The sequence below is a fragment of the Dendropsophus ebraccatus genome, chromosome 15, assembly GCF_027789765.1.
Source record: "Dendropsophus ebraccatus isolate aDenEbr1 chromosome 15, aDenEbr1.pat, whole genome shotgun sequence".
NCBI classification, from domain to species: domain Eukaryota; kingdom Metazoa; phylum Chordata; class Amphibia; order Anura; family Hylidae; genus Dendropsophus; species Dendropsophus ebraccatus.
In genome coordinates, this window is record NC_091468.1 from 55031918 (window position 1) to 55104006 (window position 72089).

The window sequence follows — 72089 nt, forward strand, 5'->3', positions numbered from 1 at the left end:
TTACAGGGCAAGTGTAACAAAATGTTTCCCATGCCTGGCAATGGCTGTATCTGCGCTCCAATATACTACATAGAAAGTGCTTCCTCTTCCTCCTCTTCCTTTTAAAGGGCAACTCCAGTGACATTTTTTTTTTCTTTTAAATCAATTGGTGTCAGGAATTGCCAGGAGATTTGTCATCTACTTCTAATAGAAAATCTCTTATCAGTACTTATCAGCTGCTGTATGCCAGAGACATAGACCTAGATACAGCAGCTGACAAGTACTGGAAGACTGTTTTTTTTTCCCAATAGAAGTAAATTACAAATCCCTGGCAATTTCTGGCACCAGTTGATTTAAAGTGACTCTGTACCCACAATCTGCCCACCCCAAACCGCTTGTACCTTTGGATAGCTGCTTTTAATCCAAGATCTGTCCTAGGGTCCGTTCAGCAGATGATGCAGTTATTGTCCTAAAAAACAACTTTTAAACTTGCAGCCCTGTGCCAAACTGGCGTGACCTAGAGTAACTGTGCCCTAACTTTGCACCACCTCTCCGTCCCTCCTCCCCACCCTCTTCATCATTAGGAATGCCACTGGCAGGGTTTTTCCTATTCCTCTGCAGTGAAAACTGCACAGGTGCCTTAACGATCCAGGCCATGTGCAGTATTCACACAGCTGATGAATAGGAGAAATCCTGCCTGGAGCATTCCTAATGATGAAGAGGGCGGGGAGGAGGGGCGGAGGGGGTGTGCCAGCCTAATGCATAGTCACTCTAGGCCACAGTCCTTTGGCACAGGGCTGTGGCTGCACTCTGCCTTATTAGAGAAGGGAATATTACAGGATTCTTCCCACCCTAGATTCATTGTACTATACTGGACTTGCTGGACTGCTCAAGAGGGGAATATATTATTATTTGTATTTCCAGTATATGCATCATGGGAAATTAAAAGAAGCAGCAAATACCCAAAAATATAAGAAGTATATAAAGTGTATAAATTAAAAATCTTTCTGACACCAGTTGACTAGAGAACCCCTTTAATAGGTGGCACCAAACTACTCACCACAGAGAGGCATAAACATGTACACATTTAGCCTACATTGTGAGAAAATTTTATACATTTTGTGCAGTTGAGCTTCAAAAAAATGTGTGAAAAGGTTGAAACAGTAAACTCCCCTACACCCTCTGCCACACTAGTATGTGTATACTTGACACCTGGGCTTGGCATCCAATCACAGACTGCATTGGTGACAGTGGTGGTTAGTATGGACACATCAATAAACAGGTTTGGGAACCATTAAACCCTTGTGGAGTTTGTACAGTGGTACCTTGGTTTAAGAGCTCACAGTTTTTCAAAATTGTGAATTGGTTTAAGAGCATTGCTTTGGTTTAGGAGCTCCCTGTACTGGGTGGGAGCGGGAGTGGGGAGGGGCATGGTCTGCATAGCGGGGTCTACAGCACTGTACTCTGACCCAGGAAGTCTCCCTCACCTTCAAAATCAAAGCAGATCCATTTCAGGCTGGGGATTGCATCAGGGGACAGGACTGTGGAGGTAAAGCCTTTATAGCTGTAACCCCTCTCTCCCCGGACAGAGAGTGCTGCTATACTGTGCCCACATCTGTCCAGCTCATTCCTTCATGCTCCCGGCAGTCTCTGTCAGCCCTTGTGTTTCCCATCCTCTCCAATCCTGCTATAATGTGCCTGCACTTACACTCAGCAGTACACACTAATACTATAATGTGCCTGCACTTACACTCAGCTATACACACTGCTGCTGTAATGAGCCTGCACTTACACTCAGCTATACACACTGCTACTATAATCTGCCTGTACTCACACTCAGCCATTCAATCTGCTGTATATAAAGTTTCTGTCTCTGTCCTTCTGCACAGCTCTGTCATTCTCACTTCCTGATTGGTCAATGCTAAACACATCCTCTATCTACAAACTGCTGCTGTGTTATCAGGTTTATGCTCATACTATACATTATTCTCCACATGCTGATTGCTATATTGTACAGTAACTTAAAATATCACATATTCAGCTGTTCCTCATTGTTTGTTTCATCTATTCTACATCTTATTCAGAATAAAAAAAAAATCGTTATTTTTGGGGTGTGGAACCAATTGTCTGCATTTCAGTGATTTCTTATGGGAAAATTTGCTTTGTTTTAAGAGTGGATTTGAATTACAAGCGCAGTCCCGGAACAAATTATGCTCATAAATAAGGCACCACTGTATTTCTTTTTTTGTTTAAAACCATATGCAGCTTATACTGGATTTTTTTTTTTTTTTTTTAAAAAGCAGATTTCAAATAAGAATGGTTTAACTTCATGCTGTTAGTTCAAGCCATCTTACCAGTGATCGGTTGGCAGTTTGGGTTAGGAGTTATTTTTTGCTCCTTTTTTTTTGTTGTGATTTTATGTGGCAAATGTTATAATAAAATAAAATAAAAAATGTTATAATAAAATAAAATAAATATAATAAAATAAAACATAATATAATAAATAAATAAAATATAATAAATAAAATAAAAGTATGTAACATAAAACATTCTACATACTCTTGTGATTTTATTTTCTTGTGTATTTTTGGTATTAATTTTTTAATTCTTCAAAATGAACCATGCTGTACATAGTGTTGTTCTGGTATTTTTTTTTTAAAGGCTTTTCTATAGGACTTAAAGGGAATATATCATCAGGATTTTTTTTTTATTGATTACAGACATCTACTAAACTTGTTCTTTTTTCTAATATGTTTCTATTTTCCTATTGTAATTTTTAAAATGTCCTTTTAATACATTATTATGTCGGCAGCCATCTTGCCTAAGCTTCTTTTAAAAATACTTACAGATATGTTTTACAGCATTCCCCATAGAAATAGTGGATCCTATTAACCTCTACGAGGAAATTTTCTAGGCATGCTCTGAGACCTGTGCAGAGAGGGGATGGTGGTCTGGGGCCATGACCTATTGTGAATAGTATTATTCTTTCTTATCTGTACAGTAGTGTCACATCCTGCCTGTAATAAGCGTAAAAGATTGCTAGAAAGTGATTATTAGGCTATGTTCACACATTTTTTCATCTCTGTTTAAAATTATGTCTGTCATTTTGAGTCTAAAATAACGGACTTTATTTAGCAGACTGACCTCCCCTTAGTGCACTGACGGGTGTTTGTACATTATTCTAGTTTTGTTACTAATTGGACTTTGGATGCGGCTTAATTGAAAAGCCCATTGAATTTAATAGTAAAGACGGAGAAAGAACGGTGACAAAAGGAAAACTGTGTGAACTACAAATAAAAAACGTCCACTGTTTGCAAAAGACGTCCGAAAATAAAGATCATGTTCATTATTTTGACGCCCGTGGCAAAAACGTCCGTTATTCAATACGCTGTGTGCATTGGACGTCCCTCTTCCCATTGACTTCAGTGCATTGCATTACAGTCAGTTAAATCTTGGCAAAAACGGACGTTATTTTAAATATGAAAATCGGCCGCCTTTTAATATTTTTGACGTTGTGTGAACATAGCCTTAGACTTGCTATCATACTAAAAACCACAGGTTTTTCAGGAGCATTATATAGTCTACATAATAAAAAAGGAAAAAAAAATCTTTAAAAAAGTTTAACATAAAAACTTAAACACCATTGTTTTTCAGATTTTTTTAAACTCCCATTAAAAATGCATGTTTTGAATGTTACAAATATAAAAATGCCAGTCAAACGTCTTGTAAAAGAAGCCATGAAAATAAAAAGATTCAGACACGTCATTTACTACAAGCATAAAAACTCAACTACAAAATTATACATTTCCTAATTTCTATTTATTGATAATGCAGAAAGTTCGGAGAAAACTTTAATTCCTGACATAGAGGCATCATCACCTGCTTATCTTTTATGTGTATCGGGTACGTTATAAAAGAAAACATGTTGTCTTATGATACTATCGGCATGAAATTTAAAAAAAAAATAGAATTGGAATATTTGGTAGATAAACAGACGTCACTCATTCTTATCCGTACTCAGTCATCCGTACCGGCACGAATGAGAAGATGACATGAAATTTCAGAACTTCAGTAATTTCCACACAATAGACTTTTTCACTTCACCTGAATGCTCATCACCAACCCGTCCTGGATGTATCACCTTTGCCTCGAAGCTTTTTTTTTTTTTTTTTTTTTGTCCTCCTCTCCCTCACCTTAAGATCTCTCTGCTACAAATGTTTGCATGTCTATTCAAGATTCATTAGACGAGACTCTCAATGACAACACCTGTGGCCAATTTTCATGTCAACACAATAATTGTATCACATTTCCAGTTTGTTTTATAGGAGTCAGTCTGACGTTAACATGTCATGTACCAAACCACCGGCATCACAAATTTTACTAGAAAACAACTCCGAAAGCTGCAAATCACCGTGCGTAATTATTCCAAAATGATTTACCGCCGCTTTAAAAAAAAAACAAAAAAAAAACGAGGCTGAATTATCTCGTCGTTGTTTATTTTTTTTCCCCCTTTTTTCTTTCTTTTTTTTATTTTTAGTAATAAATAATAATAATAAAAAAATAATAAAAAAGTGAAAAAAAAATAAAATTCCATTATATTAGCAACCGGGTTATGGATGGTTCCAAGGAAGTTTATGAGGTCTAGTAAACTTGGAAAGATAACACATAAAAGATAAATATCATTAGTTGGACTTTAAATTCAGACCGGTAGAGATATTTACACCTTGAGGAGAAAGGGAGTTCTTTCTACATTTTATTACTTGGCTACGGATGTAATTTTTCTTTTATTTGTGCTGGGAGCTGACAGAACGAGGGAGAAAAAAAAACAGATATTTAGAGTCTTGGCATCTCGAAATGCAAATGATAAATGTTTATTTATCACATTCTCCAACCTGAATAATAATCTGAATTATTTTAGGTTAATTAGCATTATATTTACATTAGATCTACATACCAAGTCTTCTGCCACCACATCCTACCTAAAATTGACTTAGCTATTAGTGTTTCTTAAGCAGAAAAATGTACCCAGGGAAATGTAAGCGAGGATCCTCAGACAGCTGTTTTGACGTACTCGGAATTTTAAGATACCCGGTAAAAACAAGGTTTATCAATAACCTAATATATTCAGGGACATGTTTATTTTAAGAGGTGACAAATATATAACATTTTGACGCATCGTTAATGTCCACGATGCTAAGTGGAAGCTGTGTTGAGTTTGATCAAAAAGTCTCGGGGTTATTGCCTCCTTTGCACTTTTTTTTGTCTTTTTTATTTTTTATAGGTGTTGGATATGTTTTATTATCAACATTTTTGGGCTCTTTTTTCATTGACATTTTTCCCATATGAAACCACATTCAATTAGAAAAAGTGCAGTTTTTTTTAAACACCTTTCCTTTTCATTTGCATACTCCAAACTCAAAAACCACACAAAATACAAAGTTTGCATGATTTGGCGTAGAAAGCCTGCAGCTTCACTATCCAATTGGAGCATAACCTTAGAGTAAAGTCTCTGCCACTCAAGCATATACAGTGGTACCTTGGTTTAAGAGTAACTTGGATTAAGAGCGTTTTGGTTTAGGGGCTTACAGTTTTTCAAAATTGTGACGTGGTTTAAGAGCATTGCTTTGGTTTAAGAGCTCCTTGTACTGGATGGGAGGGCGAGTGGGGGAGGGGCATGGCCTGCATAGTGGGGTCTACAGCCCTGTACTCTGACCCAGGAAGTCTCCCTCACCTTCCAAATCATGGCAGATCCACTTCAGTCTGGGGCTTGCATCAGGGGACAGGACTGTGGAGGTAATCTCTCCATAGCTGTGACCCCTCTCTCCCCGGACAGAGAGTGCTGCATGTATGTGCCCACATATACCCTGCTCATTCCTTCATGCTCCCTGCAGTCTCTGTCAACCCTTGTGTTTCCCATCCTCTCCATTACTGTACAGTAACTTATAATATCACAGATTCTGCTGTTTCTGAATGTTTGTTTCATCTGTTTTACATGTTATTCAGAATTATAAATCATTATTTTTGGGGTGTGGAACCAATTGTCTGCATTTCTATGATTTCTTATGGGAAAATTTGCTTTGGTTTAAGAGTGGATTTGGATTACAAGCACGGCCCTGGAACTAATTATGCTCATAATCCAAGGCACCACTGTAGTTCTATCTGTATAATGTCCATAATTAAGGATCCATAATTTAAGGGGTTTTTCAACTTAAAAATACTTGTATGAGTTGGTGGGGCATCTGACCTCTGTTCCCCCCGGGGATATCTCTATCAGCAACCTGGCTCCTGTGCTCCTGCGGCCTCATTCATTCTCTATGGAGCCGCTGGAAAGAGTTGAGTGCTGTACTTGGGGGATTACCCGTGTGTTGCAGCAGGACCAGGAAATGAAGATCAGCGGAGACCCGGTGATCGCCCAAACAGCAGAGGATCAAAATATATATATAGTAATGCTTTTTTTTTTGTGTAGCCATCAACTGCAATCAGCAATATATATATTTTTTTTCACTGGACAACCCCTTTAAATGGGTTAAGTGTTCTGTTGCCACTACAACCATAGTCATGCCATGAAAAAATCGAAAACGGTACCTGGGCTTACGGGATTAACCGATGGTGTATAGATGTATAGGGGAACTTTCACCTTGTTTGTATGCATTTTTACCTAGAATTTTGCGATCATTTAGCTAAATGACAATGATCATTATCATCATAATGTTCCTTGTTGATGTTTGTGGGGAATTGACCACCAGTGCACAAACAGCAGAGAAAAAGGGTGTACGGGCACAATAATTTTTTTTTTAACCTGGTAACCCGTTGTTTTATTTTCCAAATTACGGCTGTATTTTGGCATTATTTTACTGTGTGTGATCATAGTCTTAGAGATGGACTATGAAAACTGGCAACTGACATTACAGTAAAATTAAGCAAGAGGTCGTTTGGCCTCTTCAAAGAACTTGCACATCAACCATATAGCACTACTACTCTGTGGATACGGCTGCTTTTTATCAAAATGCGGCTCAAGGAAGAAAAAGAGTGCTGCACCTCACACCTATGGCTGATACTAGTGCCCCTAGGCTAAATAAAAAACACATCAGAATTTTGTGTATGAATTGATCAAGCCATACTGCCCCATGTACCTCGTGCCGGTATCTGATACACATGGGTTCGTACACTAAGTCCACACCGTGCCAGTCAGTGGCCACCAACCCCGCAGGCACGCACAGCCAGGGAACGGGGGCCATGGGACGGCCCTGCGACCCCCATGCCACAGGACCAGACCCAAAAACACCACACCAGAACCCGGCCAGCACCGCCGGCGGAGAAGGTCGCCCCCAAACAGCACAAGTCTGGATGAGGTATTGCACTCACCATAGCTGCTGCAGACAGAATGAGAAAAAACAGGAGGGATTAAAACCATGTGCACTCAGGTGTCTCCTGCTAATTGCGGTCATGTGGGTCTCACCAGGAGGAGTGCAAAAACACGGAGAAAAGAGGGAAACAGAATGCGGCTCAAGGAAGAAAAAGAGTGCTGCACCTCACACCTATGGCTGATACTAGTGCCCCTAGGCTAAATAAAAAACACATCAGAATTTTGTGTATGAATTGATCAAGCCATACTGCCCCATGTACCTCGTGCCGGTATCTGATACACATGGGTCCCTACACTAAGTCCACACCGTGCCAGTCAGTGGCCACCAACCCCACAGGCACGCACAGCCAGGGAACGGGGGCCATGGGACGGCCCTGCGACCCCCATGCCACAGGACCAGACCCAAAAACACCACACCAGAACCCGGCCAGCACCGCCGGCGGAGAAGGTCGCCCCCAAACAGCACAAGTCTGGATGAGGTATTGCACTCACCATAGCTGCTGCAGACAGAATGAGAAAAAACAGGAGGGATTAAAACCATGTGCACTCAGGTGTCTCCTGCTAATTGCGGTCATGTAGGGAATGGAGAGGAATGGAGAGAGGTAAGAGCTTGTTCACACTTGTGTTGCTTGGCGTCCACTTTTTCCGCCGGTGGCGCCTGCGGGGTTTGGGGTGCCCTTTTGGGTCTGGTCCTGTGACAATGGGGTTGCAGGGCCATTCCTTGGCCCCCCTACTCTGCTTGCGCACGTTTTGTGGGGATTGTGGTCGCTGACCGGCACAGTGATGTTTTTTGGTTAGGGACTCATGTGTATCAGAAGACCTGCACGTGGTACATGAGGCAATATGGTTTGGCCAAATTATATACTAACTTCTGATGTTGGTTTTAAATGTAGCTGAATAAGCTTTCGTGTCAGCTATGGGTGCGATGTGCAGCCATTTCTGTCTTTTTGGCTTGTGCATATTTTATGTATTCTGTCCCTTTTTTCATTGTGGCTAGCACTCGTGCTGTGTAAGACCCATGTGATCCAAATTAGCAGGAAGCACCTGTGTACATAAGGGGAGGATCTCCTAGTATTCTCCCATTCTACCTGCAGAGGAATGGAGAGAGGTAAGAGCTTGTTCACACTTGTGTTGCTTGGCGTCCACTTTTTCCGCGGGTGTCGCCTGCGGGGTCCGGGGGGCCCTTTAGGGTCTGGTCCTGTGACAATGGGGTTGCAGGGCCATTTCTTGGCCCCCCTTCTCTGCTTGCGCACGTTTTGCGGGGATTGTGGTCGCTGACCGGCACAGTGATGTTTTTTGGTTAGGGACTCATGTGTATCAGAAGACCTGCACGTGGTACATGAGGCAATATGGTTTGGCCAAATTATATACTAACTTCTGATGTTGGTTTTAAATGTAGCTGAATAAGCTTTCGTGTCAGCCATGGGTGCGATGTGCAGCCATTTCTGTCTTTTTGGCTTGTGCTTTTTATCAAAGCTCTTTCACTAGTAGTTTCTTCACTTAATATGCCACTGAAGGCCTAGACTGTTAACGGACGGTCATCTTTACTCAGTTCCTAGTCTAAGGGTCATGCCTGGCCGAAACGCGTACTGAATGTAACTATTGCTGCATCTGCACTGAATGAAACATTGGTGAGTGCCGGAATTTTTTAAGATGTCAAGGTCCTCCATTCATCTAAGAAGCAATGGTTCTAGAGAGAGGTTTACGATTTTCTTTATGCACTATTCATTTAGAGAAATGAGTCTACTAAATACATAGTGGTATTTCTGTAATTGTTGTACAGGATAGATAGATAGATAGATAGATAGATAGATAGATAGATAGATAGATAGATAGGAGATAGATAGATAGATAGATAGATAGATAATAGATAGATAGGAGATAGATAGATAGATAGATAGATAGATAGATAGATAGAAGATAGATAGATAATAGATAGATAGATAGATAGATAGATAGATAGATAGATAGATTAATAGATAGATTAATAGATAGATAGATAGATAGATAGATATGAGATAGATGGATAAATAAATAAATAGATAAATAAATAGATAGATAATAAATAGAAGATAGATAGATAGATAGATAGGAGATAGATAGGAGATAGATAGATAGATAGATAATAGATAGATAGATAGAAGATAGATAGATAATAGATAGATAGATATGAGATAGATGGATAAATAAATAAATAGATAAATAAATAGATAGATAATAAATAGAAGATAGATAGATAGATAGATAGATAGATAGATAGATAGATAGATTAATAGATAGGAGATACATAATATATAGACAGATAGATACAATCAAGAATTTGCGGCACCTCCATGTAGCAAAAAAACTGGCACTCCAATCACCTCTCGTGTGAGTGCACTCCATTCTGCTGTTTAGTTAGATAGATAGATAGATAGATAGATAGATAGATAGATAGGAGATGGATAGATAGATAGATAGATAGATAGATAGATAGATAGATAGATAGAAGATGGATAGATAGATAGATAGATAGATAGATAGGAGATAGATAGATAGATAGGAGATAGATAGATAGATAGATAGATAGATAGGAGATAGATAGATAGATAGATAGGAGATAGATAGATAGATAGATAGATAGGAGAAAGATAGATAGATAGATAGATAGAAGATAGATAATAGATAGATAGATAGATAGATAGATAGATAGATAGATAGATAGATAAATAGATAGATAGATAGATAGATAGATAGGAGATAGATAGATAGATAGATAGATAGAAGATAGATAAATAGATAGATAGATAGGAGATAGATAGATAGATAGATAGATAGATAGGAGATAGATAGATAGATAGATAGGAGATAGATAGATAGATAGATAGATAGGAGAAAGATAGATAGATAGATAGATAGAAGATAGATAATAGATAGATAGATAAATAGATAGATAGATAGATAGATAGATAGATAGATAGATAGATAGATAGATAGGAGAAAGATAGATAGATAGATAGATAGAAGATAGATAATAGATAGATAGATAGATAGATAGATAGATAGATAAATAGATAGATAGATAGATAGATAGGAGATAGATAGATAGATAGATAGATAGGAGATGGATAGATAGATAGATAGATAGATAGATAGATAGGAGATAGATAGATGATAGATAGGAGATAGATAGATAGATAGATAGATAGATAGATAGGAGATAGATAGATAGGAGATAGATAGATAGATAGATAGATAGAAGATAGATAATAGATAGATAGATAGATAGATAGATAGATAGATAGGAGATAGATAGATAGATAGATAGATAGATAGGAGATAGATAGATAGATAATAGATAGATGATAGATAGATAGGAGATAGATAGATAGATACAGGGTCGGACTGGGCCACCGGGGAGCCGGGGGATCCCCCGGTGGGCCCCACCCCCTCCTCCCTCTTGCAGGGCCCTTCCCCTAAGCCAGAGAGGGGCCTCCCGTTTGGAAGCTGCCTTATATCGGGAGCTCAAGGGGCCCCCTGCTGGCTCCCACACTGCTGGGTGAGTTAACCACCGTATCAGGGCCCGTTCTTTCTGCAATCATGGGCCCTCCCCTCCCCCTGCTCACCTGGCTCCTTACATCAGCTCCGGGCCTCAGCGCTGCCCTCTTCCTGCCTGTCACAAGATGCCGAGAGCAGCAGCAGCAGGGCCTCCTCCATCCCCCCCTCCCCTCTGCAATCACGTGACTCTCCTGTTGCTGTGTGCAGTCGGTGCACAGGAGATGGGGAGAGGCTGCAGGCTGCCGGGCCTGGCAGGGAGAAGAGAAGATGGAGACAAGAAGACTGAAGCTTCCTGCCCTGCTGAACATGTGAGTGTGTGTGTATATACTTGTCTATCTGTCATCAGTGTGTGTCTGTACATGTGTCATGTGTTTATGCATGTGAGTGATATATATGTGTGTTTTCTATCATGTATATAGTGTATATTATGTAATGTAGTTCTATAGATAGTTTATATGTGTAATCTGCATGCTTTTGTATCTGTGTATCCATGTTGGTGAGTCTGTGTGTGTTAGTATGATTAGATGTATATATGTAAGGTGTGTTGTGTCTGCATGTTTGTGTATGTCTGCAGTATGTCTATTTGTGTATATATGTATACTGTATGTATGTCTGCAGTATGTCTATTTGTGTATATATGTATACAGTGTGTATGTCTGCAGTATGTCTATTTGTGTATATATGTATACTGTATGTATGTGATGAGAAGTTCACACTTTGGAGGCCCAGTTATGCAGGAGATCCGTGAGGCTTGGGCTCTGATCAGCTGAGGATTCTCACATCACAGATGATAGGAGTTGTAGTAGATATAACAGTAAGACTTTAATCAATGGATGACGGGTTTCATCAGATGAGATCATCAGATCTATTGAGGATTCCCTTAGAAACACATTATCCATTGATTTGTCTTACTCCTACGTCTACTACAACACCTATCATCTGTGATGTGAGAATCCTGACTCAGCTGATCAGCGCCCAAGCCTCACGGATCTCCTGCACAACTGGGACCTCCAGAGTGTGAACTTCTTCTCAACTATTGTACCGACTCAAAAATAAAGATATAAGCAGCAGACACAAGTGGGATAATGCCCCCCTCACCAAACTGCACCCCCTCTGGAGCAGCAGTATCAGTGATAGGTAGGATAATTCCCCCTCACCAAACTGCACCCCCTCCGGAGCAGTAGTATCAGTGATAGGTAGGATTATGCCCCCCTCACCAGACTGCACCCCCTCCGGAGCAGCAGTATCAGTGATAGGTAGGATAATTCCCCCTCACCAAACTGCACCCCCTCCGGAGCAGTAGTATCAGTGATAGGTAGGATTATGCCCCCCTCACCAGACTGCACCCCCTCCGGAGCAGCAGTATCAGTGATAGGTAGGATAATTCCCCCTCACCAAACTGCACCCCCTCTGGAGCAGCAGTATCAGTGATAGGTAGGATTATGCCCCCTCACCAGACTGCACCCCCTCTGGAGCAGCAGCAGCAGTATCAGTGATAGGTAGGATTATGCACCCCTCATCTGACTGCACCCCTCCGGAGCAGCAGTATCAGTGATAGGTAGGATTATGCACCCCTCATCTGACTGCACCCCTCCGGAGCAGCAGTATCAGTGATAGGTAGGATTATGCACCCCTCATCTGACTGCACCCCTCCGGAGCAGCAGTATCAGTGATAGGTAGGATTATGCCCCCCCTCACCAGACTGCACCCCCTCCGGAGCAGCAGTATCAGTGATAGGTAGGATTATGCCCCCCCTCACCAGACTGCACCCCCTCCGGAGCAGCAGTATCAGTGATAGGTAGGATTATGCCCCCCCTCACCAGACTGCACCCCCTCCGGAGCAGCAGTATCAGTGATGGGTAGGATTATGCACCCCTCATCTGACTGCACCCCTCCGGAGCAGCAGTATCAGTGATAGGTAGGATTATGCCCCCCCTCACCAGACTGCACCCCCTCCGGAGCAGTAGTATCAGTGATAGGTAGGATTATGCCTCCCCTCATCTGACTGCACCCCCTCCGGAGCAGCAGTATCAGTGATAGGTAGGATTATGCCTCCCCTCATCTGACTGCACCCCCTCCGGAGCAGCAGCAGCAGTATCAGTGACAGGTAGGATTATGCCCCCCTCATCTGACTGCACCCCCTCCGGAGCAGCATCAGTATCAGTGACAGGTAGGATTATGCCCCCCCTCATCTGACTGCACCCCCTCCGGAGCAGCAGTATCAGTGATAGGTAGGATAATGCCCCCCTCACCAGACTGCACCCCCTCCGGAGCAGCAGTATCAGTGATAGGTAGGATAATGCCCCCCTCACCAGACTGCACCCCCTCTGGAGCAGTAGTATCAGTGACAGGTAGGATAATACCCCCTCACCAGACTGCACCCCCTCCGGAGCAGTAGTAGTATCAGTGATAGGTAGGATAATACCCCCTCACCAGACTGCGCCCCCTCCAGAGCAGCAGTATCAGTGATAGGTAGGATAATACCCCCTCACCAGACTGCACCCCCTCCTGAGCAGCAGCAGTATCAGTGACAGGTAGGATTATGCCCCCCTCACCAGACTGCACCCCCTCCGGAGCAGCAGTATCAGTGATAGGTAGGATAATGCCCCCCTCACCAGACTGCACCCCCTCCGGAGCAGTAGTATCAGTGACAGGTAGGATTATGCCCCCTCATCTGACTGCACCCCCTCCGGAGCAGTAGTATCAGTGATAGGTAGGATTATGCCCCCTCACCAGACTGCACCCCCTCCGGAGCAGCAGTATCAGTGATAGGTAGGATAATACCCCCTCACCAGACTGCACCCCCTCCTGAGCAGCAGCAGTATCAGTGACAGGTAGGATTATGCCCCCCTCACCAGACTGCACCTTCTCTGGAGTAGCAGTAGTAGTATCAGTGATAGGTAGCATTATGCACCCCTCATCTGACTGCACCCCTCCGGAGCAGTAGTATCATTGACAGGTAGGATAATACCCCCTCACCAGACTGCACCCCTCCAGAGCAGCAGCAGAGGCAGCACTAAAGTAGTAAAAATTATTGTGACTTTATTCACACTCTCTAGCGCGATGTTTCGTTTTAGCTCTGAGTAAGGCAAAACATTGCACAAGACGGAGTGAATAAAGTCACAAGATTTTTGACTACTTTGGTGCTGTCTTCGCAGCTGAATTATTGTACCAAGTCTCCTGGTTCTGTTGAAAGGGCTGCAAGCGGCATCAAGGTGTATAAACCACCGCTAAAGTGACTGGCGGTATTGGGCTTGTAGCATGACCGCCCAAGGTGAGCAGCAAGTTTAGCCACTTACACACATTTGTTCTGCAGTAATACGCTATGTGCGCCGCATGGTGTTCTCTCTCTTCTACTAGTAGATGTATAAAATGGCAGATTACATTTTAAAGCCAGGTTTACACACTGACCACTGATGTGCCTTTCATGATGGTCCTTTAAAGTCTTATTCCAGCCCAACACCTTATGGTGAGGCTAGAATAAACCGTCATGGGTCTCCTCTGCTGGAGATTGTAATAGAGGAGCAGACTAGATGGTCATTTTTTCCTTCTTCTTCTGAGGCTGTGTTCACACATGACATTTTTTATGTGTTTTTACAGCAATATTGTTGGAATTTCATTAAAGTTTCTACATAAATGGTGCAGTTTTACCACAACTGCATAAATCAGTAACAACTGTATAAGTGACTGGCAGTGCACTAGCATTGCTGGTCACATACACAGCTCTATGCAAAGTCTCTGTACTAACGTGAAAGGTTTGGCGCTGATTATGTCTTTATATATTGGGTGGGCCCCAAGAATCAATTTCCCTGGTGGGCCCAATGTACCCCAGTCCGACACTGGATAGATAGATAGATAAATAGATAGATAGGAGATAGATAGATAGATAGGAGATAGATAGATAGATAGATAGGAGATAGATAGATAGATAATAGATAGATGATAGATAGATAGATAGATAGATAGATAGATAGATAGATAGATAGATAGATAGATAGGAGATAGATAGATAGATAGATAGATAGATAGGAGATGGAAGAAAGATAATGGATAAATAATATAGATAGACTATACTTGCTATAATTGTAATGATTCTTAGGCATTGTTCTCCTTATTTATTCTTTTTCGTATTAATTAGACAATTGAGCTACAAAGAAATTCTCTTTCCAAACACAATAATTGGGATTTGCGGTGACAGGAAGCTGTGAAGTTCCTGTCTTGTTAGGCCGCGTTACTGTACGAGATGCAGAGAGGCTGCAAGATCTGCTGTGAAGCTGTTGACATTTTCATGTTTGCAAAACCTGGCGGGGTGATTTGTTGGTCCTGCGGAAGCACCAGGGGGATTGGGTAAAAATACCTGCAAGATTGTTTGACATAAAAGCAGCCTGTGTGAATTGCACCAGACCTATCCTTGTCATGTGTAACATTAATAAGTAGGGAATAAGCCAGAGCTGCCACTCTACATTCATCCGGCCAAAGGTCCCCAATCACAGGCCGTTATTACATCAGAGCTAATTGACACCCGATTTCTCATTAACTAATAGGAGCTGTGTACTGTGTGTATAGGTGGACAGTGTGATGATGGGATATGAGAGGGAGATACATAAAGAGGAAGCTTAGCGGAACATCAATGTGTCTTGGAGACAAACAACTGATGTATATATTGTAAGAATTTAATAGTAAAGAGGGTGAAAAAGAAAAACTGTGTGTCTTAAACTAAAAAAATAATGTCCGTTGTTTACTAAAGACATCAGCAAATAATTGTCTTGATCATTACTTTGTCACCCGCACAGACAGCGTCCTTTATTTAATACATTGCGTGCATTGGGGCGGCCGTCATTCCATTGACTTCAATTCGGCAATAATGGACGTCATTTTAAAAAGAAAAAGCTGACACTTTTATTTTTTACTTAGTGTGAACATAGCCTGAAACTGACCAAAGATGTTCACACTAAGTAAGGCATCCACTTTTTCTTTTTAACCCCTTCAAGACAGGGCTCATTGGTGCCCGGGTTTCTTCTAAGAGCCATGGCGATTTTATTTTTCCACCTACAGGGCTGGTTGAGGTGTCATTTTTTGCACCGTGATCTCTAGTTTTTATTTATAACATGTTGGTGTAATAAAAAAGTTTTGATCGTTTTTTTTTGTAATTTTTTCTGATATATAATTTTTTAAAAATCAGCAATCCTGGTGTGTTTTTTTTTTCTCCTTTAAACAGTTTGCTGTCCAGGAACAATAATGTTATATTTTAAGAGATCGGACAATTCCGCTACGACACGTAATATGTTTATTATTTTTTTTTTATATTTTTACTTTTATAATGGGCAAGGAGGTATATTAGACTTTTATGGGGGGGGGGGGGGGTGTTAATACTTTTAAAAACTTGTTTTATTAAACTTTTTTTAAAAACACTTTTATTCACTTTTAAGCATAGATCAGTGTTATCGGCAATCTATGCATAGAGCCTGCCTGAGAGCAGACTGTATTCCCTCGCCCATCGGTACAAGCGATCAGGACCCCTGCATCCTGTCACTGACTACCTTAACCCCTTGCCTCCGCAGCCTGTTTTGGCCTTAATGACCAGGCTCATTTTTCAAAATCTGACCTGTCTCACTTTATGCGCTTATAGCTCAGCGATGCTTTAACGTATGCTAGCGATTCTGAGATTGTTTTTTTGTCACATATGGCACTTTATATTAGTGGCAAAATTTGGTCACTACTTTGTGTGTTTTTTGTGAAAAACATCAAAATATCATGAAAAATTTTAAAATTTTGCATTTTATGAACTTCTGAAATTCTCTGCTTCTAAAAAAGGAAGTCATAGCACATAAATTAGTTACTAAATCACATTACCAATATGTCCTCTTTATTCTGGCATAATTTGGGAAACATATTTTACTTTTTTAGGCTGTTATGGGGCTTAGAAATTTATTAGCAAATTATCACATTTTGTGAAAGTTTCCAAAACTGATTTTTTTTTAGGGACCAGTTCTTTTTTTAAGTTGATTTAGGAGGCTTGTATGCTGTAAAACCCCATAAGTGACCCCATTTTGGAAACTAGACACCTTAAAGAATTAATCTAGGGGTATAATGAGCATTTTAACCCTACAGGGGCTGGAGGAAAGTATTCACAATTAGGCCTTAAAGAAATCGAAAATTTTAATTTTCCAATAATATATATGTTTAGATTAAAGTTTCTCCTTTCCAAAAGGAACAAGAGAGAATCTGCACCCCACAATTTGTAACACAGGTTCTCTTGAGTACAACGGTACCCCATATGTGGGCGTAAACCACTGTATGGGCACACAGCGGGGCTCAGAAGGGAAGGAGCGCCAATTAGCATTTTCAGTGCAGATTTTGCTGAAGAAGTTTCTGAGCGCCAGGTGCGTTTGCAGCGCCCATGTAGTGCCCGTAGAAGAGAACCCCCCCAAAAGTCACCCCATTTTGGAAAGTACACCCCTCAAAGAATTCATCTTGGGGTGTGGTGACCATTTTGACTCCACAGGTATTAGAGGAAAGTATTTAAAATTAGACAGTAAAAATGAAAAACTCGAATTTTTCCAATAATATGTTCGTTTAGTTTAAAATTTCTCAATTTCACAAGGAACATGAGAGAATCCGCACCCCAAAATTTGTAACGCAGGTTCTCCTGAGTACAACGGTACCCCATATGGGGGCATAAACCACTGTATGGGCACACAGGAGGGCTCAGAAGGAAGGGAGCGCCAATTAGCATTTTCAGTTCAGATTTTGCTGAAGAAGTTTCTGAGCCCCAGGTGCGTTTGCAGAGCCCCTGTAGTGTCCGCAGAAGAGAACCCCCCCATAAGTCACCCCATTTTGGAAAGTGCACCCCTCAAAGAATTCATCTTGGGGTGTGGTGACCATTTTGACCCCACAGGTATTAGAGGAAAGTATTCAAAATAAGACAGTAAAATTGAAAAACTTGAATTTTTCCAATAATATGTTTGTTTAGTTTGAAATTTCTCAATTTCACGAGGAACAGGAGAGAAGCTGCATGCCCAAATCTGTAACGCAGGTTCCCCTGAGTAGAACGGTACCCCATATGTGGGCATAAACCACTGTATGGGCACCCAGCCGGGCTCAGAAGGGAAGGAGCGCCAATTAGCATTTTCAGTGCAGATTTTTCCGAAGAAGTTTCTGAGCGCCAGGTGCGTTTGCAGTGCCCCTGTAGTGTCAGCAGAATAGAACCCCCCCAAAAGTCACCCCATTTAGGAAAGTACACCGTTCAAAGAATTCATCTTGGGGTGCAGTGAGCGGTTTGACCCCACAGGTATTAGAGGAAAGTATTCAAAATAAGACAGTAAAAATGAAAAACTCGAATTTTTCCAATATATGTTCGTTTAGTTTAAAATTTCTCAATTTCACGAGGAATGGGAGAAAAAATGTACCCCAAAATCTGTAACGCAGGTTCTCCTGAGTACAACGGTACCCCATATGTGGGCATAAACCACTGTATGGGCACAGAGGAGGGCTCAGAAGAAAGGGAGCGCCAATTTGCTGGAGCAAAACCGCAGCTAGTAATGGTTATTAGAATAGCGCAGTTACTAAAATACAAAAAAAAAATGAGATTACAGGTAATGTGGGGTGGTTACGGATAATCTGTGGTGGTTACGGGCAACCTGCGGTGGTTACGGGCAACGAGGGGTGGTAACGGGCAACGTGGGGTGGTAACGGGCAACCTGGGGTGGTTACGGATAAACTGAAGTGCTTATAGGTAATCTGGGATGGGAACCTGTAACGTGCGGTGGTCGGGGGCAACGTGCGGTGGTCGGGGGCAACGTGCGGTGGTCGGGGGCAACGTGCGGTGGTCGGGGGCAACGTGCGGTGGTCGGGGGCAACGTGCGGTGGTCGGGGGCAACGTGCGGTGGTCGGGGGCAACGTGCGGTGGTCGGGGGCAACGTGCGGTGGTCGGGGGCAACGTGCGGTGGTCGGAGGCAACGTGCGGTGGTCGGAGGCAACGTGCGGTGGTCGGAGGCAACGTGCGGTGGTCAGAGGCAACGTGCGGTGGTCGGGGGCAACGTGCGGTGGTCGGGGGCAACGTGCGGTGGTCGGAGGCAACGTGCGGTGGTCAGAGGCAACGTGCGGTGGTCAGAGGCAACGTGTGGTGGTCAGAGGCAATCTGGGGGGAATTACATGTGATTAGGGGCAACCTGGGGGGGTTACAGACAATCTGCGGTGGTTACGGGCAACATGGGGTGGTTACAGACAATCTGGGGTGGTTACGGATAAACGAAAGTGCTTATAGGTAATCAGGGGTGGGTACATGTAATTTTGGGTGGTTACGGCAATCTGGAGGGGGTCACTGGCAACGTGTGTGAGTTAGAGGCAACGTGCAGTGGTTAGAGGCAACGTGCGGTGGTTACGTGCAATATGCGGGGTTACGGGCAATCGGGGCTGATTACGGACCATCTGGAGGGGCTCACTGGCAATTTGGGGTGGTTACAGGCAACGTGCGGTGGTTATGGGCAACGTGCGGTGGTTACGGGCAACATGCGGTGGTTACAGGCAACATGCGGTGGTTATAGGCAACATGCGGTGGTTATAGGCAACATGCGGTGGTTATAGGCAATGTCCGGTGGTTATAGGCAACGTGCAGTGGTTAGTGGCAACGTGCGGTGGTTAGTGGCAACGTGCAGTGGTTATGGGCAACGTGCGGTGGTTAGTGGCAACGTGCGGTGGTTATGGGCAGCGTGCGGTGGTTATGGGCAACGTGCAGTGGTTAGTGGCAACGTGCGGTGGTTAGTGGCAACGTGCGGTGGTTATGGGCAACATGCGGTGGTTATAGGCAACATGCGGTGGTTATAGGCAATGTCCGGTGGTTATAGGCAACGTGCGGTGGTTAGTGGCAACGTGCGGTGGTTAGTGGCAACGTGCGGTGGTTAGTGGCAACGTGCGGTGGTTAGTGGCAACGTGCGGTGGTTATGGGCAGCGTGCGGTGGTTATGGGCAACGTGCGGTGGTTATAGGCAACGTGCGGTGATTACGGGCAATCTGGGGTGGATACGGGCAATCTGGGGCGGATATGGGCAACCTGCGGTGGTTACGGGTAATTTGGGGGGGCTAGGGGTAATCTGGGAGTAAACTGCAATTATTACTATAATAAAAAGTGTGTTTTATTTTTTTGTATGTTTTTCACTTTTTGTACTTTATACATTAATTTTCACTGTATTACTATGATTACTGTGATATTTTCTATCACAGTAATCATAGTTCAGTGACAGAGACCAAATTGGTCTCTGTCACTTTAAATTTTCAGAGCTAACTGATTCTGGAGCGCATGCGCACTTCAGAATCAGCCTGGACGTCGAGGAGGACGGAGCTCCGTGGATCAGGTAATGTATGTGCGGAAGGGGGGGTGACTGGGGGACGGGGGTGACTGGGGGGGTGGGGGGCGACTTGGGGGGGGCACGGTGACACTTTTTATCCCCTGTCACCAATGATTTATGGTGACAGGGGATAAAAAGTGCTGATCAGCACTGGGAACAGGCGATCGGCGGTATATAGTATATACCGCCGATCGCCTGCTCCGGGACCACACGGGGGGGTCCCCGATCACTGCCCCATGCTCTCCGCTACCTCCGGTGGCGGAGAGCATGGGGCTTTGATCACTTATTCATTTCCATCCCTGCGAACAAACATCGTTTGTTAGCAGGGATGGGGGCGGCCATCTTGGATCTGATGGCCGCCCGGGGAGGGTGATTGGGGGGCTGATCTGGGGTCTGAGGGGACATTTTTCATCTCCCCCCACCGTGGATTCACGGTGGGGGGAGATGAAAACTATCGGCGGCGCCGGTAATGCCCGGTACCGGCGGATCGCCGCTAAAGAGGTAGTAGCGGCGATCCGCCGGTATCGGAGGACGAGGGGAGGGGGCCGGGGGACACAGACTGAGTGGCGGTGGGGGGAGGCAGCGTTCTGCAGCCTCCCCCCGCCGCCCGATCGGCGGGGGACACTGAATCTCCCCATAGACGCTGCGGTCGCATTGACCGCGGCGTTTATGGGGTTAACTGCCCGGGGGGGAGCGCGGCTCCCCTCCGGGCAGTGGCAGCAGGAGGATGCTGTGTGACACAGCCTCCTCCTGCTGCCCGATCTCACCCAGGGACAGAGGGGGGAGGCAGGGAAAGCATGACGTCCAGGGACGTCATGATGCATTCTGCCACTGCTTTTCATGACGTCCCTGGACGTCATATTGGGGGAAGGGGTTAAACACTGCGATTGCTATAGATCGTGGTGTTTAAGGGGTCAATGACAGGCAGCTGCGGGATAGCGCACATCAAACGCCTCTGAAGTCAGGAACGTACACATACATTCCTGCTACAAGGGTGTGTGCAGCAGGAACGTATATGTACGTATTGCTGACGTGAAGGGGTTAAAATGATGTCCGTTATTACTGTATTTTAATTGACGTCAATGAAATGCATTGAAGTCAATGGAATGACAGCCGCCCAATGCACACAGTGTATTAAATAATGGACGTTGTTTGCATGGACGTCAAAATAACAATCATGACAATTATTCGTGGACGTCTTTCGCAAATAATGAATGTTATTTTTTAGTTGTTCACACAGAGTTTTTCTTTTTTCACAGTTTTTACTATTAATTTCAATGGACTTTTTAATTAAAGACACACCCAAAGGGCAATCAGTCCACCTGACCTAGAATAATGTTCAAATGGCCACCATTGCACTGACAGACGCTGAAACATGCTAAACCACGGGTTTTCTTTGATACTCAAAACAACGGCCATTGTTTTAAACAATAGGCAGAAAAAAATTCATGTGAACATAGCCCAAAGCAGGAGAAGACTCAGGGGAAGTTGCTGTCACCGAGAAGGAGGCAACAAGGAGCACTGTTTTGGCTTGGAAAGAACCTTACCTAGTAGGCCAGTGCTAAGTAGGGACCACCATTTCTCCTAGAATGTGGATACGTCATAATTGCCTAAAGTTTTTAAATGGTCACTGTCATTGTCACTGCTCTCCCACCAGAGTCATATTTTGTGATTTCTAATTTACAAAAAAAAAAGATACCTTACCGAAGAAAAAGAGTCTTGCCCATTAGGTGTTACTTCTCCTTGCAAGCTACTGTACATTGCCCGTTCTTAGTGGAATTCTGTGTCTAGAAGCAAACACACCTATAGGAAATGGAAGTGGTGCTTAGCTTAGGTCTAGGGGGGGGGGGGGTCCGACCCCTGAACCCCCTGGCGATCTCCACATCGAGCCCCGCCAGCTCTGTTATGAATAGAGCCCCGGGTCGGCATGTGACCTGTGACTCTATTCGTTCCTATGCAGCGAGGGAAAGAGCCTAATACACCAGAAGAGCGGTGTACTTGTCTCTTTCCATTGGCTCCATAGAAATGAGTAGAGTCGTGGGTCACATGCCGACTCGGGGCTCTATTCATAACAGTGCTGGCAAGGTCCAATACGGATCCCCCACGATCTCCTACTTTTCCCCTATCCTGTGGATAGGGGAAAAGTAAATTTTTCCCAGAATACCCCTTTAAGCTTGTTTGCCTCTTCCAGCTGGTCAATACTGTGCCTGAAAGATAAATCAATGTTTCCTCTTATCCTTTACAACCTATAAAGTTCCAACAACAGTCCCTTGTGAAAATATAACAGTAAAAATACTAGTGTTTCTACTATGTACACTGTGCTGCCTCCTGAATGTAATCACACTCATCCTCCTTACTGGGATCCTTATGACTCTCTGCTACTTTTTATTCACTCTATACTTACATAGCAACCTGCAAACATAGTACATTAATAACCCCTTCCTAGTAGTGCCCTGTAAATCATCCCCCAGCAACATGCCAGCCTGTGCTGAAGGTGACCTTAATCTTTGTACTGAAACCCAAAAATAGTGGTGACCTTTTTGGGCCAGCAATAATGCTGTAAATTCTTAAAGGGCTATTCTGACTTTTTTTTTTCAAAGCATGTACTGGTGGAAAATTTTTACCTTCCTTGCCCCCTTTATAATTCAGTAGGAAGGCAGCATTTGATATCCATATAATAAAATCTGTGTATACATTAAGCCACATTGATTGGATTAGTGACTTACGATTTGCTGAAAGAAACACAAAGAATGATTAATCCAAAATGTATCAAAACACAAAACAAATGCGTTTGAAGCCGCTGCACATTTCCACACAAATAAACAGTTTATTACTTACGGAAATCAATACACAACTTTATTGCAGGATTTAAAAAGCTTCCATGATATAGCCCATTAAATATACTCTATTCATTACAGTGCTCTGAAAAGGATTCTTCATGGAAAATACTCCACTACATTAGGCTAAGAGATTTCAATTGATTGTCAGACTGTCGTAAAAGTGGAATTTAATGCAATGATCATTTATGGTTTTATATTTCCACCTTAACTATTGTTATTATCCATGGACATGTCTTCTGGTATGAGATGCCTATTTGGGTCATCTTGGTTAGGAAACTCACTTTAAAATACCCTGAGTAATAATGGGGCTTCTCATTTATACAGTAACTTTCATTAAAAAGCCAGATCAGCTACATAGAGTGTCTATTATTCTGTATTATTTGAGTAATGCTTTATTTCCCCACTGGGGGTGCTGTTAGGAATTGATCCTTTTAGATTTACTTGCAGATTATAATTGATTTTTATAGTTCTAGGTCGAACACCCTGTGATTAGCTTATTTTCTGGGAACCTAATTCCCCCCCCCCCGATAATAACTGTAAACGAGCGCCAGTCTGCTAGATCGGTGCTCGTTTACTGGACCTATTGCTAGGCCCGATAATCGTTTAACAAGGGCTGCATGGACATCGTTACCGATGTCCTTGCAGCCCTTGCTTAAACTGCATACATTACCTATCCTCGGTCCAGGGCTCCTCTTGCGCTCCGCTTCTCCCTGGGTCCCGCGCGCTGCAGCTTCAGAGTGGCCTGTCTTAGCTGACAGGCCGCTCAGCCAATCACTGGCCACAGCGGTCCCGTCCAGTGATTGGCTGATCATTGTCATCGGCTGATCGTTGTGTTTATTATTCGGAGCAATAATCGGCCGGATAGGGCCGATTTGGCTGATTATCGTTCGGTGTAATAGGGCCCTTAGGCTTAACAAATCCCCCAGGTATGTCTGCACTGATCCTCTGTCCTCAGGTATGCCATAACACAAGTGTTTAAATTTGATATTATACAGTGTGTTATTATTATTTTTTTAATGTAAATTTAAATTAAAAAAAAAAACAATAACATTGAAATAACATAAATCACACAAATTATAATAAAAAAATGTAAAAAGTGCATGATAGTTATAGAGTATATAGTTATGTTCTCTATATAGTTTTAGATTATTTAGTTATGCCTCTGTATAGTTATAGATCATATTGTTTTGCCCTCTTGATCAGGGGAACCAAACTCAAATACACAATGGGCCAAAACTGAAAAACTGGACAAAGCTGCGGGCCAACCTTGATATTTATTGAAGCCTGTGTGCGGAGTTTCTGCCACTGTCAGAGTAGCGTCTGTCGCCCAGTGCCCTAGTAGCCAGCCCTCCCAATAATGTCCCATATAGTAGCCATTCCCCCAATGGTTCAAAGAGAAACTAACAGCAGGTTGGAAGAATTTCCGAGCAGGAGACACTAAAGAAGAAGGGGTTTTTCTTACCTTGATTCTTCTCTTATTTTTCATCCATTGGTACTACAGCCCTCGGTACAATGCCCACCTGATCCTCTTCATGGATATTCAGGTGGCTCTCTGCAGTGACATCACTGGCTGCTCATCACTGCAGAGCACTGCATCAATCTTCATAAAAAACTCTAAGGCTAGGTCCACACAACGTCTTTATTTGGGCTTTTGACGGCCATCACTTTGAGGCCAAATAACGTTTGTTATTTTGAAATCGCGAACGTCATTGCAAAATAATGTTTGCAAAATGTAAAATGTTATTTGCCCTCAAAATGACGGACGTTCCGAAAAAGATGTTGTGTTAACCTAGCCTAAGAGCTGTTACATTTCACATGATCAAGTCTTCTCTATGTGCCATAGAATGAAGTACTCTAAATACACATAAAGTAAAAAGCAAAGCAAAAAAACATTCTACCCGTGTTAACCAAAACTGTACTCATAGCCATCCCAAAAATAGTCATGACACACTTTGTTTTCGTATGATTTTTAAAAAGTCTAAAAATAAAATTGTTAAAATTATTTTTAATATATTTTGTACCCCCCCCCCCCAAAAAAAAAACAAGTACTGTTAAAAGCTCTAAAAAAATCAACAACAAAAAACACAACTGTTTTTGGTAGCAGAACCATCAAAATTTTTTTGTAACTTTACAAAATTTTTAAAAAGTGTCCAGTCTGCTAGGAATAAAACCTTCTGAGGAGTTAATTCACATTACCCATCTTTGATTTGTAAAGTGAGTGTCCTGGGATGGTGCTGAATGGTTGATTCTATAAAGAAGCAAAAGCAAAAATATTGTCTTCCCCATAACCTGTAAATATAATAGGGATTGTATTTTGTACGCACGGCCGGGCATGTGATCCTTTGTGTAAATCAAGATAGCGAGAATGTACACAGAGTAATGGGCACCGGGACAACCTTCTGCTATTATATTGTTTACTAGAGAAAATTTACAAAGCTGTAAGTTTTTTTAAGAGATCTTTTCATTCCAAGAGTTTGTTAGGTCCAGGAACAGTCCGGCTTACTTACTTTTAAAAGAAAGATGAGTGGTAAGCTTCCTAAAAAGCAATAAATAAGGTCCCGGAACCACAAAACACGATGTATCCTCCCGACTTTCCCTTTATTAAAGTTAGTTAATCAGTAACATTTGCCGAGAAGAGAAGCGTTTTACGTTGCCCTTTTGTTTGCAGATTTGATGGCTTTGTGGTTGGTCTTTTCTTTTGCTGACCTCGTTCCTGTTTGGTATTTTTAATTTGACTTAGAACATTCGCATAGTCTGCCAAGGGATGTTCCTGAAATAAAGATTGGGAATACAGATAATATATTAGTCTCCTGGGATTCTCAAAAAAAAAATTTCCGATGACATTTAGGTTGTTGTTTACTCCCAAAACATATAGTAAAGGGGTATTCTCATGACGAACATTTATGGGTATCCACAGTATATGACATTAATGTCTGATAAGTATTTCGGGAATGGGGCCCCCCGAACCTGACTTATTAGGTGACTGAGGCATCGAGCATGAGAAGGAATGAAGAGATGTCTGTACATGTGCAAGGCTCTTTCCATCCTGTTCTTTGAGAGTTAGGGGTCATTCACACATTCTGTGCATGGTCTGCAATTACAGACAATGTGTTACAGAACGGACTTCTGAACTTGGAACTTGATGTCAGGCGCACCAAAGCTGTGTAAATCTTTGCACTACTGTACTGACACAGCCACACAGCTGTGTCAGTACAGTAGCGGGAAGATTTAAACTGTTTTAGAACTTGATGTTAGACGTTCCAAATTGCAGTCCGTAACACAACATCTGTGCACGGACCGTAATAGTGGAATGTGTGCTGCCTTCAGGAGACTGGACCTGGATTTCTGGTAAGTACAGCTTTGTTTTACAGCATGATAACAACAACAAAAAAATAATGAATGTTTATTGCAAACTTGCTTTATATCACATCTACTGATTTAGATTTTGAAAGTTTTAACGACAAGTTCACTTTAAGTTTTTTTTTCTCTAGAGTGACATATATAAATACACTTTCACATGTCGAGACTTGTCAGAAGTTTGGATCCGGGAGGTGAGCCATGTGATAAATGCTTCTACTCCTTTATTATAATAACGGATGGAAAGTCTCCCAGCCTGCCACAAAAAAACTTCTCTATTGTAAATAGCCTTCCATTACTACTGGTAATTAACTGCATTATTGCCATCATGGTGCACAACGATAAAGGCCCTATTACACCAAACGACTATCGGCAGCCACTCTGGCCTACAATTGTTTTGTGTAATCCATGGTGATTCCACAATGAGATTAAGGTGAGTACCTAGTCTTTTTTTTTTTTTTTTTTTTTTTTGTGTCTTTCTAGAGAAGAACTTACTCCTATCCAGTTTTATTTACAAGCTCGGTTATGACGTGAATAATATTTAAGTCATTGTAAAACCCTCATAGTAAGTGTATGTAATGCAAGCACCTGACAATGAAGTCGCCACTAACTCATAAACATGACATTGTTATAGCAAACGGCTATAGAAGGTTGTACATTAGTCAGCCACAGCAGGAGAGCTGAACTTTTGGTTAAGGTCTCTTATATTGTTGAAAATGCATTTGTTTTACATTAAAGGGACTCTGTCACCTCCAAAACACCTGCTAAACTTAAGTTATCAGTAGATTATACATAATAGAGTATACAACACTGATTCTATATCTGCAATTTTTTTTATCTTTCTTTGTTCCTGCATCCCTTTGCTATAAGCCACAAAGGAGTCTAAGTAGTCCTCTCCATTCTATTCTTAGGCTAAGTAGTCCTTCTATGCACAGGGAAATACAAAGGAGTAGAAAGCTACAAATTACAATTTTGGGATCAGCATCCTTTATCCTACTTACAGATGACCATCACTCTAGTCTCTGGAGTGACAGTCCGCTCAGTCAATTACTGGCAACGCTGCTGTCCCATCTCAGTCAGTGATTGGCCGATTGGCTGGGATCAGCAGGGGGCAATGGAGACCTGTTTTCTATGTGGCCGCTATTTCGTTACAAACTTTGCCAAAAGTTTTGTTTGGCACCGAATTGAACTTTTTGCAAAGTTTCGGGAAGTATTTTTCACTCATCTCTAACGAACACCAATCTTGTAGATTGGTACTCATTTAGTAAGCCTATTACAAGGCCTGACCATCATGCCGGCAGGGCCAAATGAAGAATCGACGAAACAATTGTTTGTGCGGCCCCTTTGCTGCCATCATTTGCGGGCTGCCCATGCTCTATTCCACAGGGAGATGTTCTACTGACAAGTGACTATTTTTTGACATGCTACAATGATACAGTCATCAAATGAGTTTTTGCTTGTTCGTTGGCTGATCGCGGCATTATCCTGTTCAGTCGATATTTGCCCCTTGTATCACGGCCCTAAAAATTAGGGCAACACAAAGCAGAAATAAAATTTTTACGGACAAGGAGGCGTGGTACATGAGGCAATATGGTTTGATCAAATTATATACCAACATCCTGGAGTTGGTTTTTAAATATGGCTGAGAGGCATTAGTGTCAGCCATAGGTGTGATGTGCAGCAGCTCCTTTCTTTCCATATCCGTATTTTACTTTTCTCCCTTTTCTGAGTGGCTAGCACTCCTCCAGGTAAGACCCATGTGACCCCAATTAGCAGGAAGCACCTGTGCACACATGGTAAGGACCTCCTAGTTCTCCCATTCTACCTTCAGTGCAGTGGTAAGTGGTTGTTCACACTTGTGTTGCTTGGTGGCTGCTTTCTCTGCCAGCGGCACCTGCTGGTTTTGGGGGGCCCTTGGGGTTTGGTCCTGTGACAGTGGGGTTGCAGGGCCATCCCATGGCCTCCCTTACCTGCTTATGCTTGCTTTGCGGGGTCGGCGGTTGCTGACCAACACAGTGTTGATATAGTGTAGGGACTCATGTGGGCCGGGGACCTGCACGTGGTACATGAGGCAATATGGTTGTTTTTTAAATGTAGCCGAGAGGCATTAGTGTCAGCCATAGGTGTGAGGGGCAGCAGCTCCTTTCTCTCCATGTTCGTAATTTAATGTTTATATGTTGCAAAAGTTCATATGGCCTCCTAGCCCCCCCCCATATTATTATAATATTGGTATGATTAGAAGTTTATAAAAAAAATCTTGACAAATGTTTTGTTTCAACATAAAAGTTGAAAACCTTTTTATTTATACAATAAAAAAATAGTTTAAACAAATATTGAATTTATTAAACCAAATCATCTAATAGAAACCTGGCCCCATCCCTCCCCCCATACACCCACAGTACACTTTTCCTCCCGTAAGAGCAGAACAGAGACATTAATTATGGGACATATCTGGCCAAACTTTTTTTTTTTTTACCCTGTATTAAAACTTAATCACTTTCATACGGGTCGAACGACGATAAATGGATATTTCCTCCCGGTCACGTCATTGGAATTTATGCGTCCCCTCTACAACAGAAACAAAAAGAAAATCCTTATTAGTACCTTGTGGTTTATAAGAACAAATCTCCTTGTGCGCTTTTTTTTTCTGTTTAACTTGTATGACATGTTGCTTTGACTCGACCAGTTCCTCTCGTTCATCCTCTTTATGTCTTTAGGAAAATAGCTTCAGGGAGGAGCACAGAGTTCAAGTCGTAGTTCGCTTAAGTTAAGCATACGTGATAAACCTCATATTATATTTCACAAAGGATAGTGGTTTCGGAGTAATTTGTGACTGTGCAGCCCCGCCGCCACCGCTATATGAAGCATTTGATTAACCATTGTTTCGCATTGATGAAGGGTTTTCTATTCCCTCTGATTCAAACCCTCTTCATAATCCCATATCCTCCAACCTCTCTTCATTATGTGATCATAATTATATCTATCTGGAGAGAGCGTAACCTCGCACCTACATCCAGCGAGTGCCAAGGTTTGAAACTATAATAGGCTGAATTCTCACCTCCTAATCCATTATTTCAATCATTAGACCACAGTTTATTCCTCCAGAGAACATTAACATTTGAAAATGTGTCAACTGGAGTATGAAATTCATCATAATCACAGACCACCTGCCAACTCATTAGAATGGAGCATTCTGATTTCTCCGTATTAATCCAGAGGTTGACATGAGTTTATATGTTCAAATTGTTTTCAGGCAGTGGCGTGGGAAGGCCGGAGAAATGGGATGTGAAACTGAAAATAAACTGCAATCAAGAATATACAAAGAGATGCCAAAGACGTAACCGGATCCCGGCTTCAAAGGGCCTGATCATTCCTGCAACAAGTAGTGACACATTTCCAACTGAGAGGGGATTTCTAAAGTTAACCTAAACCTAAAGAAAACGATTAAGGTAGCCGGCAGCACATATACAATAGCTGTAGATCACTAAGGGCTCCTTCTGAGTATATATATATATATATATATATATATATATATATATATATATACAGGGTGGTCCAATAGTAGGTGGACAGTATGTGTAATAGGTGGAGATTTATCAAACATGGTGTAAAGTGAAACTGGCTCAGTTGCCCCTAGCAACCAATCAGATTCCACTTTTTATTCCTCACAGACTCTTTGGAAAATGAAAGGTGGAATCACTTTACACCATGTTTGATAAATCTCCCCCATCATAATCCCATTAGGCTATGTTCACACATAGCTCTGCTTAAAATTACGTCCGTTATTTTTAATCTAAAATAATGGACATCATTAAGCTGTCTGGCCTCCCCTGTGCACTGATGGGTGTTGTACATTATTCTAGTTTGGGGTTACCAATTGCCCTTTGGGTGCGGCTTAATTGAAAAGTCCATTGAATTTAATTGTAAAAACGGAGAAAGAACGTGACAAAAGAAAAACTGTGTGTAAACAACTAATAAAAAACGTCCACTGTTTGCAAAAGATGTCCGAAAACGATCATGTTCATTATTTTGACATCCGCGGTAAAAACGTCCGTTATTCAATTCATTGTGCACTTTGGACGTCCGTCTTTCCATTGACTTCAATGCATTGCCATTGCAGTCAGTTAAATCGCGGCAAAAATGGATGTTTTTTAAAATATCAAAATCGGACGCCTTTTCTCTATCTTTGACGTTGTGTGAACATAGCCTAACACATACTGTCCACCTACTTTGGACAACTATATATATATATATATAAATATATATATATATATTTTTTTCTATCTATGAGAGGTGGCTCCAAATGCTAATTATTATGTTTATCGATTTCAAAAAATGCATATAAGGAAATAACAGGAAAATTATAAGTTCTAAGGAAGTTTTGGCTAAATGTACATTTATGTAAATTATTAAATGTTTTGTTTTCTGGTATATAATAGTATAAGCTATCTTCATGGAATGCAGGTCCTGATATATAGTATTTCTATTACTATCCATGGCAGGAGAGGTTTTCTATGGGGATTTGCTACTGCTCTGGACAGTTCCTGACATTGACAGAGGTGGCAGCAGATAGCATTTGTAACGATGAGTGTTGAGGCCGCTGGTTCACCAGTGCAGGACAGGCTTGCTGCGGCAGGTGACCTGCTAACCCTGGCTTGGCTTACAAGTGGCGGTGTTGAGGTGCAACTGGAGACAAGTAGGCAGATAGGCTGGAACTCAGCAGGAGGCTCTGCTGGAACTGAGACAGCAGTCAGATGGCAGGAACCAGGAATGGCTGGAACCCATGGACAGGATAGATAAGTAGGATACACAGGAGCGGGGCCACACACTAAAGGGAAGCATGTAAAAGCTCCAACACATGTGGTAGGGAAGGGCTGCAATTTATAGGATAGCTGCAGAGCATCAGCCAATTAAGGGCACACTGGCCCTTTAAATAAAAGCAGAGCTTCCTAGGAGACAGGGACGCACCTGTCGGGTCGACAGGGAGCTGGAGGAGACGGAGCCCCGGCACATTGCAGGAGATGGGGCAGCAGTGGCAGAACACATGTGGCCGGGGACGAGATTGTGGCCGCGGCCAGAGATGACAGCGCAGCCGTGGCAAGAGGTATGTGCCGCGGCTACGGCTGTGACAGCACCGAGTCAGACTCAGAAGAATACATCACTTCCTGCAGGAAATACAACAGCTAATAAATACTGGAATACTTGAGACTTTTAAATAGAAGTAATTTACAAATCTGTATAACTTTCTGGTACCAGTTGATTTGAAAAAGTTTTTCTCTCCGGAGTGCCCCTTTAACTATGTTTCTCTAACTAGCTATATTATATTCTGTATATACTCAGCTCTCTCTGATGGCTAAATAGAGAATGAATAGAGCTGCCAGTGAGAGACGAGTACAGCACTTGGAACTTTCCCGCGGTACCCACGGCTCTATTCTCGGGAGTAGAGGCGGGATCGTCTAGGCTGATACCCGAAGATGCCATAGGAGAACACCAGGGAAGCACAGAAAGGTAAAAATACTCTGTTTGTTATGTTACACCCATGGGCAGCAATATCAAAACTTGCAATATTGAAGTATATGTACAGTACATACATTTCTTTGCACCGATGAAATAACTTTGTTGCCACTTGAACCTATCTAGTCATACATAGAGACCATTAGAGACTGTTAGAGTGTGGTCAATTTTATTGAATTTGATTATATCATTTTATTTGTTACAAGTGTATTTAACCACAAGTGCCCTGTGGTGATAGTTTTTATTGTGTGATATACTGTATAAAGAGTTTTTGGTAATACATTATTATTTGGACTTCTTGGATTTACTATTATCTTACACTAGAACCTTGAGGATTGGTCACGTTTAGTATATTTATTTCTATTAACTACTCAATGGAGAGAAAAAATAGACATGGCCGCACATCCACAATGCTTATGACTCTGCTTCACAGCAACATTTACTTCTAACATCGGGAGTTAGTTACCTTTCGATCAGCCCATGCACCATGTCAAGGTTTCTGATAAAGTGTGGGTCCCTAACTAAAAATGGTGCAGTCCCACATGGAGACCACTACTACGACAACAACTGCGCCACGGGAGGGAGCAGCCCAGTCGCCCAGCAGCCCCAGTGCAGCCAGACATTGTCCCCCTGGGCTCTGGGCCACACCACCCAAAGACACAGTGCCGCCACTGCAATGGAGACTGACACCACAAAAACAAGCATTGGGGCTGCTGGGCAACTGGGCCGCTCCTTCCCGTGGTGCAGCGGTTGTTGTGGTGGTGGTCACCACATAAGGCTGTGTCATTTTTATGTTAGGGACCCACACTTTATCAGGAACCTTGATGCGGTGTATGGGCTTATGCCTTTTGATCAAAATGTAACTAACTCCTGATGTTAGTAGTATATAGTGCTGAGAAGCAGATGGTCAGACATAAGCATAGTGGACATGCGGCCATGTCTATTTTTTATTATTTCTGTTAATATGAAATTTTTATTGGCAATAAATGATATACCATTAACCTGGTTTATCTTGTGACAATGATGCTTTTCAAGGGGCAGGATATATTAGACAGCAAATAAACAGTCAGTTCTTGGAAGATCCCAGTATGCAGTGAGCACTTCGTACCAATCAAGAAGGCTTCAACAAGACACAATGGGGAAACTGGTGAAACTAGTGACAGGTTCATGTACACCTCATTATTCATGTGTTGGGGCCTAAGACTAGTCCAGTCCACTTGGTCTGATCCAACATAAGAGCTACCGTAGCTCAAATTGCTGAAAATGTTACTGTTGAAAGGGGTCAGAACTAAAGATGATCGAACACCGGAAAAAGTTAGGTTCTATCAAACTCGAACCATGTCGAACCTTCCGCATTTGATTCCCGATGCCTTCCCGTTCCGCGGGGAAGCAGGAGACAGCCAGAGTACCGCCTGGAATTCTGGGATACAGCCTAGCTAATAGCCGGGCTGTCTCCTTCTTCCCCATGAAACGGGAAGGCATCGGGAATCAAATGCGGAAGGTTCGACAAGGTTCGAGTTTGATAGAACCTAACTTTTTCCGGTGTTCGATCATCTTTAGTCAGAACACACAGTAAATCACAGCTTGCTGTTCCAAAGTTTCCCCATGAAACATCACATGTTAATAATTCCATAATATAAATATTTTGTATATTTTGTAGCATAACCGTACAGTGATGAACCTTAACCCCTGTCCACCACTAAAATGGACATGTGAGCCACAGGAAAAGAGCATAAAACAATGGAAGAAGGAGGAGGCCTGATCTGATGAATCAAGTATTTATTTTACATCATGTGGACAGCTGGGTGTGTGTATTGTAGAAGAGATGTCACCAGGATGCGGTGCGGTGGCGGAGGTAGTGTGATTCTCTGGGCAACGTTCTACAGGACATGAATACAATACTAACACTATTTACTCAGTTGTTTGTGACACAATGCATGATGGGAAGTTCCATTCTTAAATCTTCTTTGAGTATTTACGTCCATTACATGCAAAGAATCAGTAATTTACCTAGTGAGAAAAATATTAATCTCATAATATAAAGCCGGATTAAAGGAGCTTTTTTTGTTTTGAGACGAAGTGACTGCACTTGACAAGTTTAGGCTTAGGTATTAGTCCATAACATAACATATAAGCGATCTTCCTCCTTTTATATTGTATTGACGAAAGGACTACACCCTTCTTCCTGCTAAGCCATTCTCCTTGCCTAACCTACAGGTGTGATAGTGTTGTGAAGTGTGAGGCTAAGCCCCATAAACACCACACACAATAACCACCGGTTTTTCAAGGACTGAAGAATAGCAACTAAGTTTAGAATAAGAAATTAAAATGAAAAAAAAAAAAAAAAAAAAAATTAAAGTGAACCCATCACCATGAAAATGCTACCTAAGCTATTGGCATCATGTTATAGAGAAGAAGTAGCTGAGCGGATTGATATATATTTTTATGAGAAAAGATTCAGTAAAACTTGTAATTTATTGATTGAAATCTCTGATTTTTCCATGCTAAAGAGTCCCGTCCATTGAGTGACACCGCCCACTGGACTCTTTATCACAGAATGATCAGGGATTTTAATCAACATGGTACACGTTATACAGAATCTTTTACCATAAAGATATATATATCAATCTGCTCAGTTTTTCCTGCTCTATAAGATGGTGATGATAGATTAGATTATTGTCTGGGTGACAGGTTCCCTTTAATTTTGAAAAAAAAAAAAAAAACCTCAGAAAACTGTGAAATGTAATAAAGTGTAAACCCTGCTGTAAACAAAAAGGGATAATCTAGTCAAGAAAGTGTAGACACTATGAGGTTGAGTTCATACACAGTACTATGGTCAGTTTTTTAGAGGAGTGAGTGGTACTCATTGCTTACCTGTCTGCTCAGTTCTTAAACAACCAAAGACCTTTCCCCATGCCGGACCCCTGCCAGATGTCATTTTCTCCCAGCCAGTACACACATAGTGACAATGTGGGGAGTATATGGTGCTGACCAGTAGGTTAGACCTTCTTTTTAGTGGTGATGATGTTGTTTTAAGATGCTAGCCTTTCTAATAGCCTTCCTATAGGTAACAATGCTGCCCCCTGCACTGGGGAACAATGGCAATGCACTTGTAACTACTAGTTCAAGAACTACTTTGTACCTATAGTAGTTACATAGTGCCAATGTATCTAACAAAAGGAATCAACTTTGTTAATAGTCTTAATTAAATATATCCATTTGTTTTGCAAAAGTTGAGACCTTTGTGTCTCCATGACAACAGACTACAAAGTGCAGTGTAGTCAGATCCCGCAGTTAAACTATGTCCTTCCTACTGCTTACTAACCTATATTTGGTACCTAAATAACAATGGAGAAGGCAATTTAGGGGTGTGTGGGATTTTGCTAAAATTTCTTAAACCCCCCACACCAATAGGCCCATCTTACATGATCAGAAAATCTATTCTATTTTGCAAGTCTATTACTATTTGTGCTTTTCATTCTCTCTTGTCCAAAACACAATTAAGTGGCGATTTTATTAGCACAATGTATTATAGTATTATTTATCTGCTATGTCTATATAGCGCATGCATAAGAATGTAGCCGTAATATATGGCGGGGAGCGTCATACGGATAGATTTCCACTATGATTTTATGTATGCAAGCATTTTATAGACACGGCCATAAATTATCTGCAGCAATATTAAAGAGCTACGTCTCAGGGACAGGTGATAAGGGCTTGCGCGGTGATATTGGAGGTTAGCGGGTCAAACGCTAGACGATATGTACTTTTATGCAAGATCAATCTTTGTAAATGCTTCATCTAATTAAAGCAGAAAATAGAGCGGTGACAGATTTTATAAAGTATGTATGAATTTCAATGAAAAATCACCTTGTCTTCGTAATAAGTAACACACCAGCTCAGCACAATACGTTCTCCGGGCTGGGTAGAATAGACAGGTGTAAAATACAATATAAACATCCTCATATGGAGATACATATATTAGATCGTAAATAACAAACACTTGTGTAAGTCAGATGGGACGGCATGCACGAAAAAAAAAAATGATATGTGTATATGAACACTGGGGGGTAGTCTGAGACTAGGCTATAAGAACTCACATGTGGATGCGGTGGCAGAACAATGAGCACTGAGTGAGCAGCAACTGGGCAAAGAGTCACTTGGAACAAGAGTGAAGTAATATTACTATTACATAATACACATCAATTTTATCGTTGGCATGACTGTAAATAAAATTTGGTATAATACTTTGATTGACACTACATAAGCCCTACTTGTCTCTTCTTGCTGGAGCAGATCTCTTTCGCAGGGAGTTCCTCCTTCTGTGCCGATCAGGGACATAGCGAGAGGGAGTGTAGATGATGTTTAGGGTCCAAGGACCCCTGTGCCACATATGATATAATCAATGTTATAATGGGCACAAGGTAGATGGGAGCCCCTATTATAGTCCTATTACACTAAGCTATAGAGTTAAAAATCCCAATCAGCATGAAAGGTACTGCCTCTATTTTACCTTGTTGACCTTATTACCATGTTGTTTTAACTTTTTTTTTTTTTTTTGCTACAGCTTAAAGGGCACTGGTTATGTCTTGGATGTCAAGCAGTTATTGACTGATATGTCACGCTTCCACTTTCTTATAGGTTTTCGTTCACATTTTTAAGGACCCGATTTATTTTGGCCTTCGAGGGTACCGGGTATTTTACGATTTTTGATTTAAGGAGCCATAACTATTGACATGTTTTATTACTTTTTTTTTATTCCTCCAAATACCTTAAACTATGGGGGAGAGTTATCAAAAGTAGAATTGTTTTAGTTGCCCCCTAGCAACCAATCAGATTCTATTTTTTATTTTTCAAAGAATCTGTGAGGAATGAAAAGTGTCATATCCATGTTGGCTACTGGTATAGCAGTGATTGATCGGCCGCTCGGCTCATTTGCTATCATTTAGCAGGCAGGGACAGATGCTGGAAAGGGGACGGTGTTAGTGTACAGAATAGTTTAAGTAGGTAGGCAGGCCATTAGCCAATAGAAATCCAAAAGTCCTTTTTCGGACTAAGAATCTCCCTATGTGACTCTAGAACAATAGCCATCTGACATACACTATACCAGTGCTACTATACTACTACACCACCTTCAATAACCGATGTCACCCTCACAGGAACACTTGGTACTGCCGAGCGACCCTGTGTTGTCTATGGGGGGGCACATGATTGCTCTGCTGTTCCCGTTCTGTTTCTGTGGTTTTTTCATCACTTTCTGAGGTTTTCAGGTGAACCAGACACCCTCCCCTCCCCCAGACACCACCCTGGGGTTCAGTACTTCAGTCGTGCACCCAAGCATCGCATAATACTTCCCCATTCCCTGTGCCTTGACGTCAGACTTCTGGTGGCTGAGCCCCTCTTCAAAGTAAGCTGGCCCGGAGTACCCCTTTAAGCAACAACATTTTTCAAGATAATGTATACCCATAAATATATATAAATTAATTTGTTCTATCCTCATCCTTCTAACGTTAACCCTTCGTTGTGTCAAATCAGGAATTTGTTCAGTTACTATCCGGTAATTCCTGTTTGGAGCTTGGGGCTGAGATTATCTGATGGTAACTGAATTCCTGAAGTGTCTGATGGCTGTGACAGCTAAATGTAACTTAAGACCTGAAACCAGATCTCTACTACAGAATATGGCTAGAAATAACCCTTTAGGAATGAAGAGCTTAGTAGGTTTTCTTCATTGTTAGCTTTAGTAAATGTGCTGCGGATTATTAGAAGCCGTTTTCTGTTTGGTTTGTGATCAGCTCCGACAAAAGGCAAATCGGTTGTAAAATGTACTAAATGAGTTCTTTATGCTGTATAGATAGAAAGATAGATAGATAAATAGATAGATAGAAACACAGATAAACAGATGGGGAGAAGGAGAAGACAAGCAAAACTTTCCTGGAATTGGGGTTTAAAGGAGAAGTCCAGATTATAAAATGCTGCAGCCAGCAGGGGCATGGGGGGAAATTGATTGCAAGCACTAACTTACCTTTCCCCATGCCCGCGGTGAGTGGCAGGAGCGGCGTCGGGACCCCCCCCCCGCCAGAAGGCATTTTATTCCAGGGTTGTGATGATGTCACGACTCCGGGAAAGAGGCCTGTCCCGGCTGATGGAATGGCTGCTCAGCCAATCAGTGACTGGAGCAGCGTCCCGTCCCAGTCACTTACTGGCTGAGCAGCCATTCCATCAGCCTCGTTGTGAAAATTCCAGAGCCCATCGGGGGTCCCGCGGCCGCCTCCACCGCTCACCGCAGGCACAGGGAGAGGTAAGTTAGTGCTTGGCATCAATTTCCTTCCTGCCTCTACCGGACTTCTCCTTTAACTGGTACATAATGTGGTGTGAAGTGTGTCAAATTAGGAGTGGAAGTTCCTTGTGGACTCCTACTCAAGATTTAAAAGGGTATACCCATCTGGGACACTCATGGCATAGTCACAGGATATGCCATAATCGTCCCCTAAATCTATCTTTAAATCGGGGGCTACATCGGAGGTGGTGAAGAAGCTAAAAACTGTAACTATCAACTATAATTTCTGCACAAAACAGACTATGTACAATGTCGATAGAGCCGCAGGAGCCTAACGGTCTGTGAGGGTCTCACCATGTACATACCAACTGATGAAACTTTCGACATGTTAATTTCTTTTAGACAGTGTTCAAATAATGTTGAATTTACCATTTTATTTATTTTACAATTTGTCCACTGTCAGACATTTCTTCACAGTTTTTTTTTACCCTGAGGCTTTTTATCACTCATATTTTAATCCATTACTTCTACCCTGAGATATAAGTTTTAAAAGTTTTATGCAAATTAGTAGATAAAGTCCCACAGGACATTCCCCAGGGCTGCAAAAGTCCAGCAACACTTGGCCTGTCAATCTAAAATGAGTGGGTATTTACTTGTAAGCATAGGCGCAGTTGATGGGAGAGGAAGGGCCAAATTTTGCTACTTAGTGGCACATTTCTGTAAGAGTTATATCATATACCATATTGTACAGTGCATCTACTTTAGTCTGCAAAAAAAAAGCTGCTGACAGGGCCTCTTTGAAGTTGTCATTAAAAAATTTCATGTCATAGGGAAATGGCAAAAGTTTTGAGTGATCAGGAGAATTTGCAGCAGGTACCATGCTTTACTTACCCTCAGTCAGTAATCTCCCTCCAGCAGCCCCATAGACTTTTAATGGAGCTGCCTGGACTCAGGTTGCTGTCAGTCGGGGCATGAAATACGCAACTGGGCGCTCTTCCAGCTTGTTCTCCTGATTGGTTGGGATCTGCAGAGACCATGAACAATCAAACCTTTTGACATGTCCCTGTGACCATGTACTCCACCCATCTCCCATAGACATGGAAATCTGGCCCTACATGCCCAGAATTTGTAGGCTTATTGTTAGCCCAGAAGAAGCATATCTATAGTGTAGAGTCTGTCCCATTAAGGTCACCTTATAGTGGTGGGATGGTACACAATATATATATATATATATATATATATATATATATATATATATATAATCAAATGGTATGCTAAGGACCTTATTGTTTCCTTTAACAGTATTGCAATGTAAAGGAGAAGTCCACAGATTTTTTTTAAAATTTGGCAGTAACACAGGGAAGATGATAACTACTTATCTTTCCCCGTGCCCATAAATCGCTGTGCCATTTTCTCCCGAGTTGTGATGACGTAATGACTTGGGGGAAAATGCCCAAGACAGCTGATGGACAGCCCGCTCAGCCAATCAGTGACTGGAGCAGCGTCCCGCCCCAGTCACTGACTGGCCGAGCAGGCTGTCAATCAGCCGGGGTGTGACATCGGCAGCAGAGGAGATCCTGGAGCTGGTGGGGGTCCTGGGGCCAGTCAGATGGCGGATAGCCGGCATGAGGAGAGGTAAGTTAGTGCTATTTTTTGTTCCCCCCCCCCCACACCCTGCCATTTCAGGAAACCCCCCTAATTCCAGACTTCTCTTTTAATATTATCAGTATTAGGCATCCCTCTTAGCATTTGCAGTGTTTTGATGTACTTTTTGTGTGACATGTCAAAACTCTTTTTTTCTTAATGACAGTACAGATTTAGGAATAATTCTATGAAGTTAGAAGGTGAGGGCTTTTGCTGTTTCTTTATGTGGGCACCATTGACACTTTGCAACCATCTCAGTCATCTAAGGTGGGACCTATAGTATAAATGACATGGCAAGGAGGAACTCTGTAACAGATTTTGCATTAGTGTCCAGGAGCGTTAATTTTGACTCCTTGCATCTAACTCAAAGGTTACAGAAGATTTTGGCAACATCACAACCTCATCTGCCACCTCTGTAGATCAAGTCTTCTCCTTTTCAACACTCGCCTCCTTGTGCCGGCACAGGTTTATGAAGTGCTCCTTAAAGTATGTTTGTTTCTACTAGTCTCCCCCTAATATATGTAAATTTATTCAGAAAGAAAACTCATTTATTCAAAGTTTGCTCATTTCGCAAACAAGAACGTCATTCCTTAAAGACCTTCTGCTGTCCTCCTCCTCCTCCTCTGTAGCTTCCCCGCCATGAGAGTAGTGTCATGTCTGCTATGCAGCACATAAAATGAAACTTCAGCATGGTCGGGGCGTTGTGATGACAGCTGAGGGTTAGCCATTTTATGCTTCAGGGACCTGTAGCACATTGCTGTGTTTGCTTTTGGCTTTTTCCCTCTTGTTCTCACATGGAGCTATCATTTGTTGTGTTATTCTAACATCTTAGGCGGATAAGTATGTGTTTGCTTTTCTTTCCAGCTAATACTCCGAACGCCCCGGCTGTAAAGTTATTCACAGCACGCAGATATGTTTGAAATGTCTCCTCTCAAAGAGCTGCAAACCAATATTTACCATTTCAAACAAACCCTTTCGCTTGGCTTTTTCTTCTTCGTCGCTTTCTGTTGTGCTGTTTACTTTGTGTGAGGTAAGAGTCCATTGTAAATGTACTTTGCAGCGCTGTTTCCTGGTTAATCTCCAGGTTCTTTGAAAGCAGTAACTCAGATTACGGTTAAGACCGTTTGGTTTCCAGCTGTGACGTTGCAAATACTTTTGTTCCAAAGAGGCTGACGGCTTAATATTGTGGATTTTAGGTCTCCAATGGACGGCATTATTGGTGAATGGAGAGGATTTTTGCTAATATGTGTCCTTTTGAGCAGAGTAGAAAAGTAGATCGCTATGGGTTCGACCTCTGTACCCCCCCCCCCCCCGTCCCCGCCGATCTCCAGATCGGATACCGGCTTCTGTGTAATGAATAGAGCAGCGGGTACAGCATGTGACCTGGGGCTCTTTTCATTCCTATGGAGCTGACGGAAAGAACCAAGTAGAGTGCTCTTCCAGCATACTCGAATATGCAAAACAGGAACTCGTGGAGCCATTTAAGAGTCTCGAAACAGTCAAAGAGTCTCAACTAGCCGGATATCCCTGCGGGAAGGACTCAGGCAAGGGGTGGCTCCTGTAGGGAAACCACCAAAACCACTATATTAAGTGGCCCTTCCGGCATACTCGGCTTTTTCATAGAAGCCGGAGCCCGCTATGGATATTGGCAGGGGTTACAGAGGTTGAACCCACCGCTATCTCCTACTTTTCCCCTATCCTGTGGATAGGGGAAAAGTTTGTTTTTTCCTGGATTACCCCTTTAAATAAACTGGTGCTACAGGTAGGTGACAGCTCAATTTTGGAAAAGACGGAATCAAAGCGAAAAAATGTTAACTGACAGCCAATAACGAGCCAACTGATTTTGCAGCACTTTACGTGGTTTGTTTTTGGTCCCCATTAGGGCTCACTATCTTAATTCGCCTATCTGCATGTTTTGAGTATGGGAGGAAACCGGAGTACCTAGAGGGAACCCATCCAAACATGAAGGAAACCCATACAAAGTCTTTGCAGATGTTGCCCTTGGACCTCAACATTGCAAGTATACAGTGTTAACCACTGAGCCACCGTGCTGCCTGACCACATTCCTAGGAGAGGCTGCTATCATTTTATTACTTGTTCAAGTATCTGCCTTAAAGGACAACTCTGGCGGGACCCCCCCCCCCCAAAAAAAAACACAGACACACACAGACACCATACTCACCATCCCTCCGGTGACGATCGCCACTCCATTCGCCCGCCGTCCGCCTCACCGTCACCTGCGTCCGCCATCTAGCGATGTCTCTTGCTTCCGGGTCCATGAGAGAGAAAAGGCTGCCAGTGCGCTTGCGCACCAGCAGCCTTTTCATTGGCTGGAGCGCATCACATGGCTTCCAGCAAGCTCAGCCAATCAGGGCTGAGCAAGCTGGAAGCCATGTGATGCGCTCCAGCCAATGAAAAGGCTGCTGGTGCGCATGTATACAGGTAATGTATACATTCTTTAACTTCCGGGGTGGGGGGGTCGGGGGTCGAAAAGTGGGGGAAGGGGGCCAGACCTTGTAACGTGTGTTAAAAAAGCCAAAAAAATTTTTCGCCAGAGTTGTCCTTTAACATATGTTAGGAGACAAAAATGGCCACTCTCATAGATTTTTAGTGACCTTTTGTGGTCTGTGCTCTGTAATTGTCACCAAAGAAGTGCTGGAATTAACCCCCCCCCGAATCTTTTTTTGTGAGTGTATGGTCACTTCTTTTAGTAGATGGAATTAGTGCATAGAATCAGGAGATCACTGTGGCCGATGGTGTCTGAAAGAGTGAACTGCTAAGTTCCCTTGTTCTGATGGAGTTAATGACATCACTATGAGGTCCTCAAAAGACCAACGTTCCTCCCAATGCATTTAGGAGATAATAGTTTCCTTCCTCAGGGGTGACTGGGTGCTGTGTATTGGATAGCTGGAGGGGGGGGGGGGCAACCTTTTATTAAGCGTTTATGCATTAAGGTGATCAACTAATGAATAAATAATGTGCTGTACCATCGATACCTGTGGATAATCTGAAATATAAGAAAGCAGCATTTTCTGTGCAACTCCATGACATCACCTTGTGCTTTCATGATATACAAATAATGGTTCAATTACAAATTCAGCTCAATGACTTATTTTGCTGTAATTTTGAAACTATTATATCTAAATTGTTTTATAGCAATCTGCTATTATGATGCATTGCGTGGGGCCCAATAATGTTATTCATGGAAGTATATGAATTTACTTAGTAAAGGCATAATGGCTGTCGATGCCCACCATGAACCAATGGCACATGTACAGCCCACCCACCCCTTTCCCATTGTTGTCTTGCATACCCATTTAGGTTGGTGCCTAAAGTCAGATGAAAGATTCACAAGGCATTGGTGAGGAGCTTGTAATTTCCTGCAGGGTACCACCATATGGCAAGCCATCGCCGGCTGTCAGGTCTAGCTCCTACATCTTTTTCCGATCACATCCATTGGTTATTCCAATAAAGCTCAGCTGTGCAGTTTATTATGGTTTTTCTGGTTGGAACTTGTTTGTTTCTCTTGCCAGACTTTGGCAGCTTTTTATAAGTTGCTGAAGTCTGAAAAGAGATGTCATAAATTATTGTTTTTTTGTTGTGTGTGTGAAGGATGCCATAGCTTGGACTGTTCTTGCTTGCTGTTTGTAGATAATACTCGAGCATAGATCAGAGAATAATAATCTGTATCAGGTCTATAGATCTCAAAAACAAGTAGTACAGATAAATTGGGGGTGGGAGAGGGGTATAAAGCCCAAAAGGACCTAGGTTTTTAAAGACATGTCCATATCATAGATCTGTGAAGTATGAGGCTATGTGTCAGGAATCTGCAGTAGCCTGGTCTGAACTGGGCCTAGTGTTTTGCTTTTGTGTGCCACACCCGATTGCTTCTCAGCTTCCAGCAATGCAGGAGTTAAGCTGAGAAGCTTCTGCACTTGATTTTGCACCCGTCTGGTCTCTGTGATTGATGGGTCTCTCTGCCTGTCTGTAACCTGGAAGATCAGAGCGCTGGTCCAATAGGGATCCAGACCGGACTCTTGGTCAGCATAAATCAAAGCTGGGACTCAGTCCCAGCGCTGGCTATTTTGAGTAACAGCCAGATCCAAGCTACCCCTTGTCTATTCCTGCGCTCCCCATCCTAACTCCCTCTGCTTGCTCGTCTGTGTTACCTGACCTCTGGCTTTGACTTTTGACTATCCGACTGCTACTTGTTTTGTACTGCGCTGCCTGCTTGGTTTTTGACTTTACCTGTTCGACTATTCTATATTGTGTTTGTATGTCTGTCTTGTTCTGTGTTGCACGTACTCAGTATAGGGAACGTCTTCGTGGTTGTCCACGGCCGCCTAGGGCCGATTGAGGCAAGCAGGTAGGGACAGTTGGTGGGTTGAGCATCAGGGCTCACTGTTGTGTCTTGTCCCTGCCTCCCCTGTCCTGACACTATGTTCACACAATGCAAGTCCTGTAGTAATCACGGCTGTTGTTGCAACGGCCGTGATTAGTACAGAACTTACGTTGTGCTGAAGGCTGAGGGAATCCTGGCCAGAGTGTATACACATAGTATACACTCCGGCCGGGATCACTAGCAGCGCTGCGAGAAACTGACATGTCAGTTTTCTGCGGCCGCTATTCATTGAATAGCGGCCACAGAAAACCCTGTCAGTTCACACAATGGAGCCGCACACTCCATTGTGTGCAGCGGGGAATTCGAATGCGGGCGCACACGGATGCGTCCGCATCTGAATTCATCAGTGCTAAAGATCATCTTTTCTGAGACCGGCCGTTCCGTGACCTGGCCGAGTCATGGAATTACCGTTCTCATACAAAGTCGTGAACATAGCCTGAATCTGTAATGTAGTGCCCGTAGAGGATTGTTAGTAGAGATGAACAAAACACTAGATATTTATTGGACCAGTGAGTGTGAGGTGAGCAGGGGGCGTACACTGCATGCCTCACTGCACAATAAGTACAGAAGCAGGGACGCCTGTCAAAGAAACAAGGTCCCTGTTACAGTTATCAGTTTGCAATATAAAAATACAGGTTCGGACAAATGTTTTTTTTTTTTTTTTAAGTATGAACTATCCTGATGTGTTCCAAATTGATTTGCAGCCAAAGCCTTCATCTGACTGACAGCGACGTCATCTGTTTTATTTAAGCTGCTGTCTTACTAACATCTTCCATCTGCATGCTATGAGTAAGGATTACTCAGCCCGAAATGCGTTAGCTGGGCAAAAACGCTTGTTATATTATCTTCAATTTTTAAGAGGAATAAAAGAGAGATTTTAATGTGTCTATCGTGTATAGAGTGCTGGAAGTTCCCTAAGTAGATGCCACCAGTTCCTGCGCCCTGCACCGCTCTCTTCTAGTGCACCGGCTGGGCTTTATGCACTGGAAGTGAGCCTGACACCCCCCAATGTGACGATATCCCCACCTTTGTAATGCACCTCCATTAAAATCAAAAGGGCCACATCACAGTGCATACTTGAATGCAGCCATCCCTGGTGTCTAATGGGGTGGATCGCTCCTCCGGGACACACATCTTACTGTGTCCGGGGTCAGTGCCGTAATGGTGCTGATCTCGGCTCGGCACTCGATTGCTTCCGGCTTACATATCGCTGTAATTATACTGACATGAGGAACATAAATAACATGTCAATTTTACCCTAGGGCGAACGGCGTAAATACGAAACCCCTTGAAATAAAAGGAATTTTTTTCAAATTTCACTGCACATATAATTTTTTTCTGTTTTTTCAGCATATTGTATAGAAAATCTGTATTATATAGAAAGTCTGTATTTGCAAAGTATAACTGGTGTTGCAAAAAATTAGGGCTCATGTGGGTTTGTAGGGAGAAATATGCAAGCGCAGTGGCCTTTTAAACATGAGGAGGAAAAAACGAAAGCGCAAAAATGAAAACTGGCTCCATCCTTAAAGGGTTAAATGGGTAGTTCAGCAAAAATAAAAAATCTTTTAAATGGTGCCAGAAAGTGGCAGAGATGTGTAATTTACATCTATTTAAAAATTCTCAAGTCTTCCAGTACTTATCAACTGCTGTATACCCTACAGGAAGTGTTGTATTCTTTGCAGTCCGAATAGCAGGAAAGGTTTTCTGGGGATTTGCTACTGCTCTGGACAGTTCCTGTCATGGACAAAGGTGGCAGCAGAGAGCACTGTGTCAGACTGGGGAGAATACACCGCTTCTTTTTTTTTTGCTGAACTACCCCTTTAAACTACTTTTGAAAAAATTTTAAATGATCCACCCAACCCCATGTGAAGAAGAATTTATATTCACAAAAGTTCAACTGCAAGAGCTGTAAACCTGTGTGAATTGATCAGGTAGGAATAGTTACAAAGAGTTGTGGGAGTAGAAGAGGAATAAGGAAGTCATTCACTGTAAGCAAGCATTAATGTGTGTGTATAGAAAGAAAGGTGTGGATAGGCTAAACAAAAAGAAACAATTTACGTAAAACACAATGTGAAGGGCAAAACAAATAAACAAGTACTGTATGCACCATGGAGATCGGGACAATAAACAATCAGACTCTTGAGGACAATGAATTGTTCTGGAGAGATAGTGCTGGTAGGGATCTGTACTGTTTCCTGTCATCCATTTCTTACTTAAAGGGACTCTGTACCCACAATCTGCCCCCCCCCCCAACTGCTTGTACCTTTGGATAGCTGCTTTTAATCCAAGATCTGTCCTGGGGTCCGTGCGGCAGGTGATGCAGTTATTGTCCTAAAAAACAACTTTTAAACTAACAGCCCTGTGTCAAATTGGTGTGGCCTAGAGTGTCTGTGCCCTAGGCTTGCACCACCTCTTCGTCCCTCCTCTCCACCATCCTCATCATTAGGAATGCCTCTGGGCAGGATTTTTCCTATCCATCACTTGTCTGAACACTGCACATGGGCCTTAATGATCCAACACATGTGCACCGCTTAGACAAGTGATGATTAGGAGAAATCCTTCCAGGGGCGTTCCTAATGATAAAGAGGGTGGAGAGGAAGGACGGAAGGGCATCACAGGCCTAGGGCACGGACACTCTAGACCACGCCAGTTTGACACAGGGCTGCAAGTTTAAACGTTGTTTTTAGGACAATAACTGCATCAGCGGCCGAACGGACCTCAGGACAGATCTTGGATTAAAGCAGCTATCCAATAGTACAAGTAGTTTGGGGTGGGGGTGGGGGGGACGCAGATTGTGAGTACAGAGTGGCTTTAAATACAATACATACTATATAATGAAAATATATCCTAATATTTCCCTGCCAATCTAATTTGGAACAAAATTCAATTCAATGAAATCTTTTAAATGTTTGGTATTGTTGTATGCAGAGTTGCCTAAACTATTAAAATATCACATTCCTGATCTGAAAGTACAAAAATCTGAATTTATCAAACTGATGTAAAGTAGAATTGTCTTAGTTGCCCCTAGCAATCAATCAGATTCCACCTTTCATTTTTCAAAGACTCTGTGAAGAAGGAAAAGTGGAATCTGATTGGCTGCTAGGAGCAACTAAGACAATTCTACTTTACACCAGTTTGATAAATGTCCCCCATTGATTTAAAAAACCCCCATAAATAAAGGTCTTATAAATTGGGTACCGTTGTTATCATACTGACTTGAGAAATATAGATAATGAGGCTGATGTACTAATGGGTTCCCAGCAGCAAACTGTTGAGTATGTTTCCTTTTTCCCTGTTTGTTTAGTCTTCCGACATATTTACAAAAGGTATGCAACACATTTTTTTTCCCAAAACCCTGACAAACCCGTAATTTGGGCCAAAAACCCGCCAAGTGGGCATGTCATGGGTGTGTACTGTAAGACCCACCACAACCAACTGATTTTAGTTTTATCCTGTGAAAAAGCATGAAAAAGCAGTTTGAAGTTCTCCCCCCTGTCTTCATTGTTCTCCTATGGAGAGAGCTAAATAAAACACCAAAACAGGACAACAAAGAGTTAATCTACAAATACCTCACCCTTTATCTCCTCTGACAGTCACCACTGACCTCTCTGACCTCTGAATACCGCTGTCACCCAGCTCTGTGCCTGCAATCCTTTGTTCTCTGCTCTCTGCTGCCGACTCATGTCCCTCCTCCCCCCTTCCCTCTCTATAGAACAGACAGGGTTGTGTCTGATGCAACAAGTCACAATTTCCTGATATTTTGCAGTGAATGGAAAAGAGGAGGGAGGGGGGGGGGGGTACCTGGGAAAAGTCTTTTTAAATGCAGATAATGGCATATTTTCCTAATAAACCCAGTTACAAAGTTCCTTAAAATCGCCTGGACTATTGATTTCTGCAAAAAAACAAACAAAAAAAACAAACAAAAAACAAACGACAGTGACTCTTTAAGAGGTTAAAATGGCCACTCATTAATATAGAATCCCTACACAAAAGTAACCACTAGACAAAGTAAACCATAATAATTCCCAACAGAACTATTATACCCCAGAGAGAGAGAGAGAGAGATAGAATTAGATATTTCTTAGATGAAGCTGGTCAGTGCAAGCTGCTAGCCCCTCACACATTCTGCTGTATCATCATATCTTCCACAGGGAAGACTTGACCCCTGAGGAAGCTGTGGTGACACCGGAGAACATGTGGGGAGTTAGCGACCTGCACTGACAAGCTTAATCTATGTAATATCTGATCTCCCTGGGGCTTAATTGTTCTTATGGAATTTCTAATGGTTTACTTTGTGTAATGGCTTTCTTCCTTGTCTGGGTGCCTTTTTCTACATAAATCTATATATATATTTTTTTAATTTTACTTGTAAAAATTTTTCATAGTCTTCCAGATTTTGGATTTACTAGTGACTGTGTGTGAATACACATTTATGACCTATCCAAAGGGCACCATTGCCTCCTGATGACCACCTGCTGTGACTGAACATTGGGGACTCTTCATATTTGTTTATTATTTGTTAGATTTCATTATTGTCTACAGCCGGTTCTGGGAAAGGTGTCTATTACTGCGCACCATGCCTCCCTACTTTGATATTTCAATGAATTATCCAAGATTAGAAAAAACACAGCTGGCTTCTTGCAAAAACAGCACCACTCCCTGTCCTTAGGTTGTGTGTGGTATTACAGCTCAGCTCCATTCATTTCAATGAAACTAGCCTGCGAAACCACAACCCAACTAAGGAGAAGAGTGGGGCTGTTTCTGGAAGACTCTGGAATGTGGAGAAACTTGCATGTGTATCTCCCTGGACCTCAACGGCCAGTACCTTCAAAAACACCATTGCTGTCATGACTATTTCTATATTGGATTGAGGAGTCACTGCTGAGGCCAAGACCTCCAAAAGGACACCCACAAGGAAGGGTCCTTCCCGGAGGGATGTCTGGCTAGTCCCGTGTTTTGACACTCTTCAATGAGGCTCCACAGGCTTTTCTTTTCCATCAGGAGAATGACCCAGAACCTTATTGCCTCTCATGTCCAGTAAGTGAAGTTTCTCTGTGGACTATACCCCTTGACTGTGGATCTGCCCATACTAGATTGTACCCTAGGGCCGTATTACATAGGAGGAAGCCATTGCGACCTGTCAGTTCAGTGCTCGCTTCCTCTTCTTTCCCTGCTTCCCTGCTTGCGGTCTGTGCTGGTACAAGCACAGACAGCGAGCGGGAGGAGCTGGGGGTGCGGGGAGCTGTGAAAGGAGCTGTCCAGGGTGCCCATTGAGGAGAGTGGCAGGCGGCAGACCGTCACTGTCATGATTGTTTTGATCCAACATGTTGAAAGACAATGATAAGCTCATGTTGTGTATGTGCGCTGATCGTTGCCTTTTAACATAACTTATTACACCAAATGAATATTGTCCGGAACGGCTGTTAGCCTCCAAATATGGCCGAAAATTGCTTGGTGTAATAATGCCCTTGATCTGAGGTTTTGTTCTTTGTTTCTGTCTGTGGGACCAGTTTCTGTCTGCAATACTATATATACTCACAATAATTTATCACTCACACTGTTGGCCACTGTAAATCATAAAGGACTCATCCCAATTGGGGTCCAGTTGTTGGCAACATGATCATATGACCCCTATGTTTAACCCTAACCTAGTTCTTAGGCCTCAATCAGACAATCCGTGCCACGATCCGCACCGTGATGAGCAGAAGAGGATTGCGGCACGGATCCCCTAGCAGTACTGCCCCCCCGCCGCCTGGTAGCAGAGATGACAGGTGCGCATAATGTACACTCCTGTCATCGTATCTGACTACTCACCGACTCCCCCATGCCGGCTGGCTTACACATGCTTCCCGGAAATGGCCTGGATTATGCTGCCGGGAAAAGAAGGCAGCCTAGTCCATGCCACTTTTGGTGAACATGTAGGTCAGCTGGCTCGGGGGAGTAGTCAGATGCTGCCAAGTGGCGGGGGATCTATGCTGTGATCCGCACTAGGACATGTCCTATTTTTTTTTCAGGTGTGGATGGTGGTGGGGGTCGCGGCATGGATTGTGTGAATGGCTGCATTCACTTTAATGGTTCCTAAAATTGTCCGCGACCATGGACAATTTTACGGGACATGTGAATACAGCCTTAATTCTTGACTAGTTCTAGAATAATGCCTATAGTCAATGGAAAAAGCACCATGGAAAACTGTTATTAATGAAGAATTGCTTAGGGAGGATTCTATATATAGGGCTTCAGTTTGCCGGCAGGGCAGCTATATTAGATAATTATGTCAAAAAGCTGAAAATGATATTCTTTGCAGTAATGACAATACTCATCACAGATCTGTCTCTAAGTAGATCTTGGGATGGGTTCAAGTTCAGGTAAAGTTTACTGGCTGGAGGCCAAGTAAAAGTTGCTCTAGGTAATTTGACATTAGCTGCTCATTACCGTCCTGAAATAATTGGTATTTTTCCCCGTCGTGAAGGAAGGAGATGATAAATTTGTTGCCACAATAAAACATAAATACATGATCGTACTACGTGTGTTTTTCTTTTTCAGGCAGTTTGCAGCAGTGAACACGCCTGTGCAAATTGCACAAACTCTTATGTGGTATGTCCATGGCGGTGAATAAGCCGTTGTGGTATTCCCTGTCACTGGGATGGTATTTTGACGAATGCTTAGTAAAAGTTCTGTAGTGTGCCAAATGAGAAAGGTTTAGAAGGAGCAAGCCCAATCTTGTATCAGGGTCACATGATCAAGGAAAAATACTCATCAAAATATTCATCCTATCACGTAGTATATTGTCATAACCACAAAGCATTTAAAAACATGTTCTGGCATATATATATATATATATATATATATATATATATCTTACATCTTGTCATCACTTGCATTGGCTCCTGTCCCAAGTGGGGCTCACAATCTAAAATCCGAGTTTTTGGAGTAGAGGAGTGTGGAGTAACCCATGTAAACTATGGAGACCATACAAATTCCATGTAGATTGTGCCCTTGGGTAGGTTTGAGGAAGCAGTGTCAGCCACCATGCTGCCCTCCTTATATTAGTGGCTTATAAGGCATTGTTTGTATCTGCTAAAGAATATATAAGGCTTACAGGGATAGTCCACACCGATCCTGTTTTAACACTTCCTGGATCCCTCACCGGTCTTAACTTCCTGATCCTGACCTATGTATAACCAAGGCCATCAGTTATTGGCTGTAGCAGTCAGTCACATGACAATGGCAAGAGGGACCAGAATTAGAGACCATCATGAAACCTGGGAGGTGTTGGAACAGGAGTTTCGAGCGGATACATGAGGATATAACGTCTGGGAAGAGAAATGAACTCAACAGTAGATGTGATATAAAGCAAGTTTGCAATTTACATTCATCATTTTTTATGTTGTTATCATGCTGTAAAACAAAGCTGAACTTACCGGAAATCCAGGTCCAGTCTTCAAAAGGCAGATTTTCTGACTTGTGCTGGTTGAAAAAAACAGACTAAACAGAGCACAGACACTGGCTCCCAGCACTCCGAGCACAGCAAGTGCTGACGCTGGAGCATATGGTCAGTTGCGAGGAGCGCACTGGCGACTGTCTTCGCATTTGTTGCCGCGGCCAGGGCTTCACCTTCCCTAGCCGATTGGCCCTGATGTAATGTATTTTCATTAACTGACTGGCGGCCAGAACTGCCAGTCAACTTTGCACAGAGATCTGGGGCTGGACTCCAGCCTCCATTAATATCCTCCACTGTGTGTCCTTCCTTGCCTGTGATAGAGCCTCAGTACCTCAGTGTCAACTGAACCAGGGTCTATCCTGATTGAAGTCCTAGTTTTCCTAGTCTGGTTTTTGGCTTCTCAACGTTCCCTCTGACTTACGACTTTGTATCCCACTAACCGTCTGTTACTGACCTTGCTTCTTGACCCCAAGTTATTGTGTTTATTTATCTTATCTGCATTTTGTGTTACACCTGTTCAGGCTAGGGACTGTGGCCCAGTTATCCGCCGCCACTTAGGCCCCGTTCCCACTGAGCAAAACTAGCGGAATTCTGCGGCGGAATTGTCCACAGCGGAAAGCCGTTAGCCTCCCGCTCATAATGGGAGTCTATGGGAGGTGCATGCTCATGCTCTATCCGTGCTGAAGAATGAACATGTTCATTCTTCAGCGCGGGGAGAGCAGGAGCGCGCACCTCCCATAGACTCCCATTATGAGCGGGAGGCTAACGGCTTTCCGCGGCGGAATTCCGCTAGTTTTGCTGAGTGGGAACGGGGCCTTAGGGTACATGCGGTAAGCAGGTAGGGATAGCGGGGGGGGGGGGGGGGGGGGGGGCTTGGGGGGTTGTGTGTGTGCCAGTTCCAGTGCTTCACCTGTCTCGTGTCCTCCAGTTCCATACCTGAAAACATCATACTTGGGATTTGACTAGTGTGATCCCTGCCAGTCTCTAGTTAAAAATTTGCAGGTTAGTGCCCACATGGTGGAGAGCATATTTGTGTTGATTGGGATGTAAATCCGGTTCCGACCCCATGTAACACAACATTTGCCCTGCATGTTGGATAGAGAAGCTGTCGTTTTGCTCTATAAGGCTATGTGCAAACTACTGGAGATTGTCCGTTCCGTGACCCGGCCGGGTCACGGAATGGCCGGTCTCTAAAGAGATCATCCCGGCTGGTACTGCAGTAGCGGCCGGATGATCTGTGCAGCCGCCAAGTTCTGATGCGGGCGCATCCGTGTGCACCCGCATCTGAACTCCCCCCAGCTCACTATGGAGGGTGCGGCCGCACTGACAGGGTTTTCTGGGGCCGCTATTCAATGACATGTCAGTTTTCTACGGTGCCGTAAGAGATCCCGGCCAGAGCGTATACTATGTGTATACGCTCCGGCCAGGATTCCATAGAAGACAAGGCAACGTATATTATCATAAAAAGTACAGCCGTTGTTGCCGATTGCAACAATGGCCATACGTTTACCAAAATATACGTTGTGTGAACATAGCCTAATGCAGCATTGATGGAATTTACTGTATTTATTACATACTGTAGTCACTTTCTACTTGAATGACACATGGCGATGCTTGTCACCCATTTTATGGACAACTTGAAGGGAAAGATTAAAAGCCCAAATAAGAATTTTATTTCTTATTGTTTCCATACAATAAAACCTACTTCATAGTTCATGACTATTTATTAGAAAGGAAATGCGTCCACCCACAGGACTTGTCTCTTGTCAGTCTGGAAAAAATTCCTTTGTTACCCAGTGGTGTCCATGCTTCTATGTTCTTAGAGAAGAGATACATTAAGTTCAAGGATTTCCATTGTTAGGAATAGCGTTAATGTGCATGTGACATGGTTCAACAGGTTTTGGTAAATTAGACTTGTCATTTTCTCTTTGATCCTCTCCGAGTTCAAAGATTTTTTATAGTGTTTGGTTGCTCATTTTCCTGTTGATACTTCTGTCTTTGCTTAAATTATGGCACCATTTAATGAGCCCTAAGTATCTGTATAGACTCAACACTCAAGTTTAGTGGAGTTTAAAGGAGAACTACCTGGAGATCCATAGTAAACTCTTTTTATGTAAAAACGCATCCTTTATACACATTTCAGGGTGGGTTGTGGTATATTCCAGTGTGAAGAGTTTTTTATCCATAACCATATGTGTTGTCATAGCTTTTCTTTCTTTTGCTTATTTCCGCTCTGAAAATGAAAGCTGGGCTCTGATTGGTTGCTAGAAGTGTCTTTCTTGTAGAGACTCTCTGTTCTTATTATCTTTAAGCCTTAGAGGACACAGATTTTTCATTTTTATTTTACCATAAGACACAATAAAAATTTTACGCATCGAAATTTACTGTAAACTTCCACATTATCTTCATTCCTTGGGTTGTTATGATTACAACGATATCCAATTAATATAAGCTTTATTTTATTTTCCAACGTAAAAAATTGCATAGGTCTAAAAGTGCCCTATTTAGACCCGTTTCCCTTTAATTTTTCTATCTATAGAGCTTTATGTTGTTTTCTTTTACGCTTTTCACTGTATGTGATCAATCAATCTATCTATCTATCTATCTATCTCCTATCTATCTATCTATCTATCTATCTATCTATCTATCTATCTATCTCCTATCTATCTATCTATCTATCTATCTATCTATCTATCTATCTATCATTGAACTATTTATCCTCTTAGTTCTATGGGAAAACCTTTTTCTTTTTTTTTTTTCTTTTTTGTTAGAATTAATATCTTCCAGTCAAGTTTGCAATGCAAATACAGTCCCCATGCAGCATTCTGATATATCTTTACACAGTTGTTTTTTCAAACTTTAAACCTCATCCGTTTTCAAATGTTATCATTCCTTTTTTAATGCTTTTTTCATGGGGGAAAATCACAAAGTGCTGTGTATTCTACTTCAAAGGGCCGATTTGTTCAGGCTATTTACCTTATTACATAGTTTTATACTATGTCGAAGTATGGAATAGGTCACATGGAACGCAAACAAAAGCCATTTCTATGTGTTTGAATAGAGCCGAGTTTGTGTGGTTGTTAAGGTAAACGTCTCTGGCTATAACCATTGAGGGAAATATGAAATAAGGGCAGAGAGAGGGGTATACTGTTACAAATGACGATCAAATGTGCTAAGTCACAACCTGCCTAAGGCTGCTATTAAAAGTTCTGAACGGTGAATAATAGAAAAGAATGAGGCTTCTATAACAGACATATTTCGCTTTAAAAGAATTGAGGTGGGATTCACTTCAGTTTCTTCAAAGTGAGAAGCAAAAAAAGAAAAAACAAAAAGTAATATTAGATGTTATTAAAATTTTATCCACCGTCTCATTAAGGCTCTTGGTGGTGCTGTTACTTTTGTTTTCTAAAAAGTTAGTGCTATGATATATATATATATATATATATATATATATATATATATATATAGTATAAAAAAGAGTGACACAAAGTATAATATACACTTGCATAAAACAGAAAATTATTTATTACTCATTTTTATTATTCAAATATTTGATAATAAAACATGCAAAAAACAAAAACGAAGAGAGTCTGCAGTTTTGGACATTTAAACATTCTGTCAGCACTTTATAGAGTCCTTATTGAGTGTAATGATACTTTTTGCCTTGGTCGTTCAACCTGTATTATTGAAAAAAATAAATAAATCAATTTTCATTCTTTTAACATGTCATAGAAAACATGCCAATTTTTTAAAGTGACAGGTACACTTAAAATGCCTAGAGCATTCTGCATGAAGCACTTCCCATCCTTAAAGCTCTGAGTGACAGCTTTAGCGCCCTCATATATTGACATGTAAAAGGAATTTTTCTCCTAAAATGCCTCATGGGTGTTGTTTTAACTTTCTCTTAACCCTGCAAGATAAAAGATAGAGCTAGATGGAATTATAATGAATCCTAGTTTAACCTTACTATTTTTTTTAAAATGGACAATAAAGCAAAGTGCTCCCTAGAACTTATCTAATAAATCACCAGGTGTTGTACTACACAAGCAGGCATTTAAAACAATCCTTCCCCACATTAATAAAATTAAAAGTGCAGAAACCGTTAAGTGCACTATGTGTTTCAAGGTTGATTTCACCACTTCTTCAGGTGTGTAAAAAAAAACCCAGAAGAAGTTAGACTAACCGCGAAACATAAAGTTAATCATACTGTTTAACTTGATGATAATGGTGTAAGTGGGATTTCAGAAATTTTAGCTATGTCATTCAATGGAGGCAGAAGTAATCTGTAGATGTAGCATATAAACCAGTGGAGAAACTCAATTTTACAACAACTTTAGACAAATTATAAAGCTATAGATTGCTTTAGGCCAGGGCCGATTCTGGGGTCTCTGCCGCCTGAGGCAAACCTCAGGCGGCCGCCCCGAGTAATGGATGGCATCGACCCCCTCCCCCCCCAGCCAGCCGCTCACCTGTCCCATGCCGCAGTCGACCCGCGATCTCCGCTGTCTCCACATCTCGTCAGGTCCTGCGACTTCACCCTGCAGCTGTCTCGGACCTCCAGGCTGTGCGTCCCTCACCAACCCCGAGCACTCACCACAACCTGGAGGTCTGTGACAGCTGCAGGGTGACGTCGCGGGACCTGACGGGATGTGGAGAGCGCGGGCGACGGGACAGGTGAGCGGCCACTGTCATTTTTGTTGTGATACTTAACAAAAATGACAGCAGGGGGGACAATGGAAGGCTCATTCCGCCTCATGGCAGAAGCGGGCCTGCTTTAGGCAGCAGTTTCTAAGTTGCTGACCAGAATCACGATGTCTTACCCTTACCCCCATGTCTGTGCTAAGTGCGGCTCACTCATGATGCTCTGAGAGCCGTCTTGGGGTGGGTTCTAGAGGGGTGCTGCAGTGATGTGTGAGCCACTTTGAGTGTCGTCCCAGCCACTAACGGGTCTCTCTGCCTCTTAATCATCCCCGCAGAGCGCGCTGACAGGCAGGGAGCGGTGACTAGTCATAGATGACTTCCCAGCTTTTTTTTTAACGATCTAAAGCTACCACCACAGACATGGCTGGAAAATGAAAGGTTGAATCTGGTTGGTTGCTAGAGGCAACTAAGACAATTCTACTTTTACACCAGTTTGATAAATCTGCCCCAATGTCTTTATTCTGCTCCTCTGCAATATTTTTTACGACATCTTGTCTTATTTAGGGGGTAATTCAATAAAGAACTTAAAGCTTTTATTTGCATGGCTACCACAAACGCCTGCGGTACTCGGGCAGTCTCCACCTTCCCCACGGAACGGGAAGGCATCGGGAATCAAATGCTGAAGGTTAGAGTTCAATCGCACCTAAGATTTCCCGATGTTTGATCACCTCTAGTTGCAAGCACAATGTACAAAAGAAATAATAATGAAATAAAAACATAATAAAAGAATAAAATATAATTTAAAAATATAAAAAAAATATAAAGAAATAATAAATATAAGAATTGTAATAATTTATCACATGGAATTCTAAACCTATTAATATACAGTAGATATTTTGACCCTAATGATTTCCTGTATAAAACTGCCTAAATGATCCTAATTTTTGATGAAGAAATTGAATTTATAAGGCAGGTAAAATGTGTTCTCCTGTGTATGTGACACTGGCCGACATCCTAGTTAGGGGCCTGATGACATCTGACTGTGGTCAGTGATTGGCATCAGCACATGTTCCGCATTGCATTGGCTGCCAGTGATTAAAGGCCCTATTCCACCAGCAGATCTGACGACAGATTATCTGCCAAAGATTTGAAGCCAAACCCAGGAATGGATTTGAAAAGAGGAGAAATCTCAGTCTTTCCTTTATGACCCGTTCTCTGTTTATAGTCTGTTCCTGGGTTTGGCTTCAAATCTTTGGCAGATAATCTGTCGTCAGATCTGTTGGTGGAATAGGGCCTTAAGTCATGATTTATTTATGTATAAAGTAACACGTTTGACATAGGTAACATAAGCCGCTTTATCAGTGTATAATCAGAATGTCAGCCGGGATCAGGCCTCACATGTAAGCATGGAAAGCCGTCTACCTAAGGTAACACGAGTCAAGATAAATATTTAGCACTGTATTTAGTAACTCCCAGTCCTTTGCCTCTGAGCCCTTGTTTTCTTATTAACTCAGACATAGTTCTATACAATAACATAGTACCAGGAGGCTGCTAACAAGCTGTCACATACTGCTAGTGTTATAAGAAAACATATGTAAACTAGGGGAACCTAGTGTGAGGCCCATCCTGTGCACCGAAGGTCACCGGGTCATCTAGTATTGAGTGATGCATAGAAGTGACTATAGTTTATATAGATGAGATTGTAGATGTAACAGATCTGTGAGCTGATTTTGACACAGTTCATAAAGACAATGCAAAGTGTTGAAATGCAGTATTGTATGTGATTTCATGGTGGATTGCAGAGACAGCTACTGAATCATCTCAACTTGACAAGTTATCATTATGCAGACGTGAGACAAACCCGGCCAGATAGCAACTTGGTCATTGATATATCTGACTCTTAAAGGAATTGTCCAGAATATTTGGCTGGAGGGCACATGGCGGTTCCTGGTTGCATGAGCAGGAACTGTTGTGTTGCATTGCCTTTACCCATGCATGTGAATAGAGTTGCACTTTGACTCACAGGCTGCCGTCTCAGCCTTGTATGAGTTAAGGGAGCTCAACAAGTAGCGAGATGCACGCAGTCCCTGATCATGTTATTGCCATGTGGCCCCAGCCTTTTATAAGGGCAGAGGGAGGGGAGATGGGCACTTGGAAGCAGGGTACGGCACTGGTAGAGAGGGACCGTTGGGGGATCAGTGGTGGGTGAGTACACATTTTTATTTTTTCAACCCAACCTGAGCTCTTCAAAGGGCTATTCCCTATTTATTTATTTATTTATTTTACAGCACCATGCAATGTGTGCAACTAAGTGCCCCAAACCTACCTTGAGCCAGTGCTGCAATGCAATGCCACCTCGGGCCTTGTGTTAACTATGAACACTGCAGCCTGCTTTGTATATAACATAGCAACCAACTACCCCATACTTACCGGTATGGCACTGTTCCACCCTGGTGGCTCTCTTTACTTACCATAATGACATACTCTCCCCGCTCTGCTGATGACATTGAGTGATTTAAGGTAAGATAAGTAAATGGGGGAAGTTTATTAAGTTCAGATCGGCCAAAATTTGCACAAGTTTGTGCGATCCCCTTGTTTTACAAAGTTCTGCACTTTTTGGCTGTTCTGTGCCACACTCACCAGGTGGTTGGGTATACCATGGAGGGGGGGTGGCTTCATGCAAAGGGGTGTGGCATCCTGCATAACACATTTATACCTTCTAGCAAGTGGAAATTTTAGTGGAAAGATTTAACAGGCATATATTTCTGAGACTACTGCACGGGCAACCTTACATACACTAGGATGCATCAGGAGGTGTGACCCTTTTAATAAAGCCCATGCAATTTAACATCTATAGAGTTGTATGAGGGCTCGTTTTTTGCAGGGTGATCTGTACTTTTGGCGGTAGATGTGACTTTTGAGTGTTCATATTTATTTCAATGGAGGGAAACTACATTGGAACAAATGTGTGTTCTCATCCAGTATTCACAATCCCTCTTTTCCTTAACTTCTCCTGTGAGAGGCTAGATATGATCTCCATACATAAGAGATTAATAACTGAGGCCATCTGTTTGCCATATATTCAGTACACAGGGAAAGATTTATTACAAAAAAAAAAAAAAAGAAGAAAGGTAAAACTGAAAAAAGGTAGACAATAAACCGGAATGATCTGCTGAATATGGAGATGTGCAAGCTGGGCTGAGGTTCAGGTTCGTACAAACACGAACCATCAGCATTTGAATCCTGCTGTCTGCCCGGTCCGTGGGGAAGGTGGAGGCAGCCTGATTCCCACCTGGAAAACAGGGATACAGCCTAAGGGTAGCTTCACACGTAACGGACCTGCAGCAGATTTTACGCAGGAATTCGCAGCGAAATCCGCTGCGGATCCCTTGTCATTCATTTTGAATAAGGAGACATACTTGCATTAACCCCCTGCCACCGGGATCATACGTTACCTGCTCCACGATCTGGCTGCATCTGAGGCTCCCGGAGGTCCCGCGCAGACAATCAGTCGCCAGCCCCGCCGAATTCACTCATTGGCTGGGCGAGACCATCGGGAGCCTCAGATGCAGGTAACGTATTATCCCAGCGGCAGGGGGTTAATGGGGCAAGGACTTACATACTCGCAGCTGGATGACAATGCCACTGTGAGTATGTCTTCTCATTCAAAATGGATGGGATCCGCAGTGGATTTCGCTGCGAATTCGCAGTGTAAAAGCCGCTTCAGATCCGTTATTTGTGAAGCTACCCTTAGACCTAGGCTTTATACATGTTTGCCAGGTAGGACTCGGGCTGTCTCTACCCTCCCTGCGGAGCAGGCAGACAGCAGGATTCAAATGCTGATTGTTCAAATTCGTATTAACCCAAGCCTCAGCCGACTTGCTCATCTCTAAAAAATGATGTCAAATTAGTCTCAATTTAATTTAAGTGGGAATAGTCAGTTTTTCTTCAAACCAAAATAACCATTTCACTTTCAATGACACATGTGGTGGAGTAGGATATAGTAATCATGAGAGCACTAACAAGAACTGTTCATGCAACAATAACTCTGACCACTATGTATACAATGGGGGAGATTTATCAAACATGGTGTAAAGTGAAACTGGCTCTGTTGCCCCTAGCAACCAATCAGATTCCACCTTTCATTTTCCAAAGAGTCTGTGAGGAATGAAAGGTGGAATCTGATTGGTTGCTAGGGGCGACTGAGCCAGTTTCACTTTACACCATGTTTGATTAATCTTCCCCAATGTTCTCAGGTCACCCGGTGCCTTGGTGTATTCTTGATATTTAGTATTGTGTTGGCTCCACCCCTCTCCCGTAGTCTACGGTTATGTTTGGTTATGTTACTAGGCGTTGCCATAATGTTTGTGAGATCTGAACAAAAACAGAAACAAGAAGTTATATTCTCCCTTTATAGTTTTTTTTTCTATTGACAGCTGATTTTTCTGTACAATGTATCACACGTACCGTGAATTCTACAAATAATATTTTCTTAAAAATCTGGGTGTTGGTATTAAGTGCTTGTTCTATGTGTATGGAAGGGATAGTTCTTTCTGACATTGTTCCCCTGTTATGGAGTGACTTCATTCTAAGTGCAAACAAAAAGGGAAATTTAAAAAAAAAAAAGATCCTTTTACCTGATAAGAGGACAAGGGTTTACGACAATATAGAATCCGTGCCTTAGTCAGGTTAGGTTGTTCAGGGCCAAGATAAATGTGGAACTACATCTTCTAGCATGAACACCATAGTTCTGCTACAGCTGCGGGCCAAAAGTTTATTTATTTTTTTACCTGAATGCTCATTTAACAAAGTTAAACTCTGTCAGTAGGTTTATGCTGCCCTATTAGGAGTGACATAGACTAGTAACAGAGACGAGGTATCACTTAGATTGTTCTGTTTAGCTCATTTAATCATATTCTTCTATGAGCATGGCACACTAATACTCTCCATTAAGTGCATGTGCTCAGTAATCCTCGATATTCATGAGCACCAACTCTCTTTGAGAGTGCAAGAACCTGAAGTTGGCTATCGCTGTAGAGCCGCAATTGCCGCATTTCGGCACAACAACCCATTAGGGCCTTTCTCAAGGCTTGAGAATGGCACTTATGGATGGTTGTGCCGAAATGCGTCACTACTACAAATAAATTTCTTTATTTTGGTCTGAAGTGGCTTTACTCATATCACAACCTCTATTGCGGCTCTATAGCGATAGCCAACTTCAGGTTCTTGCACTACCTGCGCTCTTCACTTTTGAGGATGGCTTACAGCTCTGATAAAATGATAGCTGTGCTGTGATTGGTTGTTGTGGGCAGTTTACACCAGTGGATATTTTACACCCTTTGATAAATCTGGGCCTATATGGCCAAAAGTATGGTAGACCTACGCATTACACCTACAAGAACTTTTAGAGCACCCCATTCTTATTCCATAGGCATTAATATGGAATTAATCCCATTTACAGTTTCCACCCTTTTCAGGAAAACATTCTACAACATTTTGGACAATGTCTTTAGGATTTTTTGCCTGTTCATTAACAAATGTTATCCAGGCTTAGAAAAACTTGGCCACTTTCTTCCAGAAATAGCACCACTGCTTGACCCAGTTTGGGCGTGGTTTTTCAACTCAATTCCATTGAAGTGAATGTAGCTAAATTGCAATACCACGCATGACCTGGGGACAGGGGTTGTGCTATTTAAAAAAAAAAAAAAAGAAATTGTGATTTTTCGAGTCATGAATAACCCCTTTATCATAAGCCGCATTGAGTTTTATGGTGATACATTAGTATTAGTCAACATATCACAATATGTTTATTTTTTTGCTGAATTTGTAGTTGTTAATTACAGATGAGCGAAGCAAATAGAATCTTAACAAATTTCATTAAAACGGCCAAACTATAGTAGCTACAATACTGGGACTATTACAGAAGGGGGGATTTGTTAAAGCATGTTGTTGTAAAAGTGTCAAAAATCGGAAAATTACAATAAAAAAAAATGTCAATCAGCCAGTCACTCATCCAATTTCCGCTATTCTCCTCTCTGTCCCTATATCGCTCTGTTAGTCTCTCCCTGCTCTCCTCTCCTTTCTGTCCCTATATCGCTCTGTTAGTCTCTCCCTGCTCTCCTCTCCTTTCTGTCCCTATATCGCTCTGTTAGTCTCTCCCTGCTCTCCTCTCCTTTCTGTCCCTATATCGCTCTGTTAGTCTCTCCCTCCTCTGCTCTAACTGCCTGCTTCCATCCTGCTCTCTCCTCCACACACAGCCAACTGTCCACCTCCATTACCGATCCGCCTTATATAGAAAGGGGAGGTGCTGACATCACAGAGGGGCCAGTGACGCTCCATTTTTTTCTTTGCGAATTTCCTTAACGAATCGTCAGGAATTCGCTTCACTCATCTCTATTGTTAATCTATCTCTTTCCACACTATTTTTAGATTCTCCAAATTGAGCTACTTTCGACACCTCCACAGCATGAATACAGCGGCATGTGGCGCTATTTAACATTAAAATGACAGCCACAGCGGATCCCATCACAAGTCAATGGAACCTAACCTCAGTTTAGCACTAAAGCTCCCATGTGTGAACAAGACCGTAATAAATTTTGACAAATTTAATTTTGCGCTACACTAAAATTACTCATTGACGGTTTTCTATCAACTCCATTCACCGATTATAAACTGATGTTATAATGTGATATTTAATCCCCATAAGACCCCCCCCCTCCAGTATTGTACGCACCACCCAGCGTGTATCCTACATACATAAATCCTCTTATGACACAGTCTCAATATGTTGATTGTCAGCTTCTCGTGAATTCATTTTCACTTGTCTCGAGAAGATCTTTCATCACCCGGTTTGGGAAGCAGAAATACTGTATATACATAGCCGGCGGGCACATTTTAAGATAAGAAAGATAAAACTTTAGAATTGGTGTTGAAGGAATGAAATTAACTTTGGGACTGACAAGAATTGGTCTTATTTTCACTCCGGAGAGAAAGAAAGAGAAGCCAAGAAGAATTAATAGGTGAGATCTATCGGAGCAATTAGAGGTGTTATTAAAATGTTTCGATGAATAATTCTTTCTTTAGGACTAATGCACATGGTATTCCATTTAATGATCACGGGGATGAAATTAAGTCATTTCTATACAAAGGAACGGTTTTCTGGCAAAGCGTGAGTGACATTAAAGGTCAGGACCAAGTTCAGGCAAAGTTAAAAATACAATTAAGAACTAAAGTTCCTTTAAGAAAATTAAACTTTCCTAATGTTTAACATTCTCCTGATGTATTGTAATATAAAGCAGAAGCCAGGGTTTAGTCACTTGTAGCGGTCATGTCACGGTTTATTGCCATGATTACCGTGAAATTGCAGCAAAATGCTGTGGGTTTCCCTAGGAGTTCACAAAAACTCAGGGACTTTGGTGCTTTTACGGTAGTCACCTCCATAAACTGACACGTGGTGGCTACACGTGAATGTATCCTGAACCAATAATTAGTTTTTTTTTGCGTTCTTATAATGTAGAAGGTAGATCCAATGTTATTGGCGGAATTGGGTGTGGGGAGATCCAAGCTGGCCATACACCTTAGATATCTATTAGCCAAATTCAATGATTTTGGCTGGACCATATAGCCATCCAATGTGTATTGAGGCCTTCTGAGGGCCCTATTACACGGGACGATTATCGTGTGAAAAATTGTTATATCGTTCGGATTTAAACAATAATCGTTCTGTGTAATTGCAGGCAACGATTGAAAATCGGTCATATGTCGCTGATCTCTGATTTGGATCTGAACTTTATCGATAATCGTTCGCTAATGGTTTGCTAATCGTTTGCTGTAATTCCACATTCGTTCGCTTAAGTTCTGCATTTTTTCAATAATCGTTCAGTGTAATTGCACATTGTTCATTGTTTTGCTGGGATCAAAAGGAATAAACGATCGCAATAACAATCGTAGTAACGATTATCGTTCTGTGCAATATGGTGAATGATTTCAGGCTAACGATAAACAATCTCGATTGCGATCGTTTATTGTTAGTCGTTAATCGTTAAAAATCGCTCTGTGTAATAGGATCCTAACTCCTTCCCTGATGGTTATATGGATGCCTTGCAACAGTCTTCCATGCGTCTATCTGAGTTTCTTGTAATTCTGTAATGTGTCTACCCATCGCTGTTCCTATGCCTTGTAATACTGAAGTCACATGGGCATACTAAGTCCTGTTGTACCAGTGTATTATACACTATGACCTGTGTTCTTAATAACTCTCATACCAAGGTGCAAAAAAGAGATAACGTGGAGCCTCATTTAAGAAATACAGGACTAGCCAGATATTCTTCCAGGAAGGACCCAGCCAAGGGGTGGTTCCTGTCGGAAAACCACCATAACCACCATATTAAGTGGCCCTATAAGTCAATGTAATGACAAGGGAAAAACCAAGGCCATCCACAGACAGCTGTTTCGGGGTGTTGCCCTTCATCAGTGTGGAGCAGCATTCTGGCTAGGTGGGAGCAATGCCTAGTAGAGCCATACCATAGGTGGCCTATGTGATCTTTCTGAAGAACCACTGGCTACAGCATTGTCAAAATGGGAATGAGGCAACCCAATGTCTCATCTATAACAACTTTCCTGGCTACAGTATGTTATAGAAGGGTTTTAAATTGGTACTCCATTGAAAATCTTTTTTCCTTACAAAATAACTGGTTTTAGAAAGTTATATAGATTTGTAATTTACTTCTATTTAAAAATCTTATGTCCTGCAGGAAGTGGTGCATTATTTTCAGTCTGAGACAGTGCTCTCTGCTAACATCTCTGTCTGAGACAGGAACTGTCCAGAGCAGCAGCAAATCTGCATAGTAAACCTCTCTTGCTCTGGGGAGTTCCTGTTTTGGACAGAGGTGTCAGCAGAGAGCAGATGTCAGGTCCTTTAAAGAATCTGACTGAACCTCCTTTGAAGCCTGTTTCTTGAAACACCTAAGATAAGTAGTTACTACTGTCTCTTATCATGCTATCTACTTCCAAACTTTGGCTTCAGAATTACCATGGAAAGATGTCTATGAAGGTGCGTCTGGTCACATAAATGGGAAATTGACTGGTGGCCTCAACTCCTGATGACCTTATTTTTCTTGAGTAGGCCACCACCTCCAGCAATGGTCTCAAGAATAGGTAGGACATGCTTGTGGGGTTGTTGTGGTTAAAATGTCATTCTCCATCCACTAAGTGGACATTGGTCTATTGGTCATCTTGCTGACCTAGGAATCTTCCTGCAGCAAAGTCCTTATATCCTTTAAGGTGGAAAATTAGGCTGTCTTATAAGGTGCTTATACACCTGCAGGCTGGGTTCACACTAAGTATATTTCAGGCAGTATTTGGTCCTCTTGTCAGGTCCTCATAGCAACCAAAACCAGGAGTGGATTGAAAACACAGAAAGGATCTGTTCACACAATGTTGAAACTGAGTGGATGGCCGTCATATAATGGTAAATAACGGCCATTATTTCAACATAACAGCCGTTGTTTTAAAATAACAGCAAATATTTGCCATTAAATGGCGGCCATCCACTCAATTTCAACATTATGTAAACAGATCCTTTCTGTGTTTTCAATCCACTCCTGGTTTTGGTTGCTATACAGCCTCAAATATACAGCCTCAAATATACGTAGTGTGAACCCAGCCTCAATAACAATCAGCTGAGCAACTGTTTGGCCAACAGTAATCTGTCCTGTCTACCCAGTAAACATAAATGTTCATGAGATCTCTATGAGGAAAGGAGGGGTAAGCCACCATTTGACTGCTGTGGCATTGGCTTATCCATCCAGTAAAAATCTATCACGCCTGACCCTTATCTCCACCAACATTGGTGGAGAGTCGGGAGGCCCCCATACACCTGTTGCTTTCAAATGAACCTGGTAACTTTAGTTTACTGTATAGGCACCTTAAGACTCCGACCCCAGTCTATCCTGAGTAAAATGGATTGACACATAATGACTTTGGTACGTGACCATGACGCACACTCAAGATCAGACTTGTCAGATAGCTTTTTCGAAATTGCATGTTGTTTACATAATATGACTTCCATCATCCCATCAATGAAAGAGTCAGACATATCAGAGCTCTTTCTATTTCGGCAGGTGCAAAGACCGGAAAATAGAGAGTTTTAAACAATATCTCAACAAGTATCACGTAAGCCTAAAACATCAAATGCCAACATGCAGTCTGAGAAGTGTTACAGGTCACCGGGAGACCTTTACATTCCTAAAGTCCAAGGTTTTAATTTTTCTTCTGTCATGTAAAGGTCATATGCTGAGCAAGTTAAGTATTGAGGAGGGGAAGGAGGATGGCTTGCTTCAGTTTTCCACCTAAGATATGAATGTTTCTAAGACATCAATCAAAATTCTTAAAAAGAATATAGTCATAGAAACAAAATACACCGCCATGAGATGTTACTTTATGAAGTTTATGTGTTTTCCTTTAAGTTAACTTTTAATTACTAGACTTATTTTTTTGTAAAGTCAATCAATATAAAACAATAGTTTTTTCTTTATCTCTTTTTACTTATTCCTTATTTGTTCACTAGAAACATTTGCAATTCTTACCGCTCTGACATATAGCTTCCTCCTTGTCAGAAGAGTCTGTTTTTGAAATGCCAGAAAATGTCAATATTCATTTATTTTGTCCATTTGTATCCAGGATCATACGAATTTGACAGTCCCGGTATCATGTTGTCAAATGCAAACTACATAGGCATCAAACTGCATCAAAGTATTGACATTCTCAGGACCTCGATGTTACTCTCTGCAACCATTTATAGTTACATAGTTAATGGGTTAAAAAAAAAAATCTTTATTTGTTGAAATTTAGAAATTCCAGCTATTCCAGCTAGCGTTCCCAGTGCAAGATTTTTGGCAAATGTGTAACTCCTCACAATCAAAGAGTCATAAAGCTTATATGTTTTCATAAAATAATGGGTAATGGTGATGAAAGAATATTAGTACTCACCTACTTCGATTCCTCGCAGCTGCTGCTTTGAGGTTTTTAGTCCTTTGCTGGCCCCCACTTCTTCTTGGTTCCTTTAATGTGCCCAAAATAACTTCTCCAGTCAGCCGATCAGTGGCCACAGCAGACCACCACCTCAGTTCATACGTGAACGTGGCAGGTCCTGAGAGCTTAGTGCATTACAAGAACCAGGAAAAGGGGGTAAGCAGCTAATGATCGAGAGTGTTAGCATGGCAGCTGTGGGGGACTGTGGTAGGTGAGTATAATTTAATTATTATTTCATAACACCCCCAGGTTTGTAGATTTTTATCTTCCATCCAGACAACCCCTTTAAGATTATAAGAGTTTGGAAAAAACATTTTCAAATTTGGAGAACCCTTTAAACTACTGGGAGATCACTAGACACACTTGTGTTGTGTAATATACATAAAACCGCAGATATTCACACACAACTAATTAAAAGTGAAAAGACATACAAGGTAAAGCTATCTGCAGACTGGCTTGTCTTTCCAGAACATCCATTAACCCTTTGAGGACCAAGCCCAAAATGACCCAGTGGACGGCACAAATTTCCATTTTTGTGTTTTCGTTTTTTCCTCCTCCCCTTCTAAGAGGTCTAGACCTTTTTCTATCTACAGAGCCATGTGAGGGCTTGTTTTTTTCAGGAATATTTGTACTTTGTAATGGCATTTTTCATTCTACCATAACATGTATGATGGAACCATCAAAATATTATTTATTAAAAAAAATATATAAATTGGTGAAATTGTAAAAAAGAATGCAATATGGTAACTTTTTTTTTTATATGGAAATCCTTTTTTTTGCAATTAATTATTAATAAAATGGCCCTATTGTGACCCTTATAACGGTTTTAGTTTTTCCCCTATGGGGCTGTATGGGGTGTCATTTTTTGTACCATGATCTAGCTTTTATTAATACCATATTTGTGTAGCTCGGACGTTTTGATCACTTTTTATACACTTTTTATATTTTTTAATATATAATGTGAGAAAAAAATCCTGGCACTTTTTTTCGTTTAAGCCATTCACGATGTCGATTGTTAGATTTTAATAGATCGGACAATTATGCACACTACAATATATAATATGTTTATTTATTTTTATATGTTTTATTTATATTATGGGATGGGGGGTGATTTTAACTTTTATTGGGGGAGGGGCTTTGGGGTATTTAAAAAAAAAAAATTCCTCTTTTTTTAAACATTTGAAGTCCCCCTGGGGGACTTTTACCTGCAATCATTAGATTGAATACACTTTACAATGCTATGCTAAAGGCATAGCATTGATCAGTGTTATAGGCGCTCTGCTGATTGAGCCTGCCTGTGGCAGACTCAAGCAACGGAGCGCCAATCAGACCGCACTGAGGAAGGTAAGAGACCTCCAGTGATCCGTTAAATCAGTCGGGTCCCCCGCTGTCACACTGTGGGGGTCCCGATCGGTAGGTTACAGGGGCTGCCCCTGTCACTTACACTTAAACGCTGCTTTAAGGGGTTAATGGCAGGCTGCAGCGTGATTGCGGGATAAACACCCAGGACGTACAGTTACGCCCTTGGTCCCCCGGTGACAGACTTGCAGGGCGTAATTGAACATCCAGGGTCATCTAAGGGTTAATATTACCCTGCAATGCTAGATATTAAAGCCCCTATTACACGGGGCGATCACCGGAAGCAAGCAAGCACCGACTTGCTCCTCATTCCCTGCTCATTGACAGCAAGCGGGTGAGTGCGTGTGTGTAGGGGGGGGGGCTCTCTGGGCGATCCAGGGAGCCCATAGTAGATAGCGTTGGTCTGCTTCCGCCGCTCCTATTACATGAAGTGACAGCAGCAAATGGTTGCTATCCAAGTCGTTTCTCTTTGAAAGACAACGAAAGACAATGATAGTTGCCTTTTATTACACAAATCGATTAACGTCCGTAATGGCCGATAATCGGCCAAATATGGACGATAATCGCTTTGTGAAATAGGACCTTTAGGGTATGTTTACACTGAAGAATAGGCGCTTTCTCAGCGAGGAATTGAAGAGGTAAGTTTTCTGCTTGAAATCCCTTGCCTATTCGAGTGGAATTTAAGCGGAATCCCGAAATTTAAGCGGAATCCCGCTAGTAGAATATACCCAAAGAATTGACATGTCAATTCTTCAGGCGGAAAGCAGATCGGCATTGGAATTTTTGCCACGGAAATTCCGACGTGTGAGAAACAATGCGGAAATCCTATGAAAATCAATGGGACAAGGCTAAGTTCATATTTTATTAGCGGAATGTGAAGCAGAATCTGCGGGAAATTTTCTGCAGATTCTGCCGCTGATTCTGCGCATATTCCTCAGTGTGAACATATCCTTACTGTTAACATCACCTCAAACAACATAAGGGGACAGAAACTGATTAAAGAAAGAATAAAGAGTACAAATGTTTTTTTTTACTATTATCATTATTCTTTTTATGTTGTTGTATAATAAACTAATTCAGAGAGAAAAAAAGAAGAAAAAATATATGTAATTTTTTCCCCCATATTTGTCTTAGAAGTTTGTCCCATATGAAATCTATGATATCTACTTGTAAATGATCTGAAACCTTCTAATGAGAGGCCTTCTTGCTAAGCTGATGTTGAACATGATTCCCCAGAGGGGAGATCAATTGATTTTCTATGAAAAGAAGGAAATGAGAGATGAAGAATTACAAACACCAGCATGTCATACTCTGCCACTATGGTTCAGCAGTTTACATCATTAATCATCCTTATACTGTGAGCGCTTTCAATTTATTTTGCCACATGGTTAGTTAGAGCAGAATGCATTTTACTCCCTGACCTCTGACACCTGACATTTACACTTAATATTAAGAGAAGGGACGAATGCATCTGAATACATAATGTAGGTTACTGTTTCAATCCTTCCTCTGTCCGAAAATGAATGTAAACTCTCAGTTTTTGTATGATTTTGCTTAGTTTATGGTTATTTTGTTTACATGTTTCTTAGATCCGGCAAACTTATGGTTTTTGGATATACTGGATATACTGGATATAGGCAATGTTCTTCCTAAAGACGGACCTATAGATTTCTTGCCTATCATACGAATAGTCAGATATATATTCAATATGAGATCATTAGTACGATGACAAGATGTATCCATAGACATCGGAAATTGTAACAAATTGATTGCTCCATTGATCCATAAAGGACAGCTGTGGTCGATTCATTTTACGGCTATTATTGTAGAGATAATAACTAGTTACCAATAATAATTTTAAAGGGATTAGTGAGAATGGTTTCACACTGACAAGTCCACAGAACACACATATTAGATGGGTCATCCAGAGGTATTACGTTAAAACAGCACTGTGACCCCAAGAACAGGGACCCCAGTATTCCAATAGAATGGAGCCGAGAGTTGTACGTGAGTTCATTCTTTTTGGGAGCTGCCAAAAACAGCCAAAGGCTATGTTCACACACAGTGCTTCTGTCAGTCTTTTTTCAACCAAAACCAGGAGCGGAAATGACAGGGCAAAATTAAAGAATGGAATGATTTGCACAGCTTTTGTGTTTTCAATCCGCTCCTGGTTTTCGTTGAAGAAAAGTCTGTCCAAAAGAATGACATTAATACTATGTGTGAACATAGAGATAGGCGAATGAAAATTTTGCTGCGAATCGGGCCTACAATTCGAAGTGAATTGCCGCCAATTCGTTAGGAAATTTGCAAAAAAAACCCCCACAAAATATTGGCCGCACATACTGTCTGGAGCGTCACTGGGTGGGAGAAAGGGATTAACCATAATCCCTAGCTCCCGTCCAATCAGCTGCAAGCCCCTCTGTGATGTCAACACCTCCCCCTCTATATAAGGCAGTTCGAGAACAGAGGTGGCCAGTCGGATGTGTGTGGATCATAGAGCAGGATGGCAGCAGGCAGTTAGAGCAGAGCAGGGAGAGACTAACAGAGTGATATAGGGACAATGGCAGAAATTGGCTGATTGACATTTTTTTTTTAATTGTGATTTTCCGATTTTTGATATGTTTACAACAACATGCTTTAACAAATTCCTCCTTCTGTAATAGTCCCAGTACTGTATCTACTATAGTTTATGCTGTTTTAATGATATTTGTTAAGATTCGATTTGCGAATATTAACAAATTTGACCCAAAATTAGTGAAGTTTGCGAAACGAATTTCCGCCTGCTTTGCTTAACGCTAGTCAGAACCCCCATGATCCGCTAGTTAATCCCTATGCTGTTGATAACTATGTGAGATAAGAATAACCCTCTTTGGTCTTTTCTGGCCTTTGTGGGACAGGCTAAAAAATTAAATAAAGTAATAGACAAAAAAGAAACAATAACTCCTACATCCGTCAGCTGTGCAGCTTCCAAATATACAATACATCGACATCTAGTGGCGAACTTTAGTACTACTTTCATCACCACACAAGTACAATAAGTACAGACTTTTGCGAAGGGTTTATATAACTGTAACACCCATGATAAGACACAATATATATATATATATATATATATATATATATATATATATATATATATATATATATATATATCCTTTAGACTATATTATGTCATTTAGACTTATGGCCTTTAGACTATATCAGGTGTTGCCCTTGGCAACCAATTATATAACTGTGTTTGAAATGTTAACTATAAATATTAGGCAATGATGTGATTGGTTGCTATCATCATTTCAGTCACAATTTGCTTTCTGTAAAGTTTTTTTTTACTTAATGTTACTTAATGAAATTCATC